Source organism: Electrona antarctica (genome assembly GCF_951216825.1).
Source record: "Electrona antarctica genome assembly, chromosome: 3".
NCBI lineage: Eukaryota > Metazoa > Chordata > Actinopteri > Myctophiformes > Myctophidae > Electrona > Electrona antarctica.
The window spans coordinates 4,810,938-4,883,026 of NC_136808.1; the positions used below are offsets into that span (position 1 = coordinate 4,810,938).

Here is a 72,089-nt window from a genome sequence, read left to right on the forward strand (position 1 = left end):
TGCAAATAAAAAGTACATGAACCCGCGGACCTATAGCGCCCTCTACCGATGTTGACGTCAGAGTCGGTGCTCCCCATACAGGGAGTATTGTCCGAATTAATCACTATTTGAGTCCACTGAGTCTGGGTCCCCGTATGGGGAGTAGGGAGTAGGGAACAACCCTAGCAATTCGAACGCAGCCCCTGTCTGTAGTTTAGTCCCCTAATAGTTGGCCTTCTGTTGTAAAGCTCTCTCATTGTCTCTTCCTGCAAGATGTGTTTTTAAGCCTGTTAAAATTGCATTAAAATTAAAAAATAAAGCATGATTTTAAAACAAAATGTGAGACACCAGAGGAGTTTATAAATGATGGCCAATAGGGCTGTGGTCCAATATGACATCAAGGCATTTAATAGCAACTCAAGCAGTAAGTTGCTAACCTGGTACTCCAGTATCTCTTGTGTGGGGTCCCCCCCCCCCCCCCCCCATTACACTGTACAGTACTTCTGTCAGTACTTCTGTCCCTCTGTCAGTACTTCTGTCCCTCAAATGAACAGTTTGGATCTCATCACCTTATATATAACTTTAAGATACTCCTGATTAAAGCTAAACCGTGAAACCAACATGTCACGGGGCTTCTCATTGGCCGACAAGATGGCTTCCCCCCCCCCCCCCCCCTCCTCCCCCCCTAGTAGAAAACAGTGGATTGGCTCATATAAAGTACATGAAACATTAACAACCACCTTACTAGTTCTGTGGAAATGAACTTAATACAATATAACATTAAAACATTGTCCGAAGTGGTACAAATATCAATACAATACAGACCTGTCTGCGTGTGTGTGTCTGTCTGTCTGCGTGTCTGTCTGTCTGCGTGTCAACTCTATAGACGTGTAGCATAACAACAGTAAGATAAAGTGTTATCGGTACAGAAATCGACCTTTGTCTTCCTCCTTCAGGCTGGTTTAGATATGATGGAAATTACTTTGTTGCTTTTTATCACCTGCAGTTTAAAGCTTATGAACTATGTCACTATGCCAGGGGTTCTCAACATGTGGGTCGCGACCCCTCGGGGGTCCCCAAATTATTTTAGGGGGTCCCCAAATTATTTAAATTTTACTGATTGTCTGACAAATTTAAATTTAGAGTTTACATAGAGTACACATAGTGCATGCATATAACTTTCGTTAACCCATGCATTTTGGACTGAGTTCGATTAAAAAAAAGGCTTCTAAATCCTAATTTTTTTCTGAAAAACCCATGTTTCTGTGTCAGTGGTGCTCAACCTTTTTCATGTCAAGGACCCCCAGAATTATCTCTATTGGGCCACGGACCCCCAGTGTATAAAACCTGTTATTGTATCTATGTCACCCCCAGTGTATAAAACCTGTTATTGTATCTATGTCACCCCCAGTGTATAAAACCTGTTATTGTATCAATGTCACCCCCAGTGTATAAAACCTGTTATTGTATCAATGTCACCCCCAGTGTATAAAACCTGTTATTGTATCTATGTCACCCCCAGTGTATAAAACCTGTTATTGTATCTATGTCACCCCCAGTGTATAAAACCATCACTGTTAATTTAACTCTAGCCTAATGGTAGGCCTACGCCTATAACAAGGGATTAAATGCATGTCCCTCCTGTGCCACTAACATGAGGTACGCCCTGCCAACAGCCATTAAGAAATGCAGAATCATTGTTTGGATTTCCGCCGCAGTCGAGAGGCTGGTCTGTATTTCATGAGAGCGCAGGACGTATAGCTCTAAAACGACATTAGAGCTACGGCCCAGAGCTGGTTCTATTGGTTTAGACATTAGAGCTACGGCCCAGAGCTGGTTCTATTGGTTTAGACATTAGAGCTACGGCCCAGAGCTGGTTCTATTGGTTTAGACATTAGAGCTACGGCCCAGAGCTAGTAGGGTTCTATGCCAGAGGCTGATTGGTTTAGACAGATTTTAATCAGGATGTCTTCACTTGATGATTCTATTAATTGACGTAATATAGAAAGTAAACTTATCGTTGTCTCTCAGGCCATTCACCAGGTTACCATGTTACTTGTCCTTGACTTTACTGACATCTACAGGTGGTATTCCAGTATTACACACAATACCAAGCGATGCGGTTGTTGTTGTCTCCACCAGGCCGAAGGCATGGGGAGAGAGTATGTTTTGCACTCCGTCCGTCCGTCCGTCCGTCCGTCCGTCCGTCCGTCTGTGAACAGCTAATCTCCGGCATCATTAACCCGGTCGATGCCAAATTTTGCACACACACTCCCTGGATGCCAATGATGAACCTCTGCCCCAAAATTTCCAGAACGGCCTGTTATAGCGCCACCAGGAGGCCGCTTTGTGCAAAACAAGTTTTTGGACAGTACACCTTTCAGATTTCTCAGACTCCATCCTGATTGGCTAAGATTGGCTTCCAAAGTTCACAGGAGTGCTCAGTTTCAAACAAAATGCTGCAAATCATGAACACATTGTGTGATTTCCTTGAAATTGTGCACGCACATTCCCACTAGGCCGAGGAAGAAATGCCACATGATCATTTTCAACTCAGCCTCATGGTGGCTCTATAACTGGCCGAAAAGTGTTTTTACCTCTAACTGCACGGATCTGTGGATAACTTTGTATGCCAACTCCCTAGAGGCCAAGGAAAAACCTTTGCCTGGAGTTTTTCACATCTGCTCTTTATAGCGTCACCAGGAGGCCGACATATGTAAAACACATTTTCTAATATTACTCCTTCAGATTTTATCCAAATTTCACACAAATCGGTCCACATGCTCTCCATAGTCATGTGATCAAGACGGGTTAGTTTGATTTCTCATAATCCACCCTCATTGGCTACAATTGGCTTCTAAACTTTTCAGGAGTAGCCCGCTTTGTACAAATCGCCATAACTACTCAACGCAGCGTCCGATTGTGGTGAAACTGTGCATGCATATTCCCACTAGGCTTTGGAAGAAATACCACTTGACAGTTTTCAAATCAGCCTCATGGTGGCACTACAACAGGCCAAGCCACGTCACACACACACACACACACACACACACACACACACACACACACACACACACACACACACACACACACACACACACACACACACACACACACACACACACAAACACACTCTTATCCTCCTGGTGGAGACCTGTGCCCAGAAGGGCACTTTTTCTAGTTTATCATGTAATATACGTGTACAACAATACATGTATTATTATGATCTGATAACCACTGTTATCACAATACTAAGAAGAAAAAAGAAAATAAACTGTTCTGTTTTTTTCTCTTTGTTTTCTTTCTGTGTTCCTGTCATATATATTATTTGTAGTTGGTAAGGGTAGGCAAAATAAGCTAACCCATTTTGGGCGGGAACCCCTTTTGGTGTTAGCATTATGTTATGCTTTAGCTATTGAAAAATAGCAGATCTACAAGCTCATAGCGTGCCACCGAGTGGCGCGCTACGAGCTTGTAGGTATGCTATTTTTGAAAAATCGAAGAACGACTGACATAGAAACATAGCTTTTTCAGAAAACTGTCAGGATGTAGAAGACATTTTTTAGAATCTGATCTCAGGTCAAAATGGGTTCTAATTAGCTTCAGCCTACACCTTTTTTGATCATAGAAATGTATCTTATGTATATACCGTTTCATTCTGTACATGAACTGAAGACCAAAATAAAACATTGAAAAGTGAAGTGAAGTGAAGTGAAAGATGGCTCCTTGTAGGGCATTAAGCAACTAGTCGACTAGTAAATCCACTAGTCGACCTTGTTGGTACTAGTTGACTAGTTGATAAGGAAAAAAATAAAAATATTTTTTTCTTTTTTCTTTTTTTCCCCCCGATTTTGTAGGCCTCAAGATCAGGTAGATTATAGTTATAGTCACCATGTACACAGTTTATCAATGTACAAATATTTATAAAAAAAAAAGTTTATTTTTTTAATGTATTTTATTTTTTACATAATAGGTAGTTAAACAACTAGTCGACTAGTAAAAATGACTAGAAGTGAATGCCCTAGCTCCTTGACATGAAGAGTCAATGACAGAATATCAGCTGAGCATCATCTGACGAGGCAGCTATAGGCTGGAATCAGCTGAGCATCAGATGACGATGCATGGCAGGGAAACGCTTGTCTATCCTGACCTGCCACTAACAGTACGCCTAATCGTAACTGAAATGAATTTAGGCCTGACGTCGAAATAAGAAAAAATGTTCGCTCTGAAAGAATATATATTCAAAGATTTGTGCCGCATTTTTACGATTTTTCAAAAATAGCAGACCTACAAGCTCGTAGCGCGCCACTCGGTGGTGCGCTATGAGCTTGTAGATCTGCTATTTTTCAATAGCTAAAGTATAACATAATGCTTAGTTAAAACACCAAGAGGGGTTCCCGTCCAGAATGGGTTAAACCATGTGGTTCCCAAACTATTTCATGTCAAGGACCCCCAAATCGACACTCATTAGCCTGCGGACCCCCATTAGAAAATGTATGCCAAGGACCCCCCAAAAGAGAAGATTTTTACGGCTCTAACAGTGATTTTCAATCATTTTCATTTCAAGGACCCCCCAGTTTGACACGCATTTGGCTATGGACCCCCATTTTAATGGCATTTTATCTCTGGGACCCCCAATTTATATTGTAAAATCAATGTTAATTTAACATTTGAGAGTGTACAAATATTCATTTGTACACTCTCTGAGTTACAGACCCATAAAGGTGCATTTGGTTACTAATTATCATTTAGCTGGGTACCTCCCGGAACTCTGTCAAGGACCCCTATAGGGGTCCTCGGACCCCACTTTGGGAAACACTGAATTAAACTATATACACCAAGCCCAGGCATAGGGGTAAAGTTTCTGTCCACCACTGCAGATCCAGATCCATCCATCTTCAACCGCTTATCCGTAGTCGGGTCGCGGGGGCAACAGCTCCACCAGAGAGCTCCAGACTTCCCTCTCCAGAGCAAGTTGAGCAACATTATAGTGACTTCCTCCTGGGGGATCCCGAGGCGTTCCAAGGCCAGTGAGTCGATGTAATCCCTCCATCTGCACCTTGGTCTGCCCCCGGGGGTCTCCTCCCAGTGGGACATGCACCGAGGACCTCCCTAGGGAGACGCTTGAGAGGCATCCTAACCAGATGCCCCGAACCACCTAAGCTGGCTCCTTTCCAGGCGAAGAAGCAGTGGATTGAGGGGTCCAATCCTCTAGTAGTGAATGCAGCTTGACCAGCCAGGCACGGGAGGCATACTATGGTCCGACGGAGCATTGGTTCGAGTCGAACCGTTCGACATGCGTCCGCACCTCGGACTAGCACCAGCTCCCGTGCTTGCGGTTATGGTTAGGTTAGGGTTTGAGGTGGGTTGTCGTGTTTCGGACCAATGATTTGTCGGACCAAACACATGCACTCGCCAGGTACGCCAACAAACACAGTCGGCCTTAGCTTGCTGAGTGGGGAGTGTGATCCCTGTCGCCGCGCTATAGCAATAACTTCTAATCTATATAATAATTTAGGTTGTTTAGGTCGCCTGTTCAGAAGAGAAGAGCTGTTGTCTGATAGCATGTTTGTGTGTGTGCGTTACTTACGCCCTCCTGGTGAAGCTCCAACAATGTCAGGTGAAAAGAAGCAGATGCATGGCGACTTTTATTGTGTATCTTTCCATGAAAGGACATTCTGAATCTGAAGACCAACAGCCGAATGTTGCAGGTGTTGAGGCTTCAACTTAAAGGTAGGGTGAGGCTTCAACTTAAAGGTAGGGTAAGTGATGTTTTTTGGTTGAAACAAAAACCTTTTTGTCAAAAGTTTAAATCACTATATTCTGATATGTAGGCTAATCATTGTTTGTTCAGTAACAGAGGTCTCCCTGCCTTTCCAGCTCTTTAATAAACAGAAAATACATTTTCAGGTGACAAAATGTCAGCCAATCAGGAGAGAGTATAGCCATTTATCAACTTTTTTTTTTAATAGTGTTCCAGTTCCAATTTTGTCTGCTCATTTCTTTGTGTCAGCACTTACAATTCCATCCTTCTCTATCCTGATTGGATACAATTGGTATCCCGACCGGAAAATGCATTTTCTGTTTTATAAAAAGCTGGAGAGAGATGGAGACTCCTGTTATTGAACAAACGCTCTATAGGAATGAGTACTATCACAATATAGAGCTTTTTAACACTTATTTTAACCAAATAAAAATGACTTACCATACCTTTAAAGCTGCTATAAGCAATAATATGTCAAATTTTGAATGACCTTTTCTTTTTTTTCTTTTTTTGGTAGTCAGACAGCCAGCAATGGGTAGAACGCTCCCAAAAGCTTTGTCATTGGTCGGAAAAAAAAAAAAACCCGGTCGCAATGACTAACCAATCAGGAAGTAGACAGGCAAATCGACCAATGACAAAGCTTCTAGGAAAATCTTTGAATGCAGATTGCGGCCCCTAGATGTGTCACAGAGACTACACAAAAGATTGCGAAAATAGCAGATCTGCAAGCTCACAACACGTCACGTTGTGACGCGTTGGGAGCTTGTAGATCAGGGCACAACCCAGCACTCTTTAGCTAGTGGAGATGTTCAATGCAAAATGCTGTGTTCAAGTTCAGGAGACTAAGGGAAAAAAGCAATTCTCCTGAATGCTGCATTCAGGTATGGCATGGAAAGGGGGCATTTGCATTTCACTAAGTGCTGCATTCGTGGTCTGGAAAGGACAGTTGTTTTACAGGCGGGGGCTGAAGCCCCCTTTGACTTCTATGTGTCCCTGACTTCTAAGTCCAACACAACTCAAAACCACACAAAGCCAGCTGTATGCGTTGATCTGACCACGTCCTGTTTCCCGCTGCCGACACCCACCAAGGCATCGATACAGCTGCGCTATTGTTGTTTCCTCTCATAAAAGGGCTCCATATATGCACACACGCCATTTTTGGAGAGAACGTGGGCCACCCTTCCCTACTTCCTTCACAGGTGTTGCGCTGATATACTACTAATGAAGGCTCTGTTCCAAAATTCTGCATGGTCAAACAGAGTCAGGGTGCTGCTATTGTGCGTGTTGGCTCACTGAAAATATACTCAGTGGGTTCCGAACTTCCGCCATGGATGCTGGGGTTCAACTAAATTGTTGAAAAGGTAAGGTGTTGGTGGACAGAACATATTATGTGAATAGAAATCATATTACTGTACGTAGGAATTGGCACAACACAATGCACAATATGTGTTTTACTTCACTAACACCAACGCCTGCATTGTGGAAGCCAGCGCGCACGCACGCACGCACGCACGCACGCACGCACGCACGCACGCACGCACGCACGCACGCACGCACGCACGCACAGACAGACAGACAAATAAATAACAAGGTGTGTAATCTTGTTAAAGAAATTGCGGACATTCTGTAGGCGAAGGCGGCTAAGAGTCGTGCGTCCTTCTGTCCTCCTCATGTCTGGTCAAAGCTTTGAACAAAGGTTTTACTGAAGGGGAAAAACAGCCCACCCATATACTGAATGTGACCGCTGCTGAAGTTGTTGCCTTGTACATCATTTAAAGCTTCAACGTTGGACCCAAATTGGGCAACAGTGGAGCTATTTACAACAATGAAGCACCAAAACAAAACAAACTTTTTTGACCTATGGACTGTTTTTCCCTCCAACTCAAGTAACATGACCTATTTCAATTCAGTAGAGTAGTAGGTCACTGTTTGTGAGGGTGTGTGTGTGTGTGTGTGTGTGTGTGTGTGTGTGTGTGTGTGTGTGTGTGTGTGTGTGTGTGTGTGTGTGTGTGTGTGTGTGTGTGTGTGTGTGTGTGTGTGTGTGTGTGTGTGTGTGTGTGTGTGTGTGCGCGCGCGCGCGTGCGGTGAGTGCATGTGCATGCGTGTTATTTCCCTCCATTGGTGTTCAACAGGATGTCACCATGGCAACAGGACAAACAGATGACAACAAGACCTCAAACTTGACTGAGGGACACAGAGGAGGTGAAGGAAGGAGGGATGAGGAGGAGGAGGAAGAAAACGAGAGGAGGGGTGAGAGAGGAAGGAGTAGAAGAGGGGGAGAGAAAAGAGGAGAAGAGAGGCATTAGTTCAGTAAAGAGAGATAGAGAAGGGAGAAAACAGAGCACAGGTTGGCTAGCAGGACACACTCAGGTCAGTATTCAGATTTTAATGATATGCAGCTGATATACAGCCAAACTTACTCTATCTATCTATCTATCTATCTATCTATCTATCTATCTATCTATCTATCTATCTATCTATCTATCTATCTATCTATCTATCTAACTCAAGTGTATACCTTTACTGGGGCACATGGGACAATTTGATTTGTTTCGTGTGTTAAAAGTGAAACGCAGGCTCAAAAATGTGATATTTTTCAGCTGCCTTTGGGGAATTGCCAACCCATGTGTGTGTGTGTGTGTGTGTGTGTGTGTGTGTGTGTGTGTGTGTGTGTGTGTGTGTGTGTGTGTGTGTGTGTGTGTGTGTGTGTGTGTGTGTGTGTGTGTGTGTGTGTGTGTGTGTGTGTGTGTGTGTGTGTGTGTGTGATTTTGGTGTCGTGTATGATTTGATTTCAAAACAGTTAATTAACCTGGTAGTGGTACAATATGATCTGTGAATCTTACTTTAAAAAGTTTCAAACTCTCACACAGGCATACAGGCTATACTGTACATGTACTGTATATATACTGTCCTGAATGTCCTTGTAACACCTCACTTTTAATTACACTTGTGTTCTTCGACGGGATAAGAGTGGCAGATACTGTACATGACTTAAATGTATACAAATCCAATCCACTCTGCGTAGCACTGCAATACTAGTATATGTGAATTAATCTCTTCTGAAGCGTCTGGCACTTTTACAGATGCCATTTCGATCTGATGGCGTCATAGTTCGTCATTGAGAATGACAGTTGAGTGGCACACAGCAGCAACAACAGTGGATTCTTGCCGCATGGTACCGGTGAAACATATTTAGAAGGTAGACTAGTATTAGTAGTTGCATCATCCAACTGGTATTTTTGTAGGTTTTATTTACGCTGTTACACCAACACTAAACTAACCGCTGTATCAGTCATCTGTCTTGTTAGGCCTCATTCACACGTATCAAACACCAATCAAGCAAATGTTTGGTCGTTTTTTTAGGCTTCGTACAGACATATCAGACGAACATGCTCTGTGCTGTCCGTGTTTCATGGCCGCCTCAATGCTTTTCCAATGGAAGTCACGTGGTTTGACCAAACAGTTGTGTGTGATGGGGGGAGGGGGGGCAATCAAACAAAAGTGTTTGGTCAAACCACGTGACTTCCATTGGAAAAGCATTGGGGCGGCCATGAAATACAGGCAGAGCACAGCACAGTTGTTCTTTATGTGTGTACGAAGCCTCAGGCCACCACAATGCTTTTCCAATGGGAGTCACATGGTTTGACCAAACATTTGTGTTTGATTGCTGATTGCTGGTGGTGTTCTGCCCCTCCCCCCCATCAAACAAAATGTTTGGTGAAACCATGTGACTCCCATTGGAAAAGCATTGTGGTGGCCTAAAAAAACTAAAAAAACGACCAAACATTTGCTTGATTGGTGTTTGATATGTGTGAATGAGGCCTTAGCGCCCCCTTGTGACAGTGGTTGTACTGCAGGGCAGCTCCCAGTGGCCAACAGTATATCAGGGACGTGCAGAGCTGAAATCCCGTAAGAGGGCAACACTTTTGGACAAAAATAGCAAAAATAGCAGATCTACAAGCTCACAGCGTTGAGAGCTAACTGTTTTCGCAACCCAGCGCTCTTTAGCTAAGTTCGGGAGACTTCGGAAAAAAAGCTATTCTCCTAGAATGATGCCCTTCCGGTATAATAATAATAATAAAAATAATAAAACGTTATTTGTATAGCACCTTTCATGCCATGAAATGCAGCTGAAAGGCATAAACATTAAAAAATAATAGCAGTAATGCAATACAGTGAGGACATGAATAACAACAAAATTAAATGGCATGGCATGGAAGGAAAGGAGTGGCATTTCTTTCACCATAGTAAATGCTACATTCGTGGTCTGGAAAGGGCAGTTGGTTTTACAGCCGGGTAAAAGGGCAGGGGCTGAAGCCCCCTTTGAAGTCAATGTGTGCGCGTCCCTGGACAGTATGGAACACAGTGGTTGTACTGGGCAGCTCCCATGTGGCCAACAACAGTATCAGAACACAAGTGGTTCCCAAACCTTTTCATGTCAAGGACCCCCAAATTGACACTCATTAGCAAGCAGATTAGAAAAGATATGCCCAGCTGGGACCGCACATAAGAGAATATGTTTACGGCTCTATAGCAGTGATTCTCAACCATTTTCATTTCAGTTTGACCTGAATTATATATAGACTATGATCCCCCATTTCTCTGGGACCCCAATGTATATTGTAAAAATCTAAATTAATTTAACTCAGAGAGTGCATGTACAAATGGAACCAAATGGCATTTGGTTCCATGTGTACACTCTCTGAGTTACAGACCCATATATGGGTCCGCATTTGGTTCCTAATTATCATTTAGCTGGGGACCCCCTGGAACTCTCTCAAGGACCCCTATTGGTATCGAACACAGTGGTCGTAGTGGGCAGCTCCCAGTGGCCGACAGGCCAACAGTATAGAACACTAGGGAGGTGCCCTAGCTGTGTGTCCAGCGGCAGTTACAGTAGTCTCCCAGGAGTCAGTGACGTGTTGTGTTTGGTTTTATGATATTTAATATGATTGATTAGGTAACTGTTTGGTGATTTATTATTCTACAGCACGGAACCTCCCTAATTGACAAGTCACTACATGATCCAGAAATATGTGCACAGATGCACACGCAAGCACACACGCGCACACACACACACACATACTGTAAATGCGTGCATGTACTGTATGCATACATGCACGCACAGACGCACACAGGCACGACTACTGTATGCATACACAACAGACACACATGTCCCTGCCACACATGTGTGTGTGTGTGTGTGTGCGTGTGTGTGTGTGTGCGTGCGTGCGTGCGTGCGTACGTGCGTGCGTGCGTGTGTGTGTGTGGTAGGGGTGTGTCGTAGGGGTGTGAGACATGACCTCACTCTCACACAGTGTTGTAATCTTTCTGGTTGCCATGGTCACGGAGTCACAAAGACAGATGGAGAGCCAGACAAGAACGCAAGTACAGAGAGAGAGGAGGTAGATTGGAGAATATATAAAGCGCTTCTCAAACGTTTTTTTACGTCTATTTTTCCACATTTCTTCAACACTTTCTGAAAATAGCATTGGCTATTTATTGGGCTAAAGTGGGGTGCATGCTTAGTTTAGACTAGTCATTGGTTAGACATGGGTTAAGGTTAGGTTTAGGTGTGCTGCCCCGTGGGAGGTTAGGGTTAGGGTGAGGGTTTGACATAGGTTGTAGTTGTAGGACTAGTGACTGGTCTAACCCAATGACTAGTCTAAACTAAGTACTGTCTAAACTAAGTACTGCTAAAGTGGCTAAACTGGTTTTGATGCTATGTTAACAAATTCTGCTGGGGACGCCCTGGAACTCCCTCGGGGACCCTGAGGGTCCCCGGACCACACTTTGAGAAACATGTGTAGGTATACGGAGAGGCTGAGGCTCTATATATTCAAATAAATCACACCCGTGTGAAGTGAGGGGCACTCTTATCATCCTACATCATCATATTCCGGCATCATTTGGTGTCCTCAATTTTCTGTCCTCACTTTTTATCCTCAATACGGACATTGCTCAGCCAATCAAGTCATCGCTATGGGGTGCTCAGCCAATCAAATCATTGGGGTACACACTAATACACAAAGCTGGGCATAGGCGCCCCTCAAAAAAGCGTCCCTTTAGCTTCTCACATCTATGTATGGACTTGTAATTGTAAAATTGCCTCGATAACCTCATTTACTGCAATGAAACCTTAAATGTTTTTGTGTTTTGTCATGTCGACTAATTTAAGGTTATTGCATTAAATTAGAAGACGGCAGGGGCGGTATTGCAGTCGCTGTACCGTCACTGTTGTGACGAAAAGAGAGCTGAGACAGAAGGCTAATCTCTCTGTCTGCCGAGCAATCTTCGTTCCTACTCTCACCTATGGTCATGAAGTGTGGGTCATGACTGAAAGAATAAGGTCACGAATACAAGCGGCCGAAATGAGTTTTCTTCGACGGGTGGCTGGCATCTCCCTTAGAGATAGGGTGAGAAGTTCAGTCACACGAGAGAGACTCGGAGTAGAGGCGCTGCTCCTTCGCCTGGAAAGGAGCCAGCTTAGGTGGTTCGGGCTTCTGGTTAGGATGCCTCTCGGGCACACGTCCCACTGGGAGGAGACCCCGGGGCAGACCCAGGCGCAGTTGGAGAAAATACATCGACTAACTGGCCTTGGAACGTCTCGGAATCCCCCAGGAGGAAGTCACTAATGTTGCTCTGGAGAGGGAAGTCTGGAGCACTCTGGTGGAGCTGTTGCCCCCGCGACCCGACTACGGATAAGTGGTTGAAGATGGATGGATGGATCTCTTTTTTTTATATCAAACAACTATGGAATAAAAAAAAAAGATAATGGCAGGAAAGAAGCCAACAAAAAGTAACCATTAAATTAGAAGACAACAGATAACTAAACTCTAAAAAATAAAGATACATCTCTTTTTTTTCAGGAAAGAAGCCAACACAAAGTAACCACTGAAACTGCCGAACCGTGCATTGAGATAGTGACAAGCTTGATTTGCTTAATGTTTGGTTATTTCTGTGTTTATTACGTTTATTATGATAGAGCATGTTACTTGTTAAAACCTCTTGAGCCCCATTGCCCCCGTCGGCGGGGGCAGCGGCTGTCCACCTCATGAACAGCTCTCAGCGGGTAAATGGGGCTGGTCAAGGTCTCAGGTAACAACTCCGATGTTTTTGATTTCCCCCCCTGGACCCCCCTGGGGTTTAAGAGGTTCAAAAAATCGATTGTGAATTTTCCTATGCAGCACTTTGTGGCTCATGCCTAGAAAGGTGCTATATAAATAAAGTTATTAATATTAAATAAAGTTAGTATTAAGCAATGACATAATTTTCATTATATGTATACTATCAATGCGTTGTTGATTTAGCTCGATCTCCCTTAGTACGTAATTTGTTCTACAGTATTAAAGCTCTCCGCACGGGTATTTGACTCAACACTGTGTATATATAGACAGTATTGCAGTAAAGATGTTTTACCATCAAGTCAAACCAAAGACTATAAAAATGCTATCCAATGCCACCCTGCTCAGCACTCAGCATGAAGGGGTTTGTCCCTATACGAGGCTACGACATGCAGCATCATGTCCCGGGGGATCGGGGGGGGGGGGGGGGGGGGGGGTGTACATCAAAGTTGCCTTACGCAACAGGAGAAAGGCTCCTGACCTTGGGAACATGGCGTCAAAGCGGGTGCAGTACTTAGTTTAGACAGTTTTTGGTTTAGACTAGTCATTTGGTTAGACCAGTCATTAGTCCTACAACTACAACCTATCTCAAACCCTCACCCTAAACCTAACCTCCCACGGGGCAGCACACCTACAGTAAACCTAACCTTAACCCATGTCTAACCAATGACTAGTCTAAACTAAGTATGCACCCCGACCCCGCATAGACCTTAGAGTATATATTTATAGAGACGTCACCGGATTCCAATCGGTCAGTGCATCTTGTTTCCATGTAGCATGAACCCTAATCACTTCACCTGGGTCACCCAGGTGAAGTGATTTGTAAAGATTCGTATTTCCTTTTGGCAAAAGGACACCAGTGTTGTTGTTGGGTTTTATTTTTCTGTTTCACAGCAAAGCTATGCTTGTTGCTCCAGTTTCCTCGATTCCCTGTTCGACGCACGTTGTACCATAACCTGACTCTGTCCCATCTGGCGGAGTCAGGTTACGTTGTACCAGGCTATATCAGCTGTCTTAGTGTTGTCCCAGAAAATAAATAAATAAATACACGTGATTCGTGGCATATACAGTAACAGTGGCAGAAATAAAGTGAAACCTTTATGAAATGAAATATTATGTTCTGATGAACTAGATCGGTGCCCGTTGGGCAATGGCCTACTTGGAACGATGCAAGTTGGAAATGAATGCCCCACCCAGTTATTACTTGCGCAAGCAGAGCGCGCAAGTAATAGTTTTCGTCCATGTCGCCGTTTGATGCGTATGCGCCGTGCCAGCGTATGACGTAATGACTACTTGTGCTTGATATGGCAGTGGTGTCAGATTACATACATGTACATACATGTATACATAGGGGCATTACCTTTAATCCTCCCGACACTAAAACATATCGTCATTACGTCACCATCGAAAACGAATTACACCCTGGCATTGGGTCCTTTAATCCACATCTTTATTACGTCCTCATTGAGAGCTAGTTATGCCAGTTATACCCTGACGTCATATGCTGCTACGATACATACGCATCAAATGGGGCATACGCAAAGTAACCACAGTATACCGCTAATCAACTTACACATTACATATACTGTACACATAGAGGCATTTCCTTTAATCCACCTGACACTGATCGACATATACGTCACCATCGAAAGCCGTCTCTTACCATACTTAACAATACTACTTTTTTACCTCCAAAAACTAGGTACGTAGCAAATAGTTAAACCTAATAATTCAATATTTCAAACGTTCTTTCACAGAGAAGCTGAGATTCGACAGTTTGTATAACACTCGACAGAGTGCAGTTCTAGTTATGTCTGTGTCCCTTTTATGCCCAAATATGGAGTGATTGGAGTCTATTGTATAAATAAAATCACACCCGTGTGAACTGAGTGGTGTAAGGTCTTATATAGCCTGATCAGCTGTAGTCTGACGTAATGAAATCAGCATCAACCATGCTCATTTTTTGGTACGAACAGACAGACAGACACGTAAACTAACAAAGCCAGTCGTAGGAGTGGTTTACACAACTCAATAATAGAGACGTCACCGAGAGGAAACCCTGAGGCGAAATGGACATAGTGGCCGAATTTGGTATTGCAGCTTGAGCCAGCGCTGGGCCGTTGACTATCATTGCGCACGTTCATGTTATTGGGCCCATGACACGTGAACGTTATGTTTCATATGTGAACGCGCGCAAACGGCGCAATGACAGTCAACGGCCATCGCGTTCACGATTTGGCCCAATCCATCCCAGAATGCACTCTGTTCCTACCCGGAAGGAGGAGTGAAATCGCCTCATGCGCTTTTGAGCAACTTAATGCAAGTGGATGGGAGGAGAAATCCGGTGACGTCTCTATTAATATATACTCTAAGGTCTATGCAGATGTCAGAACCATCATTGTGATGTCAGAACAGGCCAGCTCCATATATGGAGATATAGGGGTGATTGCAGGTCCAGAGCCCGGGCAGAGGCTTTTGTGCTGGTTCTGGACAACCGGCTATCCGACGGACTCGACACCGGGCACTGCACTCCCTGTGGGGGTGTGGACCGCGTGTATCGAAGACTCGAATCTGAAGTCGGTGGGGCGAACGTCAAATCAATATTTGTGTGTGTGTGTGTGTGTGTGTGTGCGTGCGTGCGTGCGTGCGTGCGTGCGTGCGTGCGTGCGTGCGTGCGTGCGTGCGTGCGTGCGTGCGTGCGTGTGTGTCTTTATATTGGGACAGCGGTACTACTGTACTACTCTACTGTACAACTACTGTCAGGGTTCAATTTGGTGGCAGGGGTGTGTGTGTGTGTGTGGGGCGGGGGGTGTTTGTGCTTTTGATTACTTTTCCACACTTCTGGTCTCGGACAGACAGACAGACAGACAGACAGACAGACAGACAGACAGACAGACAGACAGACAGACAGACAGACAGACACCACGGGTTCAATGGGTATTGCAGTATAACTGTGTGAGGCATGCATTTGCATTATTTTTCATGACCTTATACCTTTTGCTTCCAAGACTTTTTTTCCCCCCAGAATGGCAGACAAGACGGTAGCAGAGAGCAGCGACTGCACGGCGCAGCTCCTGGAGACCTTCAAGAGGTTTGCGGTCCACGGCGACCACGCGGCAACGGGCCGGGAGCTGAACGGGAAGAACTGGGCCAAGCTGTGTAAAGACTGTCACATCGTGGACGGAAAGAACATCAGCAGCACCGACGTCGACATCGTCTTCTCCAAGGTCAAGTAAGTGGTATATAACTGTTCAAGGGGCGGCGGTGGTTCAGCGGTAGAGTGGCCGGAATGTTATCCGCAAGGTTGCCAGTTCGAACCCTGTGGGCTCCCCCCAGAGTTAGTGTCGAAGTGTCCTTGAGCAAGACACTGAACCCCTAATTGCTCCCGATGTGCAGGTTGGTGCCTTGCATGGTTTCCGCCGCCATCGGTGTGTGAATGGGTGGATGTAAATGCACAATCTATGTAAAGCGCCTTGGATAAAGGCGCTATATAAATGCACCATATATAGTTGGATGACAGATTTATGATTAAAGGTTGGTCCAAACAGTACTAAGCTGATACAGACATGTTTTTGACCTGAGATCAGATTCTAAAAATGTCTTCTACATCCTGACAGTTTTCTGAAAAAGCTATGTTTCTATGTCAGTCGTTCTTCGATTTTTCAAAAATAGCAGACCTACAAGCTCGTAGCGCGCCACTCTGTGGCGCGCTATGAGCTTGTAGATCTGCTATTTTTCAATAGCTAAAGCACAACATAATGCTAACACCAAAAGGGGTTCCCGCCCAAAATGGGTTAAATGTTAGATTTTTATGGCAAGTGTTGTTAACTTCATTGACCCTTTGACATCCCTCATTGCATTATCATTTCATGTATTACCATTTCTATCACTTAAACTATTATGGATAATTAATAGTTTTTGCATTTGCATTATATTATTATTATATAATGGCAACTCAACATCGGCTCAACAAACAAAGCCTTTGTTTGAAGTTTCCTTGATTAGCCTAATGAAAAAAAAAAAAAAAACCCCACCAGTATTCCCCCTACTCCCAAGTACCCCCCCCCTCCCACCCATAGAAATAAGCGTAGCCGATAGAGGGAAAAAGAGAAGAAGAATTTTTTAAAAAGGGTAAAAAAAAGAACAAAAACAAAAAGAGGAAAAGAGCGAGACAAGGGAAAGACAGGGTGAAAACAGCATGTTGACTCAGCCTCAGATGGCATATGCTCCTTGTGAATTGTGACAATGATAGAACAAAGTATGCACCCTCGGGTGAATTATACACTTATCTAGTCCAATGAGATAGCTTGACGCGAATCAAAGTGAGAGATGAGAGGCTGCCAATGTTTATAAAAGTTTTCAACAGAGCCGCGGACAGCAAATTTAATTTTTCTTTTCTAGTTTCAGAAATGACATTAGGACCCATTAGTAACCAGGATGTGTTTGAGGGAGGTAGATGGTTTTTCCATAGCAGTAGTATACGGCGGCGAGCGATTAAAGAGGCAAATGAGACTATATTTTTTTGTCTATTGTTCAGTTTCACCCTTTTGGTGTTTTAACTAAGCATTATGTTATACTTTAGCTATTGAAAAATAGCAGATCTACAAGCTCATAGTGCGCCACCGAGTGGCACGATACGAGCTTGTAGGTCTGCTATTTTTGAAAAATCGTAAAAATGCGGCACAAATCTTTGAATATATATTCTTTCAGAGCGAACGTTTAAGAGTGTGTTAAGAGAAAAGAGGAAGAGAAGGTGTATATATAGTAGGAGGAGAGGACAGTTAGAAGGAGATGCTTAAGAAGAGGGGTGTGTGTGTTAGGAGTAACATTCAGTTTGTTGTCTGTGTGTTTGTTTGTTTGTGTGCTTTTGTGTGAAGAGCGAAGACATCCAGGGTCATAACCTTTGAGGAGTTCATCAGAGCTTTGGAGGATTTGGCTTCCCGCAGGTTCAAAGGTCAAAGCAAGGAGGAGGCATTTGGGGCCATGAGCAAGCTGCTGGAGGGCAAAGGACCCAACATCACTGGAGTCACGGTCAGAACAACACTAAAATAGACCAGTGTTTCTCAACCCTTTGAGAACCCCTGTTTATCCATTATTTATTCGGCTTTTGAGCCACGGACCACCGTTTGATGACATTTAGCCTCTCAGAAGTCGAGACCTAAAACAAAAGAATATTTTGTCCACAATTCCATGCGGTATTGATGTGGTACAATAGATAACAGGCAAACGATCAAAAATAACAATCCTTCTATACATTCTTTCATTGTGTAGATTTCTTGCAAATTAAGTAATGCAGATGTTTAACATTAATTTAACGCAAGAGCGTAAAATGAAACCAAATGGAACCGTACGGGTCAAGAGTTAAAGATCTATATTTGGTCCATTTGGTTACCAGCTCTCCATCATCATTTAGCTGCAGGGGGCCATCTGGAACCCCCTCAAGGTCCACTGGTTGAGAACCACTGACATAGACAACGAACACATCACAAACTGACAGGCTAGCTAACACAGCAATAACACGTAGCAAAAAACAAAATAAATGCATTTAAATAAGAAAGAAAATGTACACACTTAACAACTAACAGTTTAAAAACCAACAAACTAATACAGGACACCAACTAAGAGAAGCAGAGACTGGACAACTACCAGAGAAACCCATGTGTCTGTCAGGTTGTGCTTGTTTGTTCAATGGTTGCTTTGCTGTGGTTGTTGGGTTGCAGTTGTTTTGCTTTTGTTGTGAGCCTCAGGCTGTTTGGTTGACAATGACTGCATTGTCTCTTGCTGTGTGTGTGTGTGTGTGTGTGTGTGTGTGTGTGTGTGTGTGTGTGTGTGTGTGTGTGTGTGTGTGCGTGCGTGCGTGCGTGCGTGCGTGCGTGCGTGCGTGCGTGCGTGCGTGCGTGTGTGCGTGCGTGCGTGCGTGCGTGCGAGTAGAAAGCAACACGGGGCGGAGCAACTGACAGACTGACAGACACAACCAAATACACTGGCGCTCATCGCCAACGCTTCGACGAATCCGGGAAGGGCAAAGGTCGTGGAGGCCGCGAGGACCTGGTTGAGAAGACGGGTTATGTGGGTTCCTACAAGAACGCCGGAACCTACGAGGACAAGGTCAAGAACCAGTAGGAAGCTGGGAATCCAACCGACAACCTTTGAGCCTCCAGGAGACGTGTGTGTGTGTGTGTGTGTGTGTGTGTGTGTGTGTGTGTGCGTGCGTGCGTGCGTGCGTGCGTGCGTGCGTGCGTGCGTGCGTGCGTGCGTGCGTGCGTGCGTGCGTGCGTGCGTGCGTGCGCGTGCGTGCGCGTGCGTGCGTGTGTATGCGTGCGTGTGTATGCGTGCGTGCGTGCGTGTGTATGCGTGTGCGTGTGTGTTATGCTATTCCCTAGAAGTTAGTTTGCATTTTGCTGTAGATGATGAAGCTGAAACAATAATAATAAAAAGATAGTTAAACACAGTGTATTACCAGTATACATATTCTACATACTGCATAAATATCCAAAACATGTTAACATAGAAGACACATAAGATAATAGAGATATTTTAGCCATTCAAAAACATTTTACTTTGTTATAATATTCAGAACTATAGCATCATGAGCAGATACATACATTTATTGAAATGTATTGAAAAGATTTCCAGCACAGGATGAAATCCTCTACGCCAGACTCATAACAGACATAAATACATATTAAAAGTACATATATACGTTCATATTTTTTCTTTTTCCCCCCCCTTTTTTTTTACACATTAAAAAAACATGTTGACCCGCACTCTTTGTTTTTTGTTTTTTTTCTTATATCTATACATAATACAGTTTCAAAGTCCCGTATTTACCAGTTTATGACCTTACAAGCCAGCCCTATAGTTACACAAAAAATATTTTGTTGACCAAAATTTGTCAAGTCTATTCTTAAAAGTGTTGACTGAGGGAGCCTGGACCACTTCCTCCGGAAGTTTATTCCATGCTCTGACAGCTCTAAGTGTAAAGAAATTCTTTCTCTTTTCTGAATGACAATTTAGTGGTAAGAGTTTAAGAGAATTCCCTCTCAACTCATACCTGTCCCAGAAATGGACAACAGGCTCGGCTGTAAAGTCATAAGGTGAACAAGTTTATAGACCTCGATCATATCTCCTCTGTGCCTCCTGTACACTAACGTTGGTAACTGTAAGTGTCTTAACCTTTCTTCATATGACACTTCTTTCAACCCTGGTATTCATTTAGTAGCCTAGCGCTTCTCTGAACCTTCTCTATTTTCTCTATGTATTTGATTTTGTAAGGGCACCAGACTGAGCTTGCAAATTCAAGATGTGATCTCACCAAGGATTTGTATAACGGCATAAATAGTTCTTGAATTTAAAAAGGTTCTTCTTATTATCGCCTATACATGCTCTCTAAAATCACCTTTCAGTAATTAATGATTTTATTCTCGAGTAGATTCCTCCTGTTTCTTTGCCATGTATCCGTCGGTAACGGCTTTAGAACAAGAGTTGCTATCAGAGTCAGTCGATTCGCTGCTCTAGGTTGAATCTATTCTCTTTACTTGTGTAAAGTGACTGTAGTGGAAGACATTGAAATGCTAAATAAATACATTTATATGTATACAAAAAATCACACCCGTGTGAACTGAGTGGTGTAAGGTCTTATATAGACTGATCAGCTGTGGTCTGACGTAATGTCTGATGTAATGAAATCACACCCGTGTGAACTGGGTGACCATAGCAACAATGCTATTTTTTTTTGGTACGGACAGACAGACAAGACAGACAGACAGACACGTAAACTAACAAAGCCAGTTGTAGGAGTGGTTTACACCACTCAAAAAGAAAGACTGTGGCCTTCTGTTCTTCGTAACATGGTTGACATAATGCTGTCTCTGGAGAGTATCATTCAGCTCTAATTTTTGATGGTCTCTTTAGTGATGATAAGTCTGATTAAGTCTGCAATTAAAAATGTGTTTTTAGTGAGGAATGATTTTTTAACCACTTCTTGTGCGTCTGGGGGTCTATGTGGCGCAACCAGATAGTTGCTGACAATTTAAAAGTGTGATTTTGTCATTCATGTTCGTGTGGCTGTGAAGGTTTTCTATGGTTTTATCGTGATGAAAAGGTATGTTTGTATTGAGTTCATCATTACTGCAGAAGTGTAACAGAAGTACCAGTATATCACCAGCAGATGGCGAAGTACCACCAGGGGAACAGAGTGTGTGAGTGTGTCAAGACTCATGTGAACCAGTGTTAATTTTGTTTAGAAACTAAATGAAAACTAAGCTATGATGACTGAAACTAAGACTAAATATATTGACAATTTCATAATAAAAACTAAGACTAAACTAGTGGACCAGAGATCCAGTATAAGTCATTTTACACTTGGTTGGATGCTGAAAATAGCAGATGTTTAGTTTTTTTAATTTAGTTTATTTGTCTCGGTCATGGTTTATCCCAGCATTATTACATACAGATAAAAAGGATTGACAACATGACACAATTGACCGAAAAGGAAAGGGGAAGCCGAAGCGTATTATGCCCACCTTTTTGTTATTTAAGTAATCTCAGATGGAAACAAAGTCTGAATAGAGAAATCAAGTTTCAACATTGCTGCATTTCTAATCAAATCAAAATAATCTACAAGCTCATAGGTCGGCGTGTAAAATCAGTCATTACGACGGCATCAAGGCCCGCCAAAATACATCGTAGTCGACTAAATCAACAGGAATTTTCATACTTTAGCAGGGAAGCCGTATGTCTAGTTAGCATTGGTTAACCCAATGGTTATAACATTAGACATAGTGACATGTTTAAGCATTTATTTCATATTTATATGTCGATATCAGCTCTGACATTTATTACAGACCTGCTCTAACATGACATGAATAATAATATAGCTTCAGATTATTTTAGACAGAAAAATAAAAAAGGACAAAGAAAATTGTTTTTCAGCTGTCCTCAACAATTGCCACCCCCGCGATGGCAGTCCCTATATCGCGTGTGGTCACAACTGTAGATTCAGACAACTAAAACCTTAGTTTTAGTTGACATTTAGTCAACTAAAACTAGACCATATAGGCCCTTTTTGAAACTAGCTAGCTCCTCGCCACCCAGCAGGGAGGCTCTCCAACGTTGAAGCGCTCGGCCAGAGCTGAGATACTGCAGGCTTAGCACGAGGAAACCCGGTGCAGCTTAGGGTTCAACATTGAGCACTTCCGCATTTTGGACGTTGGTGACCAAATCGAAAAAATGCGGAAGTACAGCGTTCTTCACAAGTAGTCATTACGTCAGGGGTTCTCAACCCGTGGGTCGCGACCCCTCGGGGGGTCGCCAAATTATTTTAGGGGGTCCCCAAATTATTTAAAAAAAAAAAAAAAAAAAAAAGGGTTTTTTTAAAATTTTATTTTCACGATTTTTCAAAGATAGCAGACCTACAAGCTTGTAGATCTGCTATTTTTCAATAGCTAAATTATAACAATGCTTAAAACACCAAAAGGGGTTCCCGCCCAAAATGGTTTAAGGTTATTGTAGCAGTCAATTTATATTGGGGGTTGGGAGGGGGCGGGGCGGGGGTCCCGAGACATTGCCAAAGCATTTCCGGGGGTCCCCGGCCAAAAACGTTGAGAACCCCTGCATTACGTCATACGCTGGCACGGCGCATACACATCAAACGGCGACATACGCATCGAAGCACTGGACGAAAACTATTACTTGCGCGCTCTGCTTGCACAAGTAACAAGTGGAGGTGGACAGAACATTATGGATCGACAAAAGAACGTTTTTTAACATTTGTCGCAATATGGTGATTATAACAAATAAATACAAGGAAAACCGCCGGCTGGGAGATTCCTTGGTAGAGACTAGAGGACATAACTGGAGACGACCTTGATTGTACCTTGAGGGAAGGATTCACGCCCTGACTATCAGGGTCGGGGTAGTAGAATAGATTGGGAAGAATCACACCCGTGTGAAGTGAGGGCCGCTCTTATCATACATCATCTCATTCCGGCCAATCACAAGTTGCGTCTGCACCTTTGTGTCACGTTCCGTGACCTGTTATGTCAACGTGCTGTGATTTCATTATGTTCCTTGGTTCTTTTGGGTTTTACTCTTGTTTACCTTTTATTTTGTAGTAGCCTATGTAGTGTCTTTGGTTTCCTGTGTCGCTCATGCTTACCTGCCTTTTTTTTTTTTTTTTTTTTTTTTTAGATGTTTTTTTGCGGCTTACGCCTTTTATTAGTTTTTGAAGGGACAGACAGTAGGCTGACAGGAAACGGGAGAGAGATGGGGGAAGACATGCAGTAAAGGCCGTGTCGGGCTCGGGAGTCGAACCCGCGGCACACTGCGACTGGATTACCAGACGGTTACGCCACCGCCTGGGCCTTGCTTACCTGCCTTGTCTAACCCTGTGATTAGTGTAGTTTTCTCCACCTGTGTCCTGTTAGTCTCCCAGCCAATCCCTGTGTTGATTTGTCAGTTGTATTCACCTGTGTCTAGTTAGTCCCTGTTTTTTTATATGCCCTTGTGTTTTCAGTTCTCTGTTGGTTTATTGTCACTGTGAGTATTTGTTAGAACCTTGTTTCTTGACTCCTTGTTTGCCTCGTATATTAGATCCCCCAGTTTTCCCAGTTTAGTGTTTTCCCTTTATACTCCTTGTTCTCCGTGTTCTGACTGCCTACCAGTATTTTGACCCTTGCCTGTACCTGGACTTTGATGACTGCCTACTCCTTTGGTTTGGTGAAATAAATACGTTAATTTGAACTGAGCTGCCTCTGCCTCTCATCTTGCACTTGGGTCCTACACTGTCTTGACTCGAACCGTGACACTTTGTCTTCAATATTTGTTTTTACACAACACTATGTTCCCCACTCAACTAAAAAAGGTTCTATGTTCCCCATTTAGCTATAAAGGTTCTATGTTCCCCATTTTCCTCTAAAAAAAGGTTCTATGTTCCCCACTCACCCAAAAATGCAGGAAATATTCATTTTGAATTTCAAATTATTAATATAATCTCTAAACACACATAACGGAACATAATGGGGAGAAATTACTATCAGAAACCTGCCTTTTTGGCGACGCACGCACGCACACAGGCAGGCAGGCAGGCAGACAGGCAAGCATTCAGGCTTGGGGACCGGGGCCGGAACACACTTGCCTACTTTTGGGGACCAGGGCCGGAACACACACACCTACTTTTGGGGAACGGGGCCGGAACACACTTGCCTACTTTTGGGGACCAGGGCCGGAACACACACACCTACTTTTGGGGAACGGGGCCGGAACACACACACCTACTTTTGGGGAACGGGGCCGGAACACACTTGCCTACTTTTGGGGACCGGGGCCGGAAAACACACACCTACTTTTGGGGAACGGGGCCGGAACACACACACCTACTTTTGGGGACCGGGGCCGGAACACACACACACACACACACATGCCTACTTTTGGGGACCGGGGCCGGAACACACACACCTACTTTTGGGGAACGGGGCCGGAACACACACACACACACACTTGCCTACTTTTGGGGACCGGGGCCGGAACACACACACCTACTTTTGGGGACCGGGGCCGGAACACACACACACACACACTTGCCTACTTTTGGGGACCGGGGCCGGAACACACACACCTACTTTTGGGGACCGGGGCCGGAACACACACACCTACTTTTGGGGAACGGGGCCGGAACACACACACACACACACACTTGCCTACTTTTGGGGACCGGGGCCGGAACACACACACCTACTTTTGGGGACCGGGGCCGGAACACACACACCTACTTTTGGGGAACGGGGCCGGAACACACACACTTGCCTACTTTTGGGGACCGGGGCCGGAACACACACACACACACACATGCCTACTTTTGGGGACCGGGGCCGTAACACACACACACACACACACACATGCCTACTTTTGGGGACCGGGGCCGGAACACACACACACACACACATGCCTACTTTTGGGGACCGGGGCCGGAACACACACACACACACACACATGCCTACTTTTGGGGACCGGGGCCGGAAAACACACACACATGCCTACTTTTGGGGACCGGGGCCTGAACACACACCTACTTTTGGGGACCGGGGCCGGAACACACACACACATGCCTACTTTTGGGGACCGGGGCCTGAACACACACCTACTTTTGGGGACCGGGGCCGGAACACACACCTACTTTTGGGGACCGGGGCCGGAACACACACCTACTTTTGGGGACCGGGGTCGGAACACACACCTACTTTTGGGGACCGGGGTCGGAACACACACCTACTTTTGGGGACCGGGGCCGGAACACACACCTACTTTTGGGGACCAGGGTCGGAACACACACACCTACTTTTAGGGACCGGGGTCGGAACACACACCTACTTTTGGGGACCAGGGTCGGAACACACACACCTACTTTTGGGGAACGGGGCCGGAACACACTTGCCTACTTTTGGGGACCGGGGCCGGAACACACACCTACTTTTGGGGACCAGGGTCGGAACACACACACCTACTTTTAGGGACCGGGGTCGGAACACACACCTACTTTTGGGGACCGGGGTCGGAACACACACCTACTTTTGTGGACTGGGGTCGGAACACACACCTACTTTTGGGGACCGGGGCCGGAACACACACCTACTTTTGGGGACCGGGGCCGGAACACACACCTACTTTTGGGGACCAGGGTCGGAACACACACACCTACTTTTAGGGACCGGGGTCGGAACACACACCTACTTTTGTGGACCGGGGTCGGAACACACACCTACTTTTGTGGACTGGGGTCGGAACACACACCTACTTTTGGGGACCGGGGCCGGAACACACACCTACTTTTGTGGACCGGGGTCGGAACACACACCTACTTTTGGGGACCGGGGTCGGAACACACACCTACTTTTGGGGACCGGGGTCGGAACACACACCTACTTTTGGGGACTGGGGCCGGAACACACACACACACACACACACACACACACACACACACACACACACACACACACACACACACACACACACACACACACACACACCTACTTTTGGGGACCGGGGCCGGAACACACACACACACTTGCCTACTTTTGGGGACCGGGGCCGGAACACACACACACACACACACACACACACACACACACACACACACACACACACACACACATGCCTACTTTTGGGGACCGGGGCCGGAACACACACACACACACACACACACACACACACACACACACACACACACACACACACACACATTTCGATTTCTTTATTTGAATCCACAAATTACAATTAATTTTACAAGGAGACAAATATAAATACAGTTTATGTTCACTTAAGGATACACATGGCACCTCCTCCTCCACACAGACAAACTGCCTATAACAGCCGAAACAGAACAGTATTTGGCAAGTTGTTTGGCTTTACTTTTTGTCATGCCAGCTATTCTTAGGCCACTCATGGTCACTTTATGCACATGGCCCAGGCTTCCGAATATCAGTATGGCAAATCTACAGCGATACCCCAGGTTTGTTATACTTCCAAGTAATGGTTGGTACTTAGAATGTTTATCTTGGAATGCCTGGTCCATGTATAAATCAAAAACACAGCCCACCTCCAGAATCAGGACCTCCTTGTGACTGGTGTCAACAAAGACAACATCAGGTGTATTTGGGATGTTAGCAAAGACATCACATGCACAGCTAAACCAATCTGGTAACACTCTTGAATGTTTATACATTGCTGCACTAGATGGAACATACTTTCGAACTGCATCAGACACTAGGTCAACAATCCGGTCGTGGCGAGCAATATACAAATTTTTGTATGCACTACATCCGTTTGTTATGTGTGCGATGGATTCTAGGTGTTGTTCAGAATCATGATGGTTTATACAGAGTGGAGTGTGGGTGTCGGGATACCAGATTGACAGATTGTACTCTGTTGGTAATACTTGCAGTCTTGCTTTGATGGTGAATTTTAATACATCCTCCCCAATAACAGCATTTTTGTACATCGAATGTGAAACAGAGTGATCAGCTGAATCAACACAGGCCAACTTGCCCTGCAGTCGAAGGCCACGCCAATGTTCTTTGGCTTCAGTCTGTTTCGTGCTAAGCAGAACCCGTCTTGCCGTTTCTTCCTGTAGTCTAGTGTCCGCTCCCTGGTGGGTGAGGGTAGCCTTCACTACCACGCTGGGGTCTGTAATTAATCCATTAGAGATGGGCACATTTTCGTTGTTTTTTGCCCATTTTAGCTGGACTCCTGTCCGATGGCAAAGGTCGTTGAGATCTGGCCAATCAGACCAGACCCCGAAGCCCTTGGCTTGGAAGTCCAGTTTCCCAGAGTCTTTCCTCCTGAAGCCCAGGAAGTTATTCTGGTCTGCAGCAGCCAGGGGTACCTTCCTCCTGCGCAGGTCCAGTAGGAGTGATGCCCTGGCCATTTCTCTGACGGTGCCATCATCATTATTGAGCATGTGTAGTAGGTGGCTTAGCCGTGTTGCTGCATAAATCCACTCTACATTTGGGCACACACACACACACACACACACACACACACACACACACACACACACACACACACACACACACACACACACACACACACACACACACACACACACACACACACACACACACACACACACACACACACACACACACACACACACACCTACTTTTGGGGACCGGGGCCGGAACACACACACACACTTGCCTACTTTTGGGGACCAGGGCCGGAACACACACACTTGCCTACTTTTGGGGACCGGGGCCGGAACACACACACACATGCCTACTTTTGGGGACCGGCGCCGGAACACACACACCTACTTTTGGGGACCGGGGCCGGAACACACACACTTGCCTACTTTTGGGGACCGGGGCCGGAACACACACACACACACACACACACACACACACACATGCCTACTTTTGGGGACCGGGGGCGGAACACACACACATATGCCTACTTTTGGCAACACTCTTATCATACTGTATGATATCCGTGATAGACTATATTCTCGGCTATATTCATATAATCCTTAATCCCCAGGTACTAATTTAGACAGAAATTAAAGTGGGTCATGTTTGCAATTGTAACAGCTGAAATCAATAATAGCCTACATCAGTATTCCGATATTAACCTGCAGGCCGCATATGGCTCCCCCCCACCCCCCCCCCCCCCCCTACCCTTTTCTCTTTTTTTCATAATAACATGTTAACCTCAGAACTGTCCACAGCCTCCATGGTTGAGTGGGGAACATAGAACCTTTTATAGAACCGTTTTTATTTTTTTAGTGGGGAACATAGAACCTCTTTTTGGTTGAGCGGGGACCGTTTCTTAGTTATGTGGGGAACATAGAACCTTTTTTGAGTGGGGAACATAGAACCTTTTTTGAGTGGGGAACATAGAACCTCTTTTTGGTTGAGCGGGGAACATAGAACCTTTTTTGGGGTGCCGGATGAGTGGGGAACATAGAACCTTTTTTGGGGTGCCGGATGAGTGGGGAACATAGAACCTGGGGAACATAAGGATGACCCCATCCCAACCTGTGGAGGGCAGTAATACGCCTCATGGCGTCCACACTGCCGGAAATCAAAATGAAGTGATTTTGACAGTGAGAGTTTCTGAACTGTGATAAGTACACAGAGGAAAGAGCACAATTGAAGGACAAAGTTAATGATGCAGGAGGGGAATGGGATTTGTCAGGAATTCTTGGAGCAGAGGGAAAGGGTGTAGCAATGGTGAGGAAGGCACTGTTTACATCTTTGTACACTAACAACCTGAGTAGTAGAATCTAACTAACACTGGGAAATTGACATGATGCACATTCTTACCGTACCCAATTCCGACCTCTCATGAAATCAAAATCACACTCGCGTGAAGTGAGGGGCGCTCTTATCAACATCATACATCACATTCGGTGCTCAGCCAATCAAATGATGTCTGTGGTACAAACACACAAAGCTGGGCTATAGCACCCCTCAAAAAGCCTAAATAGTTTAGGCATAATATAAGGGGTAAGGTACAATTTACTGTACTATTTTTAAATGTTTCTTCAAAATAGTAACAAGGGTAGATAATGTCCCCTCTACTCTAAGCATGAGGCCACTGAGCTGTTATGGCCGCTACACATTTTGTCATAAAAGACACACAACTGGCATGCTGTCACATGATGTCACTGGGGTATGATGTCACAGGGGGTATGATGTCACAGGGACGCTCTGCAACATGCAGCAATGAGCATAAACTTTAACTTACTAAACTTAAAGAATTTAAAGACTTTGGCTTGGCTTCCTATCTGCCTATATGCCTGTGAGTCTTATTACTGTCTGATAATTATGTGAAATCAAACGCATTTTGACTGCAAGGTATTTGGATGTCATGTATAACCCATTTTGGGGGCGGGAACCCCTTTTGGTGTTTTAAACATTATGTTATAATTTAGCTATTGAAAAATAGCAGATCTACAAGCTCATAACGCGCCACCGAGTGACGCGCTTCGAGCTTGTAGGTCTGCTTTTTTTTGAAAAATCGTGAAAATATTTATTTCAGAAAACTGGAGGATTTAGAAGATTTTTTTTTAAATGTTTTAATTTTGAGGTCAGGCCTAAATGGGATAAAGGCAATGCTTGTGCTTCTCAGATATAAACATTTGAAACAGATGTGCAGTACTGGCCTATGCCACGTTGATTCATTTCACATCTGTTCTCAACACATACTTTTGCTTATTTGATCAATCATTCCAAACTTACGAGAATCTGAAAATGTCCTGCAGCCATTCCCGACCGGCAATGAGTGGTGAGGCTGTATAGCTCCGTTATTGTCACAGAGTTTGAAGTATAGGGCCTAATATAGGAAATCTAACCACACGTACGAGGTTTCAGCGACGATTCTGCTCAGGACTCGCTGTCCGCTGTCCTCCTCGTTGGTCATGCATCGTCAGAGAAAGCGGAGAAGCTGATCGGCTCGCAGTGGAGCGTACGCAGGTTGACCAGACACGCGGTCTGAGTGCTGCGGAACTCCGGGACGGCCACCAGGAGGACCTCCTGCCCGTCGGGACCGCGCACCGCCCTGGAGCGGAAGGACGGAGCGTTGCCGCTGAAGTACACGTGAGGACACTCGTCCACCACGAACGGGTCGGTCCGGTGGAACGGGTAGCAGGCCAGCGTGTCGGGCGCCGTCGGGGCCACGTGCCTCAGCCGCAGCGTGCTCTCCAGGATGTCCAGGGGGTCGTCCAGGCTGCTGCAACTCCGGATGTCGCTGACGTTCTGTCCCGACGTGCCCAGGAAGGTCACGCCGCCGATGGCCGCCTGGTACGGGTTGGAGACCAGCCGCAGGGTCGGGTAGACGGAGGACCGAGGGAGCATGAGGCGGTGCAGGGGCTGCTGGGGGAGGGTGTAGTCGGTGGGGTCGTGGCGGCCGGGCATCACGTCCACGGGCACGGAGGTCACCAGCTGGAGCAGCAGCTCGTCCAGCTGGCGCATGGCGCCCACGCTGCCCGCCTGCGTCTTCTTGCTGAGGTACCTGGGCTTGGAGGCGGCGGCCGCCTCCTCCTCCTCATCCCCACGGGAGCCGTCGTGACTTATGAGATTCCCGGCCAACAGGACCCGGACGATGGCCGCGGCCGTGCTCTGCTCCCCTCGGCCGCCCAGCTGACCTGTCACCGTGTCCACCAGGAGCTGAAGAGCCAGCTTGCCGTTGTGGCCGTGGTTGTGGCCCACGCCCAAACCGGAGGCCAGCAACACGAACCTGTCGATTCCTCGGGGGGAAGAAGAAGAAGAGGGTATGGGCGTCTGCGGCGGGAGGTCGGCCGCGCGGTAGTCCTCCACGGTGAACGTCCCGTCGCCGTTCTCGTCGGCGCCGTACACGGCGATCACGCTGCCCGTGACGCACCTGTGCTTGTCGACGTTGCCCTTCAGCGCGATCCTCTGCCGCTCGTCCTCCAGGAGCAGCCGGTCCGTGTCGCTGACGTACTTGGAGCGCCGAGGAGGACGCCGCAGGAGGCCACGCTCCTCCTCCTCCTCCTTCAGGACGGACGGCTGCAGCTCCATGCGCTTGAACAGGGTTCCCACCACGCAGCAGCGCTCTCCTCGCCGCAGGTCGCACAGCGTCCTGACGGGCACGCCCTCTCCCCACGCCCGCCGGGCCCTCTCGGCCAGCGCGGGTCTCATCTGCGCCAGCCGCGCCGCGTAGATGCCGGCGTACTGCCGGTCGTACTTCCGCCCCTCCTCGAGTCGAAAGCGCTGGCATCGGGGCGAGTAGGACGCTTGCGCCCTCTCCAACGGCGGCGGAGCCTGTTCCTCGGAGACCGGACGACGCAACAGGGACGACGGCGAACCCTCCCCCTGGACGCTCATGTCGGAGAACATGATGGACGTTTTTTTTGTTATTATTTGACCAGAACTGAGCAGAACTCCACTCGGAACTGCAGCATCCAGATGCTCCCGCTCCTTTTAAGACTTAATGGTATTCTGGAAGTTGAATGGTGCTGAGTAAACGAATATGGACATGACTGACGTCATAGTTCTGACATCAGAGAAATCAGAGCTGATATGCTTTAGCTATTGAAAAATAGCAGAAAAATAGCAGATCTACAAGCTCATAGCGCGGCACCGAGTGGCGCGCTATGAGCTTGTATAGGTCTGCTATTTTTGAAAAATCGAAGAACGACTGACATAGAAACATAGCTTTTTCAGAAAACTGTCAGGATTTACAAGACATTTTTAGAATCTGATCTCAGGTCAAAATGGGTTAAGTTACCATTCGCCCATACAGGAAGCAGTCGATTTAATTTTGCCACATGGCCCATATGTATCATGTTGGCCGTTTTCACAGCATGCCGTCTTGGGTTGATGTTATCAGGGATTTCTGCGGATAGTATATGCAATCAATGTCAGCGGTATAGTGTGTACTATATGCATGCAGGGGGAGATTACATTCCTGTGTTTCTTTCACCGTGACCTATCAGATATACATGACCAAAAATGTCTTTCTTAGGTATGTCATGGAGCAACGCTTCCCACTTCATGTAGAAAATCCTTGCAATTACATCCGGACGACCTTGAGGCTGTATAGTTGCCCTGGCAGCAGTGACTCCATTTGGGATTACATGTGACCTGTTGCTTGTAACCTCTGACCTACTGAAAACACAGGAAGCACTTTCCAGTTATTTGACTTTTATCGGGTGTTGGGCACATGAGCTCCTCTGGCTTAAGGAACAGATCATCTGTCACCACGGCAACCACAAACACACAGGTAGGCTGACACCTGTCCACAGACCAGCCCATATCACCATGGTTACACACGCAGATGGCCAGTGTTGATGACAGTAGACAGGCAGTGCTACAGACAGACAGACAGACAGACAGACAGACAGACAGACAGACAGACAGACAGACAGACAGTGTTGGACACAGCAGTTTGGACAGAATGAAGAACACTGATGATGCTGCAGATCGTAAGACTAACATCTATCTGTCTGTCTGTCTGTCTGTCTGTCTGTCTGTCTGTCTGTCTGTCTGTCTGTCAAGCACAGAGCAGTGCATGTCCGACCACATGCCCGGCCGTTGTTTCCGCATGTCGGCCTGTTGGTGTGTCTAATCTGTGTGTGCATCCCGTATATATACCGCATTATAATCGATTATTATTATTACTATAGCATTGTTAATTTATTCATATTTTTCTTCTTCTATACCCTGTAGTACCACAGTCTTCTCCTGCTCTTCCTCCTCCTCCTCTTCGCTCTGCTCTTCGATCCTCCAGCTCCCCCCCTTACTCACCGGAGAAAGGCAGAGTCTCTTTCTGCCCCAACTCCAACTCACCCGACAGACTGCTTCTGATGAAAGATGCGGTTAGTCCAAACTCACCCGACAGACTGCTTCTGATGAAAGATGCGGTTAGTCCAAACTCACCCGACAGACTGCTTCTGATGAAAGAGGCGGTTAGTCCAAACTCACCCGACAGACTGCTTCTGATGAAAGACGTGGTTAGTCCAAACTCACCCGACAGACTGCTTCTGATGAAAGATGCGGTTAGTCCAAACTCACCCGAAAGACTGCTTCTGATGAAAGATGCGGTTAGTCCAAACTCACCCGACAGACTGCTTCTGAATGATTCAAGCAGCCTGCTGGACAGTGGACTGGGGTCCACCTGGACGGGGACATCAGTGCCACAGGGGCCTACTGAGTACAGCTGCACCCAGGAGAGAGGCACCATTTGTGGACTGCCTGCTCCTCTCCAACCCCCGGAGACAGAAAGCTCCCGAGAGATCAAACCTGAGGAAAAGGGACAGAGGACACTGCTGGAACGTAGCTCAGGTGACTTGGACAAAGCTTATAGTTCACCTCGACTAAACAGCACACAACATAAACTGCACCTTAATGATAATTATGTGAAGACGATGTCCATTATAATTGTCTGGTTATCGTCCAAACTCTGTGTATAAATAAATCAGTAGGCCTACTGTCTGCCTATAATCCAACTTTAACCTGATAAATCATTAATTATTTTGGCTAATACTGAACAGTTATTTGTATAACACAGTAAGCATTATGCTCTTATTGAACTCAGTTGATTTCAAGCTAATTGACGTTTGATGCAGTTTTCATATAGAACAAGGGTCCTCAGCCTGGGGGTCGCAACCCCTTGGGGGGTCCCGAAATTGTTTTGGGGGGGGTCCACAAATTATTTTCAAAAAGTGTTTTCTTTTTTTTTTGCTTGTTTAGAGTTTATATTGTACACATAGTGCATGCATAAACTTTCCTTAAAGGGGAATACCACTCATTTTCAACATTGTACTATGTCATTAATATACCACACCTGTGTGAACTGAGTGGTGCAAGGTCTTATATAGTCTGATCAGCTATGTCAGTGACGTCACACACTAACCATAGTAACCATGCTCACCTTTGCACGGACACGTAGGTATACAGGTACACAAACATACAGACAAAGCTGGTTGTTGGAGTGGTTTGCACCACTCAACAAAGCTGGTTGTTGGAGTGGTTTGCACCACTCAAAAATCATTAACATGGTGAATCACATCTTGATGATGTCATCAAGATGTGATTCACCATGTTAATGATTATTTTGTGCGTCACGCTGCTATTTTCAGCAAGTGTAAAATCAGCCATTACAGCGGCATCAAGTCCCGCCAAAACACCTTTTAGTCGACTAAATCAGCTGTAGAATTAGTCGACTAAAATCACATGATATTTAGTCGACTAAAACTAGACCAACACTAAAACATTCCAGGTGACTAAAATGTGACTAAAACTAAATGAAGTTTCATTCCAAAGACTATGACTAAAACTAAAATAGAAATTTGCTGCCAAAAACAACACTGTGCTGTAAGTCATCCTCCTCTTGCTGTCTCTGCAGATGTGTGTCAGTGTCTCCGTCCTCCTCCTCCTCGGCCCCAGAATGATCTGAATCAGCCAGCAGAGCTGCTCTGCTACCACCACACCTCCCAGCTTCAGAAGGCCTATGAGGTACTGGAAGAACCAGGACGTAGTCTAGGCTCTGGGCAGAGATCTCCTTGCAATAGAGTCCAGATCCAGGTCCTTAAACTTTACTAACACTCATGTAATGTGCGCACACACGCACACACAAACATACACACGCACACACACATTGCACTCCACGCACGTGTGCATAAGGTCTGAACTCACCAAGGTTATAATAGTTTTGGATTTTTCTTTATAGTTTTTATAGTTATACTTTTTTTCCCCCTTCTAATTCACTTAGTTTTAGTTTAGTTTGTATTAGTTGTAGTGTTAGTTTTAACACTAAAACCGTCCCACCGATGCTCAGATCAGCTAGGGGTGTCTAGGTCGGAGCAGCTGGTTCACTGTGTCAAATGCTGCTGATAGGTTTAGAAGAATCAGGACTGCAGAGTGGGAAGCAGCCTGGGCAGCATGTAGTGCTTCTGTGACTGCAAGCAGTGCAGTTTCTGTGGAGTGGGCCTAGCTCCAGCTTATAAATAAATTGACAAAAATCAGTTTTTGTTAGTTTTGTAAACACAGTACAGTTTCAGTTAGTTATTGTTTTTCTTTTCCTTTTCTAGTTTTTATTTAGTTCAGTTAACGAAAATGTTTTTTTTCCTTCTTTTTTTTAGTTAAAAATAATAACCTTGGAACTCACCTCTTAGTATTTTCCCGCTAGCACTGTTAATATCCTTTCTTACTCACCACCTAGATGCTAGATATAATATGCCGTTTCTTTCTTTTTTCCGTGACCACAGATGCTAAGAATGTTATTTAGATAGCATGTTTGTTACTCCCAACGGACAAGAACAAGGCGAGGTAGTTCCTTTATCACTGGTGGATTTATTGTCTCACACAATTCATCCCACAACGTCAAACTGTCGTAAATAAAGCATAAAAACATTCAAATTTAGAACAAATGAACACACACATAAAGAATCATCATCTTAATTTCATCAATAAGACAATTCGAAAGACACATGATGTTAAGGTTTACAACCAAAGCCACAAACCTGTTGGTCACCCACACGCTACAAACAAGTCTTCCGACCGGCGTCTGCACTGACGGAAGCAAACACTACTTGTGAACCATTGTCAACTCGTACCATATATGGGCGTAGCACCGGGAATGACGGAACTATAACTCAGAAATATAACTTTACCCAAATATATATTAAGAAAATAATAAACTTGGGAAACTTAACAAATTACAACATAATGCCAGCAGTAACATGTTAGATGCTATTGTAGGTTTGAGGTTTAACTAGTATCCTATAGTTTCTTTGGAGCGCTAAATTGTATCTCGTTCTTTACACTGTCCTTTGTTGACTATTTCACACTTGTAAGTCACTTTGGATAAGCGCATCTGGTAAATGCCTAAAATGTGAGTTGTAAGTGCAGAGTGAAGTGTGTCGACTGAAGTAAAAATGTTTTTCTGTTTTAGAGTTCCGCAACTTCTGCTCAGAGAGACAGAGACAGTGATTTCCAACTGAAGACTTCCCCACAGAAAACAGACCCTGACCCCAAAGCAGACTTTAACCCTGAGTCCAACGTCCCCACACCTCCCCTCAGTGTGGCTGTTCTCTCGTCCACCCTACGTGTCCTCTTGGACCTGGTTGACCGATACTGGAGTGGACCACACTCCCTCCACCTCCATCCCACATTCCTTGGTACTGGACAGCTCCAGGGGCAAATAGCTTGTTTTAAAAGGGCGGGCGGGCGGGGGGGAGGGGTCAATATCATGGTCAGTATTGTGGTCAGTATCATGACAGTATAATGGTCAGTATCATGGTCAGTATCATGTCAGTATCGTAGTCAGTATCATGTCAGTATCGTAGTCAGTATCGTGGTCAGTATCATGGTCAATATTGTGTCTGTATCATGGTCAGTATCATGGTCAGTATCATGGTCAATATTGTGTCAGTATCATGGTCAATATTGTGTCAGTATTATGGTCAGTATCATGGTCAGTATCATGGTCAGTATCATGTCAGTATCATAGTCAGTATCATGGTCAGTATCATGGTCAATATTGTGTCAGTATCATGGTCAATATTGTGTCAGTATCATGGTCAGTATCATGGTCAATATTGTCTCAGTATCATGTCAGTATCGTGGTCAATATTGTGTCAGTATCATGTTCAGTATGATGGTCAATATTGTGTCAGTATCATGGTCAGTATCATGGTCAATATTGTGTCAGTATCGTGGTCAATATTGTGTCAGTATCATGGACAAATCATGGACAACATCATGGTCAGTATCCACTGTATTAATTATTTATTTTATTTCTGCAGCACCTGCTCAACATTTTGGATGTGCGTGTTCTATGAATTGTACTGTATAGTAGCTGCAGAAACTAAATGATAATGATGACATGATAAGAAACCAGAGAATCTCCCTATAGTGATGGTGTGACTTGTGTTCTATACACTACAGGACAGGCGTATGACCTTCTGTCCATGCTGGCTGTCCCCTGTCAGAGAGACACAGGCAGGCCAAGGGAAACAGAGACACAGAGAGACATGCAGACAGAGACAGGTGGACACATTAAAGTAACGCTTCAGAACAGAGAACTGGTGACCCTGAGAAGGAAGCTGGCCCAAAGCCAGGAGCAGCTGGTAAGCAGTATTACTGACTGGTTTGTTATGCTCAATCACTCACCTTTGATGAATTACAACTACTACTACTAATAATAGCCTAAGAAAACAGCAACTAAACTTACTGACAATATATTAATTAACCACATGAACCAGGGTCCCACAGGGAAATATACTTGCTTACTCCTTTTTCCCTCTACAAATGTGACAATGTTAATTAGCTTGTTAAATCCATCCCTACCCAATCTTGGATGCTACAATAGAAAAGAGAAGTAAATGAATAGCCAGATACTGTAATTAATAGTTTGTAACGTCTCATGTGTTGTTGTAGGTGTGTGTGAAGAGGCGTCTGTTTTTAGCACTGAAGGAGAACTATGAACTCAGACGATCCAACATCACACACAGCCCTGTCCTTACAGGTACTACAGTACATAGAGTATACAGTACAGTAATATATAGGCTGCTATTGAACTATATTATACTGTACTTACTGTAGAATATTTAATGATTTTATACTGTACTAAATCATAACTGTACGTACATTTTCACAATATCACATTAACACCTCATCACAGGACAATCGTGTGTGTGTGTGTGTGTGTGTGTGTGTGTGTGTGTGTGTGTGTGTGTGTGTGTGTGTGTGTGTGTGTGTGTGTGTGTGTGTGTGTGTGTGTGTGCGTGCGCGCGCGCGGTAGGTAACCAGGCCAGGTGTGTCCAGCACCAATCAAAGCTTTTGAAGGAACAAGTGGAACATCTGAAACAGCTACAACATACACACAGGTACACACACATACTGTTTTCAGCCAATCAGGAGAGAGTACTGATTTATCAGCTTAATTTTCAGTGTGTTCCGGTTCCAATTTTCTCTGCTCATTTGTTTTGTCATCACAGCAACTATATTTTAAATTAACCAATCTGTATGGTAGAGTATGTAAATAAATACAATATAACACAACTGTGGTGGTTGTAGTTTGTGTACATTTGTCTAAAAGACAAAGATCTTGTGGTCGAGTAGGACCACTAGTTGTAGCAGTCGTGGAAAGTCACTGTAGGCTACTTAAGTACAATTTTGAGCTATTTGTAGTTTACTTGAGTATTTTCAATTTTCAGTACTTCCACTCCACTGCATCTCGATCTCGGAAATCCAAATATTGGATCTTCCTTTCTCAAAACCTCACAGTAGGTTTTCAAAAATAGCAGAAAGATCATATCGCGTGTCACAAAGTGACACGCTATATGAGCTTGTATATCTGCTATTTTTCATTAGCCAAAGTATAAATGAACGGTTAAAGTGAATTCAATCTAAAATGTACCAGTTGATTTTAATGGCTGAATATAATGGATTTCAACTTTAAAACACATGTTTATGTTTTCCAGGTCTCTGGTATCCAGTAATGAGTCTCTTTTGCATCTGTTGGATGGACAGAAAGCTGCTTCTACAGAGAGTGCACTACACCACACAGGCTCAGTAAACCTCAACCTAAAGCACAACTAGGTAGGAAAGAAAGAAATAACCTATAGCACAACAGATATGAGCAGAATCTGTTATGCTGTAGAATGGACACAAGAGGGAACCACAATGCTGCTACTGAAAAGAGAAGTCTGACCACGTGACACAAGCAGTTCAGCAGCAGCAGCTAGAAGCTAGAAGCTGCTGCTAGAAGCTGCTAGAAGCTGCTGCTGATTGGCCAGGCCGTTTTGTGGCCGGGCATCAAGTCTGCCTGAGAGTTCCCAGATGGGAGCAGGAGGGGGGAACCCAGTGTACACTCTGCTGCCCCATCTGGCGGAGTCAGGTTACTTGTCCCCAGCAGGAGGAAGAATTCAAATAGGTTAGAAACCCATGGAAAACTGCTGACTTTTCACTGGGTTGGCTTCTGATTTGAACCACATATAAGGTGGTTGCACACTGGACGCGTTTTTCGGAAAACCGATGGAAAAACACTGCTAAAAATCCGAAAACGCGTCCAGTGCGCAACCTTAAACCTAACCTTAACCCCTGGTGTCCCTATTTTATTTTGGGCATGTAAAAGCTCCTCGGTCGGCATACAGGGTGCCTGAAATTGTCTTAACTTTGAAATGAGTGGTTCAGCAAAAATGGCTGAAGGCTCAGCTCCAAAAGCTTGAGAATGGAGGGAGACTCAATAGTCAATTATGAAGAATGTCATTTCCTTTTATTTGCAAAGATGTTTACTTAAGTACTTACTTTAACAGTTTATTACATTTATTGCCATTGAGACAATTGAGACAGAAAAGGGGAGACTTCTTTCCAACCTCACTATTTACAAGGAATACATTATGAACATTATTTTAATGTCTGTAATTTTGGGTTAGGGTTACTATTTGAATACTCTTTGAATACCGCTCAGCTTCTTCTGCATCTCCATCAGCCGTCTCCTAACGTCTTTCTGTCTCTCGAGAGCCGCCACCTGGTCAGCCAACCGACGTGCCTCCGCTCCAGTAGCCTTTCCCGCTCCAGTAGCCTTTCCAGTTTAGCCAGGGAATAAGCCTGAAATAACACATTGACACATTACACAACATCATACGATATAAACATAACTTCTACAATTGGCACACAAAGATTCAATTTACATTTCTGATCAATTTGGTGATCTAAATTTTGGTGTCGGACCCGTCATGCAAAGCACTACAAATAGATGACAGCTTGATGTACAAAAATCCACTTCTGTATAGCCAGGGGGGGGGGGGGGGGGGGAGTGGTGTGTGGGGGATTCAGATTTTACGGGGGCCAATTTCGAATTTCAGCCATAGGTGCCCTTTGAGATCGGTTTTGAAGACAGAAAAGGCTTTTGAATGACTTTTCGATCTTTACGTATCTTACACTTAACACGTAACACTTACAGCCATCTCCACCTCCATCTCCACCTCCATTCTGTCTATCTCTGCCTTCTCCGATTTCGCTTTCTCCTTCTCCTCTGTAGGAAACCAATGAGACAGAACCATTCAACAGAAAAACACTGTCACCATCCTACAAAGTCAGGATTTTATCTCTATGTCCCATCAGCCCTGTGTTTCCTCAACCATAACCATAACCACACTCCTAACCCCAACCACAGAACTAACCCTAACTCCCACAATTACATTTTTAAGATCTTGATTTAGAGTTTTTATTTTAGATTTAGATTACGGCACTTCAGAATCTGTGAAATACAAAAATGGAAACATCAGATTTTTAAGTGCATCTGGTTAACTTTAGTTTTAATGGATTTTCTCATGTTGAATATCAAACCAATAACTCCCATTTAATACTAGTGTCACGGTGTGTCAGAGCAGTCACGATTCATATCCATATAGCTTCCTTACTCACGCGAGGGCTTTCACCAACTAGTCGACTACTATAAACACTACTGTAGTCGAGTAAGTACACACTGCAATTTTTTTGCAGTGAAAAAACATCAATTTGACGTTTTCAAAGCACCTTACAAAAACAGTTAATGTGTCCAACAGACCTGGCCGATTCACTAGATAACAAATCACCTCTGTAATTATTACAAATTATCAGAGGTTCCAAACAGTGGTGTAACTAGTAACTAAGTAGGCCTACATTTACATACTTTACGTATACTTTACGTTATTTGCAATTTATACTTCTGCTCCACTACATCTCAGAGGCAATGTTGTACTTTTGCTCCACTACAATTATTTGAAAACTTTAGTAGATTTTATAGATTTAGTTGTATTATTACAAAACCACGTCAGCCCTGTTTAAAGTTAAACGGCTATTTGAAAATAGCAGATCTACAATGCCACAACGCATCACATCAACTATTTAAAAACAATATTTTTTTAAAATTAGAATAGTGAAACGGGACATGACGCATGTTACTATTACTAAGTAAATGATAAGGTTTATATGGTACAATTAACCGTCAGCGTGGCTATAAGCAACACCTGATACAGTAGAGGTGTTCTTTTCGGCAAGCGACACCATCATACAACAGAGTATAAAATACCTTCGGCTGTTTCCATGTTGACAGCAAGCGCCACAGCTCTCGCAAAAATCAGCCTGTCCTCCGAGAGCAACTTGCGTTGACATGCCTCAGAACTGACTCCACTGACAAAGCCATCACGCAGAGCTTCATCCAGCCTGTACCCGAAATCACACTTTGCAGCAAGTTGACGCAGCTCAGCGGCATATTCAGTAGCCGTCTGGTTGCTCTTCTGAACACACTTACGGTACCTGAAGCGTTCGGCTTCAGGTACCAACGGCTTTGGCTCATAATAGTCCTTCAGAATGGTCACAATCTGAGCAAACGTTTTGTCCTTGGGCATATCAGGTTGAACTAAATTGCGCAGAAGCCCATATGTCACAGCACCTACTGCACTCAACAACAACGGGACCTTCTTGGCATCGCCGACATCATGGGCATCAAACAGCAACTCCATCCGCTCAACGTAGGCAGACCACGATTCAATATCTGGCTTGAACTCGTCCGGTCGCTGGGAAAAGTATGCCATCTTCACACAAAAAACGCCCTTCTGCTATAGGCCTACACTGTAAAAAAAAAAAGTAACGAGGCAGTGCACACGTTTGATATCACTTTATATATAAGCTTGGGAGCGGCAGCATAACACACACACTCAGCAATTGCTATCTTGTTCATGAACGCGCGCAGTGGGCACCTTAGTAGGTAACAGGTCAGGTCGCCTAGCCTGGCTAATAAGCCAGACCGAATCAGCCGTTGGCAAAACAAAATTGCCTGCCGGCTCGACTACAGTAGTGTTTATAGTAGTCGACTAGTTGGTGAAAAGCCCTCGCGTGAGTAAGGAAGCTATATGGATATGAATTGTGACTGCTCTAGTATTAAATGGGAGTTATTGGTTTGATATTCAACATGAGAAAATCCATTAAAACTAAAGTTAACCAGATGCACTTAAAAATCTGATGTTTCCATTTTTGTATTTCACAGATCGTGAAGTGCCATAATCTAAATCTAAAATAAAAATCACACCCGTGTGAACTGAGTGGTGTAGGTCTTATATAGACTGATCAGCTGTGGTCTGACGTAATGTCTGACGTAATGAAATCACACCCGTGTGAACTGGGTGACCATAGCAACCATGCTCATTTTTTGGTACGAACAGACAGACAAACAGACAGACACGTAAACTAACAAAGCCAGTTGTAGGAGTGGTTTACACCACTCAAAAACTCTAAATCAAGATCTTAAAAATGTAATTGTGGGAGTTGGGGTTAGTTCTGTGGTTGGGGTTAGGACTGTGGTTATGGTTATGGTTATGGTTGAGGAAACACAGGGCTGATGGGACATAGAGATACAATCTAATCTATGTTTTTTGATGAATTGAACATGGTGGACCCTCTTGTAAACAAGTGAAATGCTTAATTGGGTCGTCCACTCACAGTTAACAGCCTTTGTATTGAGTTTGTGCTTGAAATGTACTGTCATTCTGCAAACTGTTAATAAATATTTCAATCAATCAATCAAAATCCTGACTTTGTAGGATGGTGACAGTGTTTTTCTGTTGAATGGTTCTGTCTCATTGGTTTCCTACAGAGGAGAAAGCGAAATCGGAGAAGGCAGAGATAGACAGGCAGGAGAAACAGAAGGCACTGGAGGTGGAGATGGCTGCAAGTGTTCTTTTAGATCAGGTTTAATTTTGTTTCTTTTAAAACCTGAAGAAGATACGTAAAGATCGAAAAGTCATTCAAAAGCCTTTCTGTCTTCAAAACCGATCTCAAAGGGCACCTATGGCTGCAATTCGAAATTGGCCCCCGTAAAATCTGAATCCCCCACCCACCACTTTTTTCCCCTCACTGTTTCCCCCCCCCCCCCCCTTGATTTCCTGTTGTTGGCTATATAGAAGTGGATATTTGTACATTAAGCTGTCATCTATTTGTAGTGCTTTGCATGACGGGTCCGACACCAACATTTAGATCACCAAATTGATCAGAAATGTAAATTGAATCTTTGTGTGCCAATATAAGGCAACATTTCCAATATTTCATTATTATTATGTCAAACTAGGGGATTTTAATGATGCTGAATCCATTCCAAGCATTAGTTTTGCACGGAAACACTCCTTGGGCTAAATTCGGCCATAGCCACTTGCCCAAATGTGCCCAAATGTGCTGATCTCATCACATTTGTGATGACGGCTATGGCCATTTTTAGGCGAAGGGGTGTTTTTTGGGCAAAACGAATGCTTGCAATGGATTCAGCATCACCCCCTAGTTTGACATGTCACATGCTACTTAAAGTATAATGAAATTTGGAAAATGTTGCCTTATATTGGTTGTTCAATGGTACCCCAACTTTCAGCAGCTGTCACAATGTTTCCCAAGGGAGTTGGGTTGGAACAAATTTACATGTGATTGTAGACACCTTTATGAACACATCTGTGAAGAAAGCTAGTGGTAAGCATTTGTTTTGCAGATTTGCCACACATTTCACTAATATTTCCTTATTATTAGGAGACCAAGGAATGTTCAGGGAGAGCAAAAAGAAGTTCTAAGGCCAGCCTAACGGCATGTCATCAGGCCACTGAGCAACCGGCCTGGTGGCAGTGGACCTGACAGTTAAGAAAGCTTACGTTATTAGATTTTACAATATAAATTGGAGAGATAGAAATGCCATTAAATGGGGTTCCATAGACTAATGCATGTCAAATTGGGGGTCCTTGAAATTAAACGGGTTGAGAATCAAGGGTCTCGCACCTTCCTACATACATGACTGCCTGCCTAAATATGTCCCAAACTGCTATTATTTTAATGTTTTATGCCTTTCTTTTCTTTTTTTCACAAGACATAGCGCTTTTCTTATACCCAAATTGACGCTTTACAAGTTACAAGATAGATAAGAATAGATTTTTTTATTGAGTTGTACTTGAAATGTACTGTAATTCTGCAAACTGTTCATAAATCAATCAATCAATCAATCAATAATAGACCTTGATATGAAAAGGGTAGAATGGAAAAAATGGAAGTGAGTGTGACGTCATTATCAAGCGCTAAACGTGTCGCACGTTTGACGTCGCGTATCCCTGTTGTCAACTCTATCCCGTTGTATTCAACCTCAGGCGTCTGTTCTCAGACTGACAGCATGATTCTATTCAAATAACCGGCGATTACATTATTATTATTATTATCATTAAATGACAACCACAGCCAATGTGGTGGCGTAGTACCATACTGTATGTGAGATTGAGAACAGCCCTGGACGTGATATTATGAACAGTTAGTGATTGACAACCTCCTGAGAGTCTGATACACACAGGTGGTCCTATAGGCAGCACAGCAGCAGCTCTGATTGATCACCATGGGGAATGGAATGAACAAGGTAATAATGTACACTTTACAGCAGGCTGATGCAACGGTTTTTGTGTGTGTGTGTAAATGATCAAGTTGCATGTAAAGACTACTGTACTTTACTGTAGCCTACACACATTAAATATCACTGACAGTGTCAGTCCGTGTCTATAGTCTGTGTCCGACAGTTGGTCGAAGTGTTTTCGATTCTGTCTCTATTCAATGCTATTTAAATGAAGGTGAAGTCAAACTAAAATGCACTAAATCGCAGCGAGTTGGTAAACTGGCCCTTTGGATAAGTGTCACCCAACCAGGGCTCAATGATCATATACCCCTGAGCAGGCAGGTGGTTATAGAAAAGTAACAAAGTTTATAATCTCAAATATAAAACAGGTAAGTATAAAAACGTATAGCAGCCAGTATATAAATGTAACACTATACAATTGGGGCAAAAATTTACATGTAGTAGTTATAGAAATGTGGTAATTTATATAACTGGCAATTATTAAAATGTGGCAATTTATATAACTGTGGCAAGATAAATAGGCACCGTATACATAGGCAAGCAATAATCACAAGCTCCTCTCCGGGGTTTCCTCGTCATGAATCCACGGGTCCACCTGCAGTCCTTCCTCGTACCACTAGGGCCCAGAGCTTCAACGTTGAATAGCCTCACTGGCCCCTTGCTATAGCTCCCCAACTCACGGCCCCAGAGCCCAGATTGTCCGTCCTCCCTCGTGACGTCACTGTCTCTTATCCAACCGGGACTCCGAACGAGGAGAAGCCCCGTATGTGGCGTCGGTTGCCTGGCAACGAGGACTGTCAAGCGATGGTATGCAGAGCCGCGTTGACAGTTGGTTGTCGTTCCACGCTCCACGGCCGTGGACAGAAACTGGGGAGGAGGAAACAGACTCTGTAAGCGATGATGGTAGAAAACAACGTAGCGTCACATTCACACAAAGTTGAGACTCGGATTGACCGTCCCTTTTAGGCCGAGTAGGCTGGCGTGTAGCAGTAGACAATCTGCATCGGCGCCTCGGCGGTCCTCGGGGAGACGGCGGGACGATCAGCGATGCGGCCGGCGATCCAACGCTGTTCTGCGGCGTCCAGGATAGGGAGGCTGGGAAGGAGGATATATGACTGACTCGTCAGTGACGGTGAGCGAAGTTTAATATAGCACCACACTCACACAATGTTGAACTCTGATTGACCGTCCCTTTTAGGCCGAGTAGGCTGGCGTGTCACAAGGCAGCAGTCTGGTCAGGAGCTCGGCGTGTAGTCGGATGGAGGGCGTGTTGGCGTGTGCGGCGTGGCGGTGGTGGCATTCAGCGTGGTGTCTGCGACTCCGTCTCAGCTCAGTCTCTCTAGGGCGCGCTGCCGAACGCTTCCTCTCTTATACCCGTGTCCTCCAATAACGGTGCAACACCGCCTTCTCATTGTCTGTAGAAGGAAAGAGGGGAAACGCAGCACCATCCCTACAGTCCAGCTCAGTGGCCTTGTGGTTAGAGTGTCCGCCCTGAGACTGGGAGGTCGGGGTTCAATCCCCGGCCCGGTCATACCAAAGACTCTAAAAAATGGGCCCACTGCCTCCCTGCTTGACACTCAGCATCAAGGGTTGGATTGGGGGTAAGTCCCTGCGACATACTAGCATCATGTCCAGGGGGTGTACTTGTACATCAAGCTGCCTCACGCTACAGAAACAGGAGATAGGCTCCTGCCCTATGGGCCTCATGGCTCGGCAAGGCTACTTACTATCCATACAGTCCAACAGCGGCACGTACTTGCCAGCATAACATGTATTTCAGTTCAACTTCATATTGTCCGTTTATATCAATTCATTATATTTTAACAGTTCGTGTCTATAGGTGACATAAGGTCCCATGATGTAGCACTCATTTAGGACACACCAACTTGGGGGAGTTTAAGGACTCCAATTTTGGCATAAAAGAAAAGAGTAACAATGAGTCTCATCATGCATTAAGATAACTTTTTGGTCACAGACTATATGATATAGGCTCATTTCCATTACGTCAACGGCTTTTTCAAACGTATCCTATCCCACTAGTGGCTGGATTTGATGACATGTTATTTTATTTGTTGTATTTAGCATTTTGAATCTGGTAAAAGATCATCAAGATCAGTCAACAACACAGAGCTGTCTCTCTTCTCAACATGTCCTGAACACACATGTATTTTGGCCGTGTATTTAGTGGAGGAGCTTAACATTCTCAACATTTATATTTTACAACCTTTAAATGAGAGTGGCCTACACAAATGGAACCAAAGTGCTTTGGATGAAGATGCCATATAAACGTACCATTTAGCTTAAGGTTGTGTACGTTCTCTCCTCAGGTAACCTCGCCCACCAGGCTTTCCACCACCTCGGAGGAAAGCCTGGTCTTTGTTTCATTTTGGTATATGATCCGCTCGGGAGTGGATGATATCGTTACGTCATGTTGTAGTATTGTTTTGTAGTCGACAGGCAGGACCAACAAACACGAACTTCCTTTCCCCTCAAACCGGAAGAATAACAATAAAAGCTCTCGTAGCCTGCAGCTTTTATTGAGAAAAATCGGTTTGAGGGAAAAGGAAGTTCGGGTTTGTTGTTCCTGCCTGTCGACTACAAAACAATACTACAACATGACGTAACGATATCATCCGCTCCCGCCCGGATCATATACCGAAATGAAATGGTGCCCAGGCTACTCCTCAGGAGGAGCCGAGGAGGAGAAGAACAAGAGGAAAGCAGAGGAGCGGGAGCACAGAGCTCAAACGGAGGCACGCAGAGCTCAGGAGTTGAAGAAGGAACAGGAGAGAGCTGAACGGTACAAACTGAACCTTCACACACCTAACTGAACCCTGAACATACTTGATGGTCCTGGCTAATCTTTGTTGAATAAATATTGCGTTTTTATTAGCCTTAAAGTATTCAGTCAGGCATTACGGCTTAAAGGATAACTCCTGGGAACTTCCATTGTGGATCTGCTACTACCTTTTGATGCTTTTGTGTGAAGCTGTAATTTACAACGGAGCATTAGTTTACAACAAACACGAGTGTAGAATAGAGGTTTCTGCCCGACACCAACAATGTACTGTAACACTTTAACGCAACAGTTACTTTACTGAACACTATGGTCTAGTACTAGTAACACTACTACACATCATTATAGCAGGTGTGTTACTAAGTTGTATTGTTTGTCTTCAGGGAAGTAGAGAAAGCTGCCGGAGAGGAAAGAGGCTGAGAAAAGAAAGGTGCTGGAAGACAAGATGAAGAAGGTAAACACATTTGTGCTGACCTCATCACATTTGTCATGATGTCTGGCCGTTTTTAGCCCAAGGAGTGTTTTTTTGTGTGCAAAACTAATGCTTGGAATGGATTCAGAATCATGGAAAACCCCTAGTTTGACATGTCACATGCTACTTAAAGCATAAGGAAAGTTTGACATAGGATGTTAATGGTAGGGTCACAATAAATCCCTATAAAACAAATTGCCCAATACCGACAGCCAGTCAGCAAGTGGATTCATGAATGTATGTAGTATATAGTATAATTATAATATTTTAGGTATATAAAAAAGGTAAATAAAAAAGGCTACCAAATGTCCCACCTGTCCACCCTGGCTGCCGGACTAAACTGGTTCTGGAGCTCAATGTAAAAGTGAACACCAGAAACCGTTGACCACATGTACCCTAGCATCCCTATTCTGGGCATGCCAACGTTCTGTGAAACTAGCTGATCTTGTAGATCCGCTATTTTTGCTACATTTGGGCGACACTTGTCAAGTATGAAATGGGATATTTATGGAAAAGATGAAAGAGATTCAAGGTTTCTCATCTGGAGATTCTAGGTTTCTGTTTGACAATGACGATATGATATTAACACTATCTACTGCTGTAGGAAGAGCAGCAGAGATTGGCTGAAGAAGAGAGGGCTGCTAAAGGGCGCTTGGCTGAAGCAGCAGCTAAGATGCAGGTTAGTTTGCAGAGAATCGCATTTATCAACCATGTATTAATATATCATATAATCTAGACTTGTTTAGATTTACATGTGGACCAAGTTGAAATGACAGAAGCCACTTTCTAGCTGTTTTTAAACTTGTATGTCATTGGTCTGTCTTGTTTGACTTGGGTCGACCTTTTGGTGTTAGCATTATGTTATGCTTTAGCTATTGAAAAATAGCAGATCTACAAGCTCATAGCGGCGCGCTATGAGCTATTGCTATTTTTGAAAAAACGTGAAAATGTGCCTCAAATCTTTTGAGCACCACTGATACAGAAACATAAGGACATTTTTTTTAAATTTCGACGTCCGGCCTAAATGGGCTTTCAGTACTTCAGACTGATGGGCTGTAAGGACTTGGCTTTTTTTCTGTGTATGACTGTCTTTACCTGCATAAAATGTAACTGCTAGGTCATTAAATGGTGTTGTGACCTGAGCAATGACGTCATATCTGTGTGCTTCCTCCAGCAGCCTTTAGGGCCGTCTGCAGCAGTCCTCAATGTCACCATGGATGAAGAGAGAGAATGTTAAAAGATCATCTTGTAGTGCTCACCTTCCGCCCAGGACGGAATGGGTTTTCGTGGTGCCGACTCATCATCAGTCGAATCGTCACTATTCTGGTCCATTCCATAATCGTCATTCCAGCAGGTCAATTCAGTTCAGTTTTATTTTCGGAATTAATTGATTCCGAAAATAAGGTGGCAAAAAGCATCCCGAGGTACATTGTTGGCGGATTACTATATAAGGGTTATTATTTAGGGGATATTATGAGTAGTATTCATGTGTCTCTGTTATGTTATCCTTATTGAATATATATATATATATATATATAGTATAATATCTATGGTATAATATATGTTATGTTTTACTATAATATGGTATAGTAGGTATAATAGGTAATATGGTTTTACTATTGTATAGTATATAATATATATGATACATGGTATGGTTTACTATTCTTATATAGTACACAATATGCACCACGGTTCACCAATGATACTAATAACAATTGTAGTTAATAATAATAAGGTCAGCCACTCCGCCCTCTTCAGCTATGAAGTCAATCAATGAACACACAAGAGAATGTTAAGTGAATGTTTTCAGATTTGTTAATAAAGACACTCATTTTGTTAAAATGACTTTTCTTTGTGGTGTGAAGTGTTATTCACGTTCAGTTTTGTGAATTTTGAGGTGCTGTACTGGTTGAATAGTTGAAAATAGACGCTCTACAAGCTCCAGGCGAGGCGTGAGCTTGTAGATTTTTGCTATTTTACAATCTTCAGGAACTGTGTTGGACATAGGTTTACACCCGACAGCGACATTTGGAACTTACTTTATAAATAACTTTGATTTTAAACACTCTTATCTTTTATCAGCCATATTGTACCCAACATTCACATACAGTACATGCTTCAAACTAATTTAGCATTCTGAAACACAGCTTTTAATTTAACAGCGTTTTTCTTTCAGTGAATGGAAGTCCTAATCAGTCCTCCTTAACACGTAGATTCCAACCAATTTCATTGTTTTTCACTTCATTTCCACACATACGTGTATACTCTTTCCAGTGTGCTAAGTTAAACTGAAAACAGAACGCATTTTGATCTTTCACTGTTCCCATTTGGTCCCCTTTAGCTATTGAAAAATAGCAGATCTACAAGCTCATAGCGCGCCACCGAGTGGCGCGCTATGAACTTGTAGGTCTGCTATTTTTGAAAAATGTGAAAATGTGCCTCAAATCTTTTGAGCACCACTGATACAGAAACATAACTTTTTTTTAATTTCGACGTCAGGCCTAAATGGGCTTTCAGTACAGTTTCAGTACAGTTTATTTCAACTGAACACACCAGTTGAGTATACTGTAACTACACATCCACTCAGCAGTGGAACAATGAATTCATCCAGAACTACTCTGCCAGTACTGGGCGGGCCATCCGGCACGTGGAGGCACTAGGCACTGTGGGTTGACTACTGGCCGGGCACCTCCTGATCTCCTACCGTCCTACGTCTCACCAGGTCCTCTCCTGCTCTCACCAGGGTCACCTGCAGGACGTGTGCGTTGCACCAGACTCCCAGCACCAGACACTTCATTCGGGAGTGGTGGGCTCTGCATGCAGGCTCCACCGGCATGGCGACAGTGGTGCCGCAGGATCCACTTGCGGCTTGAATGGCCCTCCTAAAGGCCTCACGTGGGCTTTTTGGGCATCCTCCTCACGGCGAACACAGGCTGGGGCGCCGCTAACCCAACCTGCTTACCCGGGTGCTGTCTACATTCCAGCTGCCAACCATCTCTTGGGACTATTCCCGGTTGTCACATAGTATATTCCTATGAGTCACTATAAATAGAAAACTAAGAACTAAAAAACATCACTAGGATGCAACTGGGACGTATCCTCAGTGATGTATCCCAATCTGATGTATCTCAGTATATTGTTAATGTCTCTGACTTGTATCTTTACTGGCAAAATGTGTTGTTTGGCTTCAGTAATAATGAAGTATAGGCTACATCATTAATTTGATCATTATTCTAGCAGCTATAGTTACATTCCACATTCAACATCGATCTGAGTTGAGATTACAAATAGTCCGGCAGCCGACGGGCTTCTTGGTATAGTCTTCTTTATTAATTGGCCTAGAATATTGTCTATGTACACACATTCATGAATCCACTTGCTGGCTGGCTGTAACTAACATCCTATGGCATTCTTTAGGGCCGTCTTTAGGGCCGTCTGCAGCAGTCCTCAATGTCACCATGGATGAAGAGAGAGAATGTTAAAAGATCATCTTGTAGTGCTCACCTTCCGCCCAGGACGGAATGGGTTTTCGTGGTGCCGACTCATCATCAGTCGTATCGTCACTATTCTGGTCCATTCCATAATCGTCATTCCAGCAGGTCAATTCAGTTCAGTTTTATTTTCGGAATTAATTGATTCCGAAAATAAGGTGGCAAAGAGCATCCCGAGGTACATTGTTGGCGGATTACTATATAAGGGTTATTATTTAGGGGATATTATGAGTAGTATTCATGTGTCTCTGTTATGTTATCCTTATTGAATATATATATATATATATATATATATAGTATAATATCTATGGTATAATATATGTTATGTTTTACTATAATATGGTATAGTAGGTATAATAGGTAATATGGTTTTACTATTGTATAGTATATAATATATATGATACATGGTATGGTTTACTATTCTTATATAGTACACAATATGCACCACGGTTCACCAATGATACTAATAACAATTGTAGTTAATAATAATAAGGTCAGCCACTCCGCCCTCTTCAGCTATGAAGTCAATCAATGAACACACAAGAGAATGTTAAGTGAATGTTTTCAGATTTGTTAATAAAGACACTCATTTTGTTAAAATTACTTTTCTTTGTGGTGTGAAGTGTTATTCACGTTCAGTTTTGTGAATTTTGAGGTGCTGTACTGGTTGAATAGTTGAAAATAGACGCTCTACAAGCTCCAGGCGAGGCGTGAGCTTGTAGATTTTTGCTATTTTACAATCTTCAGGAACTGTGTTGGACATAGGTTTACACCCGACAGCGACATTTGGAACTTACTTTATAAATAACTTTGATTTTAAACACTCTATCTTTTATCAGCCATATTGTACCCAACATTCACATACAGTACATGCTTCAAACTAATTTAGCATTCTGAAACACAGCTTTTAATTTAACAGCGTTTTTCTTTCAGTGAATGGAAGTCCTAATCAGTCCTCCTTAACACGTATATTCCAACCAATTTCATTGTTTTTCACTTCATTTCCACACATACGTGTATACTCTTTCCAGTGTGCTAAGTCAGGGGTTCTCAACGTTTTTGGCCGGGGACCCCCTGAAATGCTTTGGCAATGTCTCGGGACCCCCGCCCCGCCCCGCCCCCTCCCGACCCCCAATATAAATTGACTGCTACAATAACCTTAAACCATTTTGGGCGGGAACCCCTTTTGGTGTTTTAAGCATTGTTATAATTTAGCTATTGAAAAATAGCAGATCTACAAGCTCATAGCGCGCCACCGAGTGGCGCGCTATGAACTTGTAGGTCTGCTATTTTTTTTAAATCGTGAAAATATATATATATATTTTTTTAAATAATTTGGGGACCCCCTAAAATAATTTGGCGACCCCCCGAGGGGTCGCGACCCACGGGTTGAGAACCCCTGTGCTAAGTTAAACTGAAAACAGAACGCATTTTGATCTTTCACTGTTCCCATTTGGTTTATTTCAACTGAACACACCCGTTGAGTATACTGTAACTGCACATCCATGCAGGGGTCACTCAGCAGTGGAACAATGAATTCATCCAGAACTACTCTGCCAGTACTGGGCGGGCCATCCGGCAGGTACTAGGGCATTCACTTCTAGTCATTTTTACTAGTTGACTAGTTGCCTAGTTTACTAGTCGACTAGTCGACTAGTTGTTAAACCACCTTTTATGTTTAAAAAATAAATAAATAAAAAAACTTTTTTTTTTAAATAAATATTTGTACATTTAAAAACTGTGTACATTGGTGACTATAACTATAATCTACCTGATATTGAGGCCTACAAAATCGGTTAAAAAAAAAAAAAAAAAAAAAAGAATTAACTTTTTTTTTTTTCTTATCAACTAGTCGACTAGTACCAGCAAGGTCGATTAGTGGATTTACTAGTCGACTAGTAAACTAGTCGACTAGGCTTAATGCCCTAGCGGGTACCGGGCGGGCCATCCGGCACGTGGAGGCACTAGGCACTGTGGGTTGACTACTGGCCGGGCACCTCCTGATCTCCTACCGTCCTACGTCTCACCAGGTCCTCTCCTGCTCTCACCAGGGTCACCTGCAGGACCTGTGCGTTGCACCAGACTCCCAGCACCAGACACTTCATTCGGGAGTGGTGGGCTCTGCATGCAGGCTCCACCGGCATGGCGACAGTGGTGCCGCAGGATCCACTTGCGGCTTGAATGGCCCTCCTAAAGGCCTCACGTGGGCTTTTTGGGCATCCTCCTCACGGCGAACACAGGCTGGGGCGCCGCTAACCCAACCTGCTTACCCGGGTGCTGTCTACATTCCAGCTGCCAACCATCTCTTGGGACTATTCCCGGTTGTCACATAGTATATTCCTATGAGTCACTATAAATAGAAAACTAAGAACTAAAAAACATCACTAGGATGCAACTGGGACGTATCCTCAGTGATGTATCCCAATCTGATGTATCTCAGTATATTGTTAATGTCTCTGACTTGTATCTTTACTGGCAAAATGTGTTGTTTGGCTTCAGTAATAACTAGAAAAAGTGCCCTTCTGGGCACAGGTCTCCACCAGGAGGATAGGAGTGTGTGTGATGTTTGGCAAAATGTTTAGGAGTAATATAAACATGTTTATTTGGGGGTTTTTTGTGTGTGTGTGTGTGTGTCCGTGCGGACGGACGGACGGAGTGCAAAACATACTCTCTCCCCATGCCTTCGGCCTGGTGGAGACAATGAAGTATAGGCTACATAATTAATTTGATCATTATTCTAGCAGCTATAGTTACATTCCACATTCAACATCGATCTGAGTTGAGATTACAAATAGTCCGGCAGCCGACGGGCTTCTTGGTATAGTCTTCTTTATTAATTGGCCTAGAATATTGTCTATGTACACACATTCATGAATCCACTTGCTGGCCGGCTGTAACTAACATCCTATGGCAGGCAAAATGTCAAACTTTCCTTTTGCTTTAAGTAGCATGTTACGTGTCAAACTAGGGGGTTTTCATCATTCTGAATCCATTCCAAGCATTAGTTTTGCACAAAATACACTCCGTGGGCTAAAAGCAGCCCTCAAACACGAACGCAAGGACAACACAAGAGACGGTCGCGGCCACACAGCCAACTCAAGGTATGGCCACTGAGCCGACTTGGGGACCCAACGCAAGGACAACACAAGAGACGGTCACGGCCACACAGCCAACTCAAGGTACGGCCACGGAGCCGACTTGGGGACCCAACGCAGCTCCTCCAAGGAAAACAAACAAATGAACGGAGCTGAACGTGAATCCCCCCCACCGCCCACCCCTTTTTTTCCCTCACTGTATATGTGTCTTTTCCCTTTTTACCTCCTTTATGATGAATTCCTGTTCTGTCTATAGAAGTGTCTATTTGTACGTCTCTAAATGTTTTGATGATTTGAACATGGTGGACCCTATTGGAAACAAGTGTAATGCTTAATTGGGTCGTCCACTCACAGTTAACAGCCTTTGTATTGAGTTTGTGCTTGAAATGTACTGTAATTCTGCAAACTGTTAATACATTCTTCAATCAATCAATCAAACCACTACCCATAGCCCAAAATGTGCTGACCTCATTTGTCATGACGTCTATGGCCGTTTTTAGCCCAAGGAGTGCATTTTGTGCTAAACTAATGCTTGTAATGGATTCAGAATCCTGAAAACCCATGTGACGTTTGACACATCACATGCTTTTTTAAATGTTTTCCTGCCATGTTAAATGGTTGTCATGTATACCAGGGGTTCTCAACCCGTGGGTCGCGACCCCTCGGGGGGTCGCCAAATTATTTTAGGGGGTCCCCAAATTATTTTCCAAAAAAAAAAAAAAGATTTATTTTTAAATTTTATTTTCACTTTTTTTCAAAAATAGCAGACCTACAAGCTCGTAGCGCGCCACTCGGTGGCGCGCTATGAGCTTGTAGATCTGCTATTTTTCAATAGTTAAATTATAACAATGCTTAAAACACCAAAAAGGGGTTCCCGCCCAAAATGGTTTAAGGTTATTGTAGCAGTCAATTTATATTGGGGGTCGGGAGGGGGCGGGGCGGGGGTCCCGAGACATTGCCAAAGCATTTCCGGGGGTCCCCGGCCAAAAACGTTGAGAACCCCTGATGTATACAGACATGGGCCTATACATAAAGTAGACATGACAGAATAGTCTGGATTTGATATCAAAATATATCGCTTCCATTTTCAGGTCCTTCATCGATGTTGTGTGAAGCAAAACTTTCTCATGTCAAGGACCCCCAAATTGACACCAATTAGCCTGCAGACCCCCATTTGAAAATATATGCCAGGGACCCTCATAAGAGAAGATTTTTACGGCTCTAGCAGTGGTTCTCAACCCGTTTAATTTCAAGGTCACCCCAGTTTGACGTGCATTAGTCTACGGACCCCCAATTAATGGTATTTCTATCTCTGCAACCCTCAATTTGTATTGTGGGGGTGTCATGCATTTCATTTTTGGAGAATGTACATTTGATAATATCACAATTAATGCGAACACATATGTTAACCACATTAACCCTGGTGTAAACTTATATTTTAGGTATATTTTCAAATATGTCCAAACTCTTTAAATTAAAAGAGCTAAAAAAAGATATTTTCTGTTGTACAATAAAATAAAGTATATAGGGCTTACCGGTAATACTTTTAAATTCAAACCCTGCTTAATGAGAGGCATGTTTGATGCAAATGCTTTGAGAGACAGGGTGTGGCATTTCAAAACACAGAGGATGTTTGTCTGATATGTCAAAATTATGGCTTTCAATTTCAGAAATTGGTCACAGTGTAAACATATATTCTTTATAGTAAAGCAATACATGAAGGTCTTGGAGCTATCTGCATAGTAATAAGAAAAATAGGCTATGACAGACAAACAGAAAAGTCCTATCCGACTTCCCACCAGGGGCTCTAAGAAATACATCCAAACAGAAAAGTCCTATCTGATTGACAGCCCATACAGCTCCATCTCACTGAATTAGAATATTTTCTTCTGTAATATAATTCAAAAAGTTCTCAATTCATTGTGCATAAAGTGAAGTATTTAAAACCTTTGTATAAATCTTGATTGTACAACTCATGAAAATCAAAAAATCCTATCTCAATGAATTAGAATATTTTACGAGACCACAAAAGTGATTTTTTAAACGACAAATGTCGACCATCTGAAAAGTATATTAATGTATGCAGTTAATACTTGGTCAGGGCTACTTTTGAACAAATTATTTCATCAATGGGGCGTGGCATGGAGGTGATCAGCCTGTGGCACCGGTGAGGTGTTATGGAAGCCCAGGTTTGCTTTGAGAACAGCCGTAAATTAATTTGTATTGTTCAGCGTTATGTTTCACACCTTCCTCTTAGTACAGGAAATCTATGGAAAATACAGGATCAACCTCTAACTAATTGCAAAAAAACCGAACTCAGCTGATTTTGCATCTTCAATATATCCTGAATAACAGAAAAAAAGTTGCCTGGAATTGTCTGAGGGGAAAGTGTTGAAAATAGCCTGTACAGTGTGGCCACCATTGACATCCTATTATAAGGTAATATTTTCTAAATGTCCTTATGCTTTAAGTAGCATGTGACATATCAAACTAGGGGGTTTTCATGATGCTGAATCCATTCCAAGCATTAGTTTTGCATAAAAACACTCATTGGGCTAAATGTGGCCATAGCAACTTGCCCAAATGTGCTGACCTCATTACATTTTGGCAAGTTGCTATGGCCAAATTTAGCCCAATGAGTGTTTTTATGCAAAACTAATGCTTGGAATGGATTCAGCATCATGAAAACCCCCTAGTTTGATATGTCACATGCTACTTAAAGCATAAGGACATTTAGAAAATATTACCTTATAATAGGATGTCAATGGTGGCCACACTGTACAGGCTATTTTCAACACTTTCCCCTCAGACAATTCCAGGCAACTTTCTTTCTGTTATTCAGGATATATTGAAGATGCAAAATCAGTTGAGTTTGTTTTTTTTGCAATTAGTTAGAGGTCAAATTACATTATTACTGGACTATCTTGACTATAGAGACACACGGGGACTACAAATTCCACGCCCCCAAATGAGACAGCGTCCCCACTTCTGGTCCGTTAGACCAGTGTACTGCATGCCAGCCCATAGAAGTCAATTGAAATTCCACTGTAGTTAGCCTACTTTTAAAATAATACAACATGAACTGAAGACTATATTGATTTGAATAAAAATATGTTTCCAAATGTATGAAGTGTCTTTGTCAACATATTTTTTTGTTTTCTCAATAGATGACTTGTTTCACATTTAATTTACCACTTGAATGAGTTACCCATAATGTTAACGGAGCAGAGCTGAGTTGACAGACTGATTACCTGTCGCTTATAAGTGACGTTCCAAGCGCCGCCGAGTTTGAAGATACATTATCCGTATTTGTGGTGCATGGTGTGAACATGCAGGCGTATATGAATTCTTTATACAAAGAAAAAATAAAACTTGTTGGATTATCAATTTGTCCATATGATTTGCCTAAAAGTAGTTGGGAAAATGACCCAACTAAATGGCCAGGAGTGACATATCCATTGTCAACTATCTAGTGGATTCTCCAGGTTTATAGATAATAAAATATCAATTAGAATCTATCTTATGTATTACAGTTTTAATACATATTACAATATATGGGGTATTTATTTATATAGCCCATATATTGCAATTTCACGGGAATTGGGAGCTTCATGCATGAAGAATAATATAATAAATTACTTTTCAGGCAGTCAATTTCAGTCTGTGTAATCCTATATAGCAGCATATGCTCCTCAGATGATTTTGCCTGACTTCTTGATATTGTCAATCTATATCATATTCAGTAGGATAAGATTAATGGTTCACATGACGCTCGTCCTTCACGTGCGTCGTGGCGTGACTTGCCTTGTTTTGAGCGCCTGGCTAAGTTATGTGCATTTGTAAACGTTCAGATTTCAAATAGCCTATAAAGTGCTCACCCCCGGGGACACGGATGTTAGAATTTTGAACGGGCGGCTATTAACAGCCGTGCATCCCGTATTGTTCAAGAAAATGCATTTTAATCCGATCGGTGACCATTTTCTATAAAGGTTATAATAATGCATGAGTGCAATACACCTCCCAACCGATAAGGGCACGTATTGAAAGCATATAGCGAAAAAAATAGAAATTGGCCAGCCGTCGGATAAAAATGCTTTTTATTGAACAATATAAGGACTACACCGGTGCTAATAAACGTGCAAATGTATAACATCCGTAGCTCCGGGGATGAGCACTTTATATTTGAAATCTGAACGCTTATGTACACTTAAACGTTGTAAATGTAGCAAGGCACTAAAGACAGGGTGAAGTTGCGTCATGACTGACTATCATAAGTTTCAAGGCTATTTTCACTGTGACATATACCTTCATAAGCTTCACTTGAATACTTAATTTCCACCACTTGTGGAGTTCACAAACTTCTTCTGGATGGTTTCACATATTTTTTACTAGTGGATGGGTGCAGCCATTTCTCTCTTTTCATGATCAGCTGGAAGTTGATGAAACATCAAGTCTGGGTTTTTTTCTTTGTTGTTTTTACAAAGAGGAACGCAGCACACTTTAGGCATGATGAAGACCGGCCGTTTAACCGTTTACAACGCTGGACTCTGTCACGCTCGTCGTGGTCGCTCGATCCGTCGCTTGGGAATGCCGCATCTAGCGGTATTTATAAGGATTAATGCGTGACGTACAAATCATACGTCAGGGAAACTTCAATATATCCGATGCTAGCAGTCTTTACAATCTTATGGAGTATATTATAGTACATTGTGGGTTGTATATTGAGATGGCAGGTATATGACATTAAAAAGGACAAATAAAACATATGGGACACATTATTCGAACACAAAATAAATCGCTACAGCCTCAGTAATGAACCAGTGAAATAAGGGTATTTTATGATGCCTCTCATAGGGATTGCATTGGCAGCTGCAGTACACAGTTGAAACGGACCAGAAGTGGGGACGCTGTCTCATTTGGGGGCGTGGAATTTGTAGTCCCCGTGTGTCTCTATACAACCTAGATTATCTGTGGGGTTCAGGTCAGGCCAGTTAAGCACAGTAATACCATGGTCAGTACACCAGTTACTAGTGTTACTTTTGGCTCTGTGGGCAGGTGCCAAATCTAGCTGGAAAGGAAAAGTAGCATCTCCATGAAGCTTGTCAACATACTGAAGCACAATGTACTCTAAAAAGATGGCTGTGTTGAAACCATTGTTAAGTTTCCACTGTCAGTGGACCAACACTGTAACTGTCCCAGAACGAGAGACAGTGGGTTCAGGTATAAACTTAAATTATATTAAATGTTATTTTGTGTGCAACATTTATGATCATACTTGGACAAAAAGGTTGATTTCATTATGAATAAATAGAATTAAAAACGACAATAAATATGTTAAAAGGTTATATCGCAAGGTAAAAATGCACCCTATGCAAAAGGGGATCACATGATTAGAGTGTCACGTCACTCACGTGACGTCACCTATCAGTAAGGGTCAGAGGTTGAACTGAGTTCCTGGAGAGAAGTTGTATTTTTGGGAACGTCAGAGAGAGACAAATATTCAGTAATCTGCACATGGTTCAAAGGCGCACACGGTACATATTCTTTATTGTGTTCTTTTGAGTGTAATGTGTTTGTTGTGTATTGCCTAATGTTGCTGTAATGTAGAAATATGGGCTTTGTTTGATTATTTGAATGCACATGTGTGGACTCACTAATCACTGTTTACAATGTGTATGGACTCAAAACTGAACAAAATGTCATTGTTTCTTTATTATAGTTTTCACGGTGTCTTGGTCACTGGAGGAGTTGAAAGTCGCATAGAAAATAAAACCAATATCAGACATCTGTATGATGCGTGGACTTACTTGAACCTGTACAGCTACAGTGAAAACGTCACGCCCAGCGTGGTTCACCAGAGAAAACGGCATGCCAGCGTGTTCCCAGAGGGAAGGAGAGAATGTAACACGGCACGCCAACATTGTGGTAAAAGAGACTGAAAGAAGTGGAACATTACCAACGTGTCGCTGTCTCGCGGACGCAGAGAGAACGTCCGACGAAAGAAAAGACAGTACTTCAGTACGCTTTGAACAACTGAAGCTGCAGTGGCGCGGTGTCACCAAGAGAGGGTAGCGTTGAACAGTGTACACTACAGTTCTACAAGAGACTTGTGTGCGCATCATCGCTACATTATACAAGCGGAGGGAGGCAAGATTGCGTCATCATCCCAGACGTCAAGGTTTGACAGTGCAACATAACAAACAAAAGGGTCATAAAAGAAATGTATACATGAAGACAAAAGAAAGAAAAAAGAATAGCAAGTTATGTGTGCTGTATTGATGTATCTATTTTTGTATCTGTTTTGAGTTGACAGTTCATTAGCATTGCTAATTGAAGGTTGTTGTAAACGGAGTGCATACAAGGTTTATTTCAGTAGGTAGGCCTATACAGTTTTGGGTTTGATTTGTATTAATTGCACTTGAGAGTTTCTGTGTACCCTTACTATAAGTTGATGGTATATCCAGCAGGTTATACAACATAATTATGCCTGCCCCTGGTGGAAAACCTCAAGAAGATGAGAAAGAAATTGAGTCTCTTCAGAAAGAATATGGCAAACTAAAAGAACAACTTGAAACAGAATGCGATGACAAAGAAAGGGAAAGCCTGGAAACACTAATAGGTGAAATTCATGCTAAACTACAAATACTCCAAGTCTCAGAAGAGACCCTTACATCAAAACAAGCCGAAACACGGAAATCAACTAGAGTGAAAACTTTAACTCCAAAAATGCAGGAGCTGAAACAACAAGAGATTTCCAAAATGGAGGATAAGTTCGACTTTATGTATGAACGTTGGAAAGGAAATGTGAGAACTGCACGTGCAGGTCTGAAATTTGAGTGCTCTGATGGTGACTTGACTGAATTGATTGACTGTGTTGAAGCGTCAGGAAAACAATTGGAAGATGCGTATAACAATATACGAGCACAGTCAGCACCTTCTACTGAGATTAGGAGAAAAATAGACGGCTGCGTGTACCTAACAGGAGACCTGATGGAGCTATTGAAATTACGTCAGAAAGAAGTTGGATTGGAATTTAATGCGGAGGCAGAAATGAAAAGACTCAATGCAGTGTTTGACAAAGAATATGCCCAGTCCTTAATAGAGACTACATCAACTAAATCTACTGTTGGGAGGCAACACTCAAAATATGGATCAGAACACCCAAGTGTTTCAGCAAAAATTGCAGATTGTGCAGCAGAATTGGCTGCAAAACAAGCAGAAATGCAGATGGAGGATGTTATTGCTGCACAAAAACAAGCTATGGCAACACATCAAAGAGCTATGGAAGCAGATATGGCAGCACAGCAACAAGCTATGGCAACAGAGCTCAAAAAGCTAGAAAATCAGAGGGATATTCAAGTACTAACTGCCAAGCTTAAGGCATACTCGGAAGCAGACTCAAGCGAGAGCAGTGAGGAGAGATCAGTTCGTAGCAAAATGATCATTCTTCAGCCAGTACTAAAAAATGAAAGAACAGAAATAAAAAGCGAAAACAAGACAGACATACAAAGTGCAAGCAAGAAAGAAATAAAAAATGAAAGAACATGTAAGGACTATGTACAGTCAAATAATACCAACAACGAAGTGTCATTAGTTCAAGCCCTTCACGACACAATGGTGCTTACCAGACTGCCTGCACCTGAGCCCTCTATCTTCACAGGTGACCCACTGAACTTCTTAGAGTGGAGCGTGAGCTTCAAGGCATTAATTGAACGCCGCTGCTCAAACACAGCAGACAGGCTCTTTTATTTGAAAAAATATGTCGGTGGAGAGGCACGTTCTGTGTTGGAGGGAAGCTTCTTCAGGAAGGATGAAGAAGCCTACGATCAGTCATGGGAGGCACTGAATGAACGCTATGGCCACCCCTTTATAATCCAGCGTGCCTTTAGAGATAAACTGAAGAACTGGCCAAGGATTGGTTCACGAGAGTCAATTAAACTAAGACAGTTTGGTGATTTTCTTAAAGCTTGCAGCAATGCCATACCACATGTGAAGGGGCTTCAATCGTTGAACGACTGGGAAAAGAATCAAGAGATGCTCCACAAACTCCCTGACTGGGTGACCTCTCGGTGGAATCGCATAGTCTCAAGATGCCTGAAAGAAAATGAGGATTACCCTAGTTTCAAAGAATTTGCAGAGTTTATTGCACAAGAAGCATATATTGCATGCAATCCAGTGAGCTCCTTACATGCGCTGAAACATATGGAAGAGAGGCACCCAAAGGCAAATGTGTTGGTCACAAACTTAAGTACCAGAGATGAGCCAAAAACGGTGGCAAAGACACACAGTGCAGGAGGGAGTAGTTCGGAGGACACTTCTGAAGATGAGGAAGTAAAATCTCCCTCAGCATCCTCAAACACAGTCAAATGTGTATGCTGTGGAGAGAGCCACTTCATCTACAAATGCAAGACGTTCTGTGACAAGTCTGTTGAAGATAAGAAAAAGTTCATATTCGAAAATAACCTATGTTTTGGATGTCTTCGAAGAGGACATGTATCGAAAGACTGCAAGCAAAAGGCCACTTGCAACATATGTAAGAAATACCATCCGACACCCCTTCATGAAAGGTTCCCTCAGTCTGGAAGAGGAGATGGAAGTCTCGAAGGAAGAGAGCCAGTATACGTACAAAACGGTACCGGAGCGTAAAGTGGACAATAAACATGAAGTGCCGATACATGCAGATAAAGACATGAAGGAGACACCTGATAGAAGGAGATTACATGTTCTCAAGTTCATATCCAACAACAGTGAAGTGTTGGAGTCAAGTCCTGACAGTAAGCAAGCCAGTGGAGTTTCAGAGGTGGATCATGACAAGCTCCTAACCAAGCCAGTGGTGGGAGTATTTGGAATGTGAACAGTGACACATTCTCCATCTTAGAGAGGAGCCAAAATGTGGTTTAATATTTGAACTAGTGTACCTGCAAATACTTACCTGTGTGGAGGGAAGAAAAGGGAAAGTATTTCATTTTTACCTATGAGGGTTAAAAGTCTTGACCTAAGAGTTAAGAGGTCTGTTCAGGAAATTACTGAATTTATTACAAATATGTAAACCCTAAATTGCAGTAATTGGTGGGAGTGTAACTGTCCCAGAACGAGAGACAGTGGGTTCAGGTATAAACTTAAATTATATTAAATGTTATTTTGTGTGCAACATTTATGATCATACTTGGACAAAAAGGTTGATTTCATTATGAATAAATAGAATTAAAAACGACAATAAATATGTTAAAAGGTTATATCGCAAGGTAAAAATGCACCCTATGCAAAAGGGGATCACATGATTAGAGTGTCACGTCACTCACGTGACGTCACCTATCAGTAAGGGTCAGAGGTTGAACTGAGTTCCTGGAGAGAAGTTGTATTTTTGGGAACGTCAGAGAGAGACAAATATTCAGTAATCTGCACATGGTTCAAAGGCGCACACGGTACATATTCTTTATTGTGTTCTTTTGAGTGTAATGTGTTTGTTGTGTATTGCCTAATGTTGCTGTAATGTAGAAATATGGGCTTTGTTTGATTATTTGAATGCACATGTGTGGACTCACTAATCACTGTTTACAATGTGTATGGACTCAAAACTGAACAAAATGTCATTGTTTCTTTATTATAGTTTTCACGGTGTCTTGGTCACTGGAGGAGTTGAAAGTCGCATAGAAAATAAAACCAATATCAGACATCTGTATGATGCGTGGACTTACTTGAACCTGTACAGCTACAACATGCAGATAACATGGCCTAAATCATCACTGTGTTTTGTCATGTCCAGAGTCTCAACACAACCATCTATTATGATATTTTACAGCACTGTGTGCCTCCGTACATTGACAAGCTTTATGTTGATGCTGATTTTCCTTTTCCAGCACTTGGCACCTGCCCAGAGCCAAAACTACACAGTGATGATTTAGGCCATGTTATCTCCATGGTGTTGGTCCACTGACAGTGAAAACAGTTTCAACACAGCCATGTCATGGTTTGCAGAACATTGAACCCAAATGCAGAGCCAAACACAGGAGCAAATGTAAGGTATTTATTCACAATATGGTGAATTGGAGATTGTGGAAGGTTGCATGTAAAATGTGGCGGGGTGGTATAGATTAAGGTAGCCAACTACGCCACCTGGGGAATTGCACCCCAGGAATATTATACTAATACTGAACACCCGGAGCACGTAATGACTCCCCAACACAGATTCAGTAACAATAAAGGCAAGGCAGAAACGTGTGTAACCAATATACAAAACACTTTATTAAATAGTTGGTTTGGCAATATATATAATTAATTAAAACATGGCATAGTAAGAAGACATTTCATTTATCAATAAGACGGTGCAAATATAGCAATATCCAACAACAGGGTTAAAGTGCAAGTGACTAAAGTGCCTAGAGCTAGGGATATCACACCACTACAAGCCAGTACTGGGGGGAGGAGGGGAGCTGGGCAGGCTCACCGGTCCAGGGTGGTGGCAATACACAAACAAAACACAACACAGCAACTCAAAATAAACCACAAAGGAAAAGTAAACTAAGGGAAAAGGGGCATTACCACCACCACTGGACGGCCGTCAGCTGCTCCAGCGTAGCTTATCCCCAGCACCGGACCTATAAGGAGAATAAATATATATATCAGCACTTCACAGTGGGAGGTATTCTACAATGACAGTATTCTCTTCAGCCGGTCGTATCTAAATCACAATGGTATATATAGTATAAGATATAAATATAAGTGCATATATATACATATGATATAATACACAATATACTTATATACGCCCAGACATTGCATGAACAATATAATAGAGGAATAAAATTAAATGAGAAGGGTTACAAAGAACCAGGCCCAGACTCAGGCGAGCAGCAATCCAAACACTGGGACCATTCGTGGCCGTGTGATTGTTCTCAGACTCGGTGGCTCATGAGAATGAGTGGAATGGTAATATCAGCAAAGCAGCAGGTGTGGTGCTGGCCCTGAAACGCAAACGGCCGTATTAAGATACTACTTAACTACTATAGTTCGCTGAGGCAAGAACAGAGAGGCGCACAATGGGACTCACCAGCTGTAATGAGGCCAAGGCGTACTGCCGTTGTGCTTCACCGCAGCGGTAGCCAGGTAGATAGGAACTGTAAACAACAAAAGCCTGTTTATATTCCCCTGGCATCAACGACACCAAATTAATATATATAGAGAAGGAGAACCACCAATAACGTACCGGGGTGGCGTTGTGCCAGTTCACCACACAGAACTCCAGAAGGAGATGTTCACTGCGTAGCCCCGAGGCTAGAAACAAAACAAGCGGTCACAGTCACGTTCAACTTCTAAGGCAGGCGCTAGAATACACAGCAATGTGGAGAAACGTACCTTCACAGATGTGTCAAACTAAGCGCGCTGTTCCCCGACAGAACAGCCGCTTCAGAATGATCGCCTCAACTGAAGAGGAATGTCTCCCGATCGTAGAGAGCGTTCCCAAACAGAGCGGAGGAGAGACAGACAGCTAATGCACACGGAAGACGTGCCGTCTTATAAATGCCACAAATCAATCCATTAAGCAGTGGGCGGAGGACGGGCCGTGACAGCGTGGGAACGCTCACGCCCATCCTGCCACAAAAACAAACATGGAGGATGAGGAGAGCAGTCCAGGCAGGTGGCAGGCAGACAAGCATGCAGTAGAACAGGTGAGCTGGGTTCTGGAGGAGAGGAGAAGAGCTTGAGTTGCAGGAAACACAGGAGCAAAATACTATAGGAAATATAACAAACCATAACTTCACTAGTAAACACTGGCTAGAGTCAAGCTATAGTACTACCATGAAAGGTTGTGCAATGATCTGGCGACGAGTGGAGTGAAGACCAGGGCTTAAATACTGTCAGGGCTGATGAGTTGATGGCCGGCAGGTGTGTCAATTGAGTGCGAAGAGGTGACTAGAAGCTGGGAGGAAAGCCGACGCCCACACACAGCCACAGTATGGCAACACAGAGCCACATACTGTGACAAGCCATCTTTTTGGAGTACATTGTGCTTCAGTATGTTGACAAGCTTCATGGAGACGCTAATTTTCCTTTCCAGCTCGATTTGGCACCTGCCCACAGTGCCAAAACTACTAGTAACTGGTGTACTGACCATGGTATTACTGTGCTTAACTGACCAGCACCCCACAGAGAATCTAGGTTGTATTGTCAAGAGGAAGGTGTGAGACATAAGACTGAATACAAATTAATTTACAGCTGTTATCAAAGCAAACCTGGGCTTCCATAACACCTCAACAATGCCACAGGCTGTTCACCTCCATGCCACGCCCCATTGATGAAATAATTTCTTCAAAAGTAGCCCAGACCAAGTATTGACTGCATACATTAATATACTTTTCAGATGGTCGACATTTCTTGGTCTCGTGAAATATTCTAATTCATTGATAGGATTTTTTGATTTTCATGAGCTGTACGCCATAATCATCAAGATTAAAACAAAAAAGGTTTTAAATACTTCACTTTATGAACAATGAATTGAGAATATATGAAAGTTTAACTTTTTTAATTATATTACAGAAGAAAATTAAATTTTACAAAATATTCTAATTCAGTGAGATGGAGCTGTACATCCAAACAAAAAAGTCCTATCTGATCGACAGCCCATACATCCAAACAAAAAAGTCCTATCTGATTGACAGCCCATACATCCAAACAAAAAAGTCCTATCAGATTGCATTAAATAATGTTAAACTCACTTTGCCACTCAATTAAAAAAGAAAAATCACGCCTGTGTGAAGTGAGGGGCGCTTTTATCATACATCATCTCATACTGGCCAATCAGAATGCCTGTTGCCTGTGATTGGTTAGCCTGATTTGCTCGTTTACATATGACGTAACCGTTCCCTTCAATGTCAATGGCGTTTAATGTTTTGATGTTTAATTTGCATCATATTTAGCGGAAATCACAGCACTCCATCTTTAAGATTTTATCCAGTGTGGACATGCTGGTGTTTCTTCAGGCTACTTGACCGAGTGAAACTCTTGTCACAATGTTGACAGTGGAAAGGTTTTTCGCCAGTGTGGACACGCTGGTGTGTCTTCAGGCTACTTGACTGAGTGAAACTCTTGTCACAATGTTGACAGTGGAAAGGTTTTTCTCCAGTGTGGACACGCTGGTGTCTCTCCAGATGACCTGACTGAGTGAAACTCTTGTCACAATGTTGACAGTGGAACGGTTTTTCTCCAGTGTGGACACGCTGGTGTGTCTTCAGGTTACCTAACTGAGTGAAACTCTTGTCACAATGTTGACAGTGAAACGGTTTTTCTCCAGTGTGGACACGCTGGTGTGTCTTCAGACTACCTGACCGACTCTCCCTGGCCTCCTCCCAGTCATCACTGTCTGTTGTATCAGAGTCTGATGACAGGAGCTGCTCATCTATGGATGGTTGTGATGTTCCACAGTCCTCTACATCAGCTTGTGTGGAGGTTCCGGCCACAGGCTCTGCTGCACCCGGTTCTGCAATGAAGAAATACAGTAAGGACTTTAATAATAACGACTTTGATGTGACAGGAATAAAGACTTTATTAAAACACATTGACTGCCAGGATTCAGAGCGTTTTTCCACCAACCTTTGAAAAATCATAGAATATTCTGCGTCGCTCCTAGATTGGTAAAATAATCCTGATCCCGGCCTACGCGACAATCCGTTTGAAAGCTACAGGCTCTGGTGTAGAGCGAGCGCTGCACACAGTTGTCCATAGGAACATAGACGTATATAAAGGCTAGATGGCTCAAGGCTCTGACGTAGTTCACCCGGTGGCCATCTTGCTGAGGGGCTACAGTACATTATGTTCAATGGCAGCTCAAACAAAAATAGTCATAACTCCCTCAAATCTTGACGGATTTACAAACGGGTTGGTTTATTACAAACGTTCTAAATAGTGGCTAGGCCTATGATTCAGGATGCCTATCGGTAAAGTTACCTTAAGTTGTGGCAAATCTGAGAAAAAAAATGCTTACCACTAGCTTTCTTCACAGATGTGTTCATAAAGGTGTCTACTATCACAGAAAAATGTGTTCCAACCCAACTCCCTTGGGAAACTTTGTGACAGCTGCTGAAAGTTAGGGTACCATTATAAGGCAAAAAATTCCAAATTTCATTATACTTTAAGTAGCATGTGACATGTCAAACTAGGGGGTTTTTATGATGCTGAATCCATTCCAAGCATTAGTTTTGCACGAAAATACTCCTTGGGCTAAATTCGGCCATAGCCACTTGCCCAAATGTGCCCAAATGTGCTGACCTCAGTGTTTTTTGTGCAAAACTAATGCTTGCTTTCTGTGATAGTAGACACCTTTATGAACACATCTGTGAAGAAAGCTAGTGGTAAGCATTTTTTTCCCAGATTTGCCACAACTTAAGGTAACTTTACCTAACTAATCTGCTTAATTTAGTTTTTTATATGAACGTCGTATAAAAGCATACAAGTATGCAGACATCTGACGTTTATAACAAACCAAACCGTTTGAAAATCGGTTGAAAATTGAGCAAGTTATGGTTATTCAAAAAGTACATGCCCATGTTATGCTGCCCCTCGGTAAGATGGCCGCCACGTAGCAACGTCGCTCTCCATTGGCCAGAGCGTGGGTGAGCCATCTAGCTTTCTTATATATATCCATGTATAGGAATGCATTATGTGGTGTTTTTAAGCAGTATTTTTCCCAAAGAGTTCTTATAATTGTCAGCCACCCCCCAAATAAAAATGTATGACCAGTACAGAATTCATTCCATATGTTGTTCTGACCCTCCCCACGTGTTCTTATATGAGGCGATCTAAAATCCCCCTATGGAGATTACAATGCAAATAAAAAGTACATGAACCTGTGGACTGACGTCAGGACTTCGGTGCTCTATTGCTACCCTGTACAACTTGACTACAGGTTTACACCAGCAGTAAATAAAATAGTACTTACGTATACGGTGCAACTTCAGTACAGGCTGCTGTACTGCAGTTTGGCAGGCGACCGTGGACAGTAGGGTGGAGTGTCCCTCTGTTTGGCAGGCCACTGTTTGGCAGGCCACCTCCTCTGTGGAATTCACCAGAAGAAAGAACTTCTGCTTATCATTCAGCAACCTTACATGATTTATTTTGGGGGGGGAAAGAGGCACTTGAGGCAAAAGCATCAAGATGGGCTCCCAAAACGTTTCAGCTCTCCCCAAATTGCATTATGAATCACTTCTATCAATTAATTTTTTTAACATTGAGATTTGTTTTTTTTAATCCTTGAGAACATTTGGGATTTTTTTTTAGTACAAAAGTGGCAGTCAACAAAACATTTAAAAGGAAAAATGGTAAAAACCAGTACAGACCTGGTATGTTGTCCAGCACCTGCCCCAGGAATATGTTCCACGGGAGGGCGTCGAGCACACCTTCCACCGGCTTGCGGCACACAGGGCAGGCTGGCTGGCTGGAGATGAGCACCTTCTCCTGGAGGCACTGCCGGTGGAAGGTGTGCTGACAGGAGAGCATCTTCACATGGAATAGAAGCAACAGAAAACCTCATGACTCTCAACAACAAACCACTTTTGTCACATAATCTGATTTGTGAAACAGTGTGAAAGCAAAGCAGCCCCTCCTCTAGCCCCGCTCGGGACCCCCCGGTTTAGCTCTCGTCTTTCGCTACCCCGGAGGGTCCCGTCCCACCGACGTCATGCTACATGCTAATTATAAAACGCATACAGATTTACCGTCGCATACCCGTTTGCTGCGCTGTGTGTGTTATAGTGACATGTTCCAAAAGAAGCATATAGGAGCTATAGGAGACAACGGAAACATCTATGTAACTTTCCTTTGGCGCAGAAGCCGTTAAGTATTTTTAATCTTTGTGTGACCGTTTTGGCAGCTCTGAAATTCTCTCTTCCTTCCTTGACTTCCTTATTGACATCCTATCTGCGCGTCAGTCCCTACGTTCCTGCCTCTGATCTTGCCAGTTCCGGCGCTGGAGGCGGTACAATGGGATGTCAATAAGGAAGTCAAGGAAGGAAGGAAGAGAGAATTTCAGAGCTGCCAAAACGGTCACACAAAGATCACACCCGTGTGAACTGAGTGGTGTAAGGTAGCAACCATGCCCATTTTGATGCTCTGACGTAATGAAATCATGTCTGACATAATGAAATCACACCCGGGTGAACAGGGTGAACATAGCAACCATGCTCATTTTTTCTGCACTAACAAAGCCAGTTGTAGGAGTGGTTTACACCACTCAAAAATACTTAACGGCTTCTGCGCCAAAGGAAAGTTACATAGATGTTTCCGTTGTCTCCTATAGCTCCTATATGCGAAAGACAAGAGCTAAACCGGGGGGGTCCCGAGCGGGGCTACCCCTCCTCCACCCTAAAACCCACCCAACAGTGATCGGTTTCCTAAAAAAAAAAAATCACACCCGTGTGAACTGAGTGGTGCAAGGTCTTATATAGCCTGATCAGCTGTGGTGTGACGTAATGTCAGTGACCATAGTAACCATGCTCACCTGTGCACGGACACCTGTGCACAGACACAGGTACACAAACATACAGACAAAGCTGGTTATTGGAGTGGTTTGCACCACTCAAAAAATAAAATAATGAACACAGTATGTAAGATGTGGATGTTTAGGTATTGTCTTTCTAAAACCTGTGTTGCTGCTGTTACAGACAATACATACAGCCGACAGCTGTATGTATTGTATGTAACATACAGTTGAAAGAAATAACCTTGGCTTTTATGAACTATCCTACAGCAGTGGTACCCAAACATTTTCATGTTAAAGACCCCCAAATTGACACTAAGTAGCCCACGGACCCCCCCCCCCCCCCCCCCCCCCCTTTAGAAAGATATGCCATTCTCCCATGAGAGAAGATTTTTACGGCTCTAGCAGTGATTCTCAATCCCCCGCTAGGGTCCATTTGGTTACACTCTCAGAGTTACAAACCCATAAGGTTCCATTTGGTTCCAAACTATCATTTAGCTGGGGACCCCCTGGAACTCTCCCTCAAGGACCCCTGGGGGTCCCCGGACCACACTTTGTGAACCACTGTTCTAGAGGCCATTCATGTTTCATGGAAGTTGCTTCTGAACATGAATCCTATTGCTAGTTTGACCACTTCAAATACTGTCATCTTAAAATAACTAATAACTGAAAAATAGCAGATCTACAAGCTCACAACACCTCGCAGCGCGGCGTGTTGTGAGCTTGTAGATCTGCTATTTTCAGGGCCGCGACTACTGGCTTCTACGGAATCCCGAAATGACTGAAATCAGTCGTGAGGACTGAGAACTTTAATCCATGCCTTGGAGAGCCTGTTATTGGGCTCCAAGCAGACAGCACATTCCAGCAGGGGTTCCAGCCAAGCGGGGAGAGAAGGCCGGGCGCCCTGCGGGGCGGTGCTGTTGCCTGTGGAGGAGGAGGAGGAGGAGGAGGCTGAAGACATCTTGGCGACAATTTGCTCTGAAACACCAAACAAATAACCGTTGTGAGTATTGGCATACACAGCCAGGGACATAACAAAATATTCACAAAAATATGATATTATATTCACATTAAGTGACACCACAATATTTGATCTATCGCACAAATAATAGTCACCCAGTGACTAGGGAGAAAATAGCCTCTAGGCTGTTTTTGGCTCTTCTTTTATACAGTAGGCCTATATGTGTATTCATAAATGTTTTTTAAAAAAAATGAACTAAAATGAAATGAATTGCCATGGTCCATTACTTTCTCTGAACAATATTAGAACACAGGGTCAATGTAAAGGAATGACTTTACATAGATATAATCCATTGTCTGGGTGAAAGACAATTTAGTGGGAAGAAGACAGAAATGATGTGTCCTTGGATCTGGAGAGGGAAGTCTGGAGCTCTCTGGTGGACCTATGTTGCCCCCGCAGCGGTTGAAGATGGATGGAGTGTCATTATCAACACCAAACACTCCATTGGACCCTCACACCATTCTAAACTGGTATCAGCCCGTTTCGCCCGACTTGATA

The 72,089-nt window shown here is 43.6% G+C and overlaps 4 protein-coding genes and 1 long non-coding RNA gene across 5 annotated transcripts; 2 read left to right on the top strand and 3 right to left on the bottom strand.

The window, feature by feature from the left end:
• Window positions 1–8,013: 8,013 nt before the first annotated feature.
• On the top strand, window positions 8,014–19,544 carry LOC306920197 (tubulin polymerization-promoting protein family member 3-like). Its single transcript, XM_079496864.1, has 4 exons — window positions 8,014–8,113; window positions 15,893–16,099; window positions 17,745–17,898; window positions 18,799–19,544. Exons 2-4 carry the CDS (start codon window positions 15,894–15,896, stop codon window positions 18,988–18,990), a joined length of 552 nt encoding a protein of 183 aa, XP_079352990.1. The 5' UTR covers window positions 8,014–8,113; window position 15,893; the 3' UTR covers window positions 18,991–19,544.
• Window positions 19,545–29,780: 10,236 nt separating this feature from the next.
• Window positions 29,781–31,220, bottom strand: LOC306920627 (DNA polymerase delta subunit 2-like; the record flags this gene model as incomplete). Its single annotated transcript, XM_079497436.1, has 1 exon — window positions 29,781–31,220. One exon carries the CDS (start codon window positions 31,218–31,220, stop codon window positions 29,781–29,783), a length of 1,440 nt encoding a protein of 479 aa, XP_079353562.1.
• Window positions 31,221–39,083: 7,863 nt separating this feature from the next.
• Window positions 39,084–41,564, bottom strand: LOC306920193 (uncharacterized protein). Its single transcript, XM_079496859.1, has 3 exons — window positions 40,906–41,564; window positions 39,794–39,867; window positions 39,084–39,440 (listed from the first exon to the last, which is right to left on the bottom strand). Exons 1-3 carry the CDS (start codon window positions 41,408–41,410, stop codon window positions 39,318–39,320), a joined length of 702 nt encoding a protein of 233 aa, XP_079352985.1. The 5' UTR covers window positions 41,411–41,564; the 3' UTR covers window positions 39,084–39,317.
• Window positions 41,565–46,930: 5,366 nt separating this feature from the next.
• LOC306920199 lies at window positions 46,931–48,946 on the top strand. Its single transcript, XR_013789623.1, has 4 exons — window positions 46,931–47,044; window positions 47,425–47,495; window positions 48,118–48,192; window positions 48,688–48,946. It is a non-coding gene; the product is annotated as an uncharacterized lncRNA (long non-coding RNA).
• A 17,524-nt stretch (window positions 48,947–66,470) lies between these two features.
• Window positions 66,471–69,629, bottom strand: LOC306920192 (uncharacterized protein). Its single transcript, XM_079496858.1, has 3 exons — window positions 69,432–69,629; window positions 69,035–69,148; window positions 66,471–67,576 (listed from the first exon to the last, which is right to left on the bottom strand). Exons 1-3 carry the CDS (start codon window positions 69,589–69,591, stop codon window positions 67,047–67,049), a joined length of 804 nt encoding a protein of 267 aa, XP_079352984.1. The 5' UTR covers window positions 69,592–69,629; the 3' UTR covers window positions 66,471–67,046.
• Between the last annotated feature and the right edge of the window lie 2,460 nt (window positions 69,630–72,089).

What these genes read in the sequence shown, in the direction of transcription:
- LOC306920192 (XM_079496858.1), bottom strand. Translation starts at nt 69,591, where the DNA reads ATGCTCTCCTGTCAGCACACCTTCCACCGGCAGTGCCTCCAGGAGAAG. An exon ending in GGTGCTGGACAACATACCAG is followed by an intron (nt 69,149 to 69,431) that starts GTCTGTACTGGT and finishes TGAATTCCACAG; the next exon opens with AGGAGGTGGCCTGCCAAACA. An exon ending in ACTGAAGTTGCACCGTATAC is followed by an intron (nt 67,577 to 69,034) that starts GTAAGTACTATT and finishes TCTTCATTGCAG; the next exon opens with AACCGGGTGCAGCAGAGCCT.
- LOC306920197 (XM_079496864.1), top strand. Translation starts at nt 15,894, where the DNA reads ATGGCAGACAAGACGGTAGCAGAGAGCAGCGACTGCACGGCGCAGCTC. An exon ending in ATCGTCTTCTCCAAGGTCAA is followed by an intron (nt 16,100 to 17,744) that starts GTAAGTGGTATA and finishes TTTTGTGTGAAG; the next exon opens with AGCGAAGACATCCAGGGTCA. An exon ending in CCAACATCACTGGAGTCACG is followed by an intron (nt 17,899 to 18,798) that starts GTCAGAACAACA and finishes GCGTGCGAGTAG; the next exon opens with AAAGCAACACGGGGCGGAGC.
- LOC306920193 (XM_079496859.1), bottom strand. Translation starts at nt 41,410, where the DNA reads ATGGCATACTTTTCCCAGCGACCGGACGAGTTCAAGCCAGATATTGAA. An exon ending in CAACATGGAAACAGCCGAAG is followed by an intron (nt 39,868 to 40,905) that starts GTATTTTATACT and finishes GGTTTCCTACAG; the next exon opens with AGGAGAAGGAGAAAGCGAAA. An exon ending in AGATGGAGGTGGAGATGGCT is followed by an intron (nt 39,441 to 39,793) that starts GTAAGTGTTACG and finishes GTGTTATTTCAG; the next exon opens with GCTTATTCCCTGGCTAAACT.